Genomic DNA, 72,089 nt, shown 5'->3' with positions numbered 1-72,089 from the left:
ATAAACCTTTAATGAGTCTAGCAATTATTGTATAGAATTCCAGAAAAATACATTTTTTGGCATTCCTATTCTTTCTTATTTAGGTTAGGTTCAGTGCTGAAAGTGTTGCCCTTATGTTCTTATTTTTCTTCTTTTTTTAAGGGGCCTAAACAAGAAAGCTAGCCACTGCTGAATAAAAGAGCCACAATGTGCTGGCCACAGCCAAAGAGCTTGCATTGCAAATAAAAAAACACAAAAAAAGACATTTTTTTTTTAGAGGTCGCAAGGGAGACCTCAGAGGTCGTACCTGCGACCTTTGGCGACCCCCAAATGACGTCCCTGCCTGCCATTTGTCCTGCATGAATGCTAGCTTGAGAGAATGCCTGGTGGAATGCTATGCCTGTGGAATGTTGTGGTGTGAGTGCCCCTGTAAGTTTCATGAATGTCAGTTGGAGTGAAGCAGCCTGTGAGAGAGGAGGAAGGTGGATGTCTCCTGTGTACCTTCCTACTTACTTACCCTTGGACTTACCTGATGTACATACCTTGTCACTGGAACTTAGTAAAGAAGTTTAATTCCCTTACCTGCAGCATCGGACTTTCCTTTCAACGCGCAACAGTCGTTTTCCTCATAACTAGTTACTTGCGTCATGGAATATCATTTCTTGTCAATATTCTTTCAGCGATTTTATTATTGGACCTATTATTGTTGACAATGGGCCTCATTACGCGTTTGGAGGTAGCCATGGTGCTACTTGCACCATGGCTGCCTCCAAAATTGTGTTCTGGTCTGTGAATGAGGAATTACCGGTTCATTCCAACCTTCGATGACCCAGTAATTCCTCATTCACTATACCATTCCCCATTCCCATTGAGCCAATGGGGATGGAGCTAATAAGGGGCCCGTTAGTCACGGGCCGGTTATTACCTCCTTGGTCCCCTCGCTGGACCCGGAAAGGACGTCTGGTTTTACCAGACGTGTGTTCCGGGTCCCGCAAAGGAACCTCGTAATAGGGCGGAATGGGTTTACCAGCACCGGCACCATTACCGGTGCCAGTAAACCCAGTCTGCAAGGGTCGTAATAAGGCCCAATGTATTTAAAAGAGATATTTTCACAGAAGTGTGTAATATATTGCACTTATTGACATTATAAAGAATCCTTCAAACATACTCAATATAAATACATATGCATCCATGCTGTTGCTGCTAGGATCACCCGCCATGTTGTGTTCCTTGCCTTTGCTATTTTTGTATTCATGTAAATTATGTTTGCATCTGTAATTTTGGTATACAGCGTTGCAGGATTTGTGCAGTGGCACAGGGCCGTGCGCTCCTGGAGGTCTTTCAGTCCTTTTACTTGGCCCGTGTCTACTGCACAATAGCAAAACAAAAGAGTTGATGGCTGGAAGGTTTAGAATAAATCTTGACCTCTGGCATTGCTCTGGGCAACCCTCCAGACCATCGTTCTTCGCCTGCCAAGCCATTACAAAAGGGGAAAAACCATATGCAAATCAGGCTTGGTCCCACCCCCAAAGGGGTAGTCCAGCCCGAACTGCTAGGTCACATCCCTTTTGCACGAGACCACAAGCATCCCCAGACATGTTTCAGCCTTGTTGGGCGTCATCAGTGAGGAGTAGCTTGGGTCTCTAGGCCCAGCAGGCAAGGGACCCACGTCTGGGCATACCCTTCCCACTCGGGGTGACAATAGCAAAACAAAAGAGTTGATGGCTGGAAGGTTTAGAATAAATCTTGACCTCTGGCATTGCTCTGGGCAACCCTCCAGACCATCGTTCTTCGCCTGCCAAGCCATTACAAAAGGGGAAAAACCATATGCAAATCAGGCTTGGTCCCACCCCCAAAGGGGTAGTCCAGCCCGAACTGCTAGGTCACATCCCTTTTGCACGAGACCACAAGCATCCCCAGACATGTTTCAGCCTTGTTGGGCGTCATCAGTGAGGAGTAGCTTGGGTCTCTAGGCCCAGCAGGCAAGGGACCCATGTCTGGGCATACCCTTCCCACTCGGGGTGACAATAGCAAAACAAAAGAGTTGATGGCTGGAAGGTTTAGAATGAATCTTGACCTCTGGCATTGCTCTGGGCAACCCTCCAGACCATCGTTCTTCGCCTGCCAAGCCATTACAAAAGGGGAAAAACCATATGCAAATCAGGCTTGGTCCCACCCCCAAAGGGGTAGTCCAGCCCGAACTGCTAGGTCACATCCCTTTTGCACGAGACCACAAGCATCCCCAGACATGTTTCAGCCTTGTTGGGCGTCATCAGTGAGGAGTAGCTTGGGTCTCTAGGCCCAGCAGGCAAGGGACCCACGTCTGGGCATACCCTTCCCACTCGGGGTGACAATAGCAAAACAAAAGAGTTGATGGCTGGAAGGTTTAGAATAAATCTTGACCTCTGGCATTGCTCTGGGCAACCCTCCAGACCATCGTTCTTCACCTGCCAAGCCATTACAAAAGGGGAAAAACCATATGCAAATCAGGCTTGGTCCCACTCCCAAAGGGGTAGTCCAGCCCGAACTGCTAGGTCACATCCCTTTTGCACGAGACCACAAGCATCCCCAGACATGTTTCAGCCTTGTTGGGCGTCATCAGTGAGGAGTAGCTTGGGTCTCTAGGCCCAGCAGGCAAGGGACCCACGTCTGGGCATACCCTTCCCACTCGGGGTGACAATAGCAAAACAAAAGAGTTGATGGCTGGAAGGTTTAGAATAAATCTTGACCTCTGGCATTGCTCTGGGCAACCCTCCAGACCATCGTTCTTCGCCTGCCAAGCCATTACAAAAGGGGAAAAACCATATGCAAATCAGGCTTGGTCCCACCCCCAAAGGGGTAGTCCAGCCCGAACTGCTAGGTCACATCCCTTTTGCACGAGACCACAAGCATCCCCAGACATGTTTCAGCCTTGTTGGGCGTCATCAGTGAGGAGTAGCTTGGGTCTCTAGGCCCAGCAGGCAAGGGACCCACGTCTGGGCATACCCTTCCCACTCGGGGTGACAATAGCAAAACAAAAGAGTTGATGGCTGGAAGGTTTAGAATAAATCTTGACCTCTGGCATTGCTCTGGGCAACCCTCCAGACCATCGTTCTTCGCCTGCCAAGCCATTACAAAAGGGGAAAAACCATATGCAAATCAGGCTTGGTCCCACCCCCAAAGGGGTAGTCCTTGCAGAAAGGAATGCTGAGAGCGGAGTAGCCGAGAATCGCTTGACTGTTAGTGTGTATGCGTTTACTTATTAGTTTAAAAAAACACGTGCAACCAGTGAGGTGAAGGTGTATAATCTGATGTGTATATCTGTGCTGCCCTCTGCTGGCAGTAGCCAGGATTCGCCAGCCACTCTGCGGCAGCTGGAATGTGCATCCCCGGGGCAGGCGCTCCGCTGAGCATCTCCTGAGCTGCCGCTGCATTTCTGGACTTGTAAAAACGCTCCTGCGGCGGCGGAGGCCTCGGGGATTCATTTCTCTAAAGAATACCAAGGACTCGGGTTCACAGGGGACATGAGCTGCGAACTAGTCTCACGTGGTGCTCCTCATCTTTCATTCAATCACCGCCTGCATGCATGCATTATTTGCCAGGTCATTTGTGAAGCACGCGATTACGCCCAATGCGGCTTCTTGGCAATAGAAAAAAACGAACCTGGTTTTGGGCATATAGTCGTTCACAATTGTTTCGTGAAAAGCCGTTCGTTTCTTTCGTTTTTTTTTATAACAGACGTGCAGGGCAGGCCCTGGGATTTGTGGGGCCAAGTGCAGCAAATTAAGTGCAGGGCCGCTTAATTGGCATTTGATGACATCATGGAAAGTGACATCACAAGATAATGACCAATGCATGGGTGGGCAGCAGTGAAAAAATGGTTAAAAAAATAAATAAAAATGATATATATATATATATATATATGTATGTATCACTAACAAAAGCATTGTTACAGGGACGTTATGGTTAAGTTGCACTAGCAAAAACCTATGAAATTCGATGGAAAAACATTGTTACAGGGATGTCCTTGGACTACCCCTTTGGGGGTGGGACCAAGCCTGATTTGCATATGGTTTTTCCCCTTTTGTAATGGCTTGGCAGGCGAAGAACGATGGTCTGGAGGGTTGCCCAGAGCAATGCCAGAGGTCAAGATTTATTCTAAACCTTCCAGCCATCAACTCTTTTGTTTTGCTATTGTCACCCCGAGTGGGAAGGGTATGCCCAGACGTGGGTCCCTTGCCTGCTGGGCCTAGAGACCCAAGCTACTCCTCACTGATGACGCCCAACAAGGCTGAAACATGTCTGGGGATGCTTGTGGTCTCGTGCAAAAGGGATGTGACCTAGCAGTTCGGGCTGGACTACCCCTTTGGGGGTGGGACCAAGCCTGATTTGCATATGGTTTTTCCCCTTTTGTAATGGCTTGGCAGGCGAAGAACGATGGTCTGGAGGGTTGCCCAGAGCAATGCCGGAGGTCAAGATTTATTCTAAACCTTCCAGCCATCAACTCTTTTGTTTTGCTATTGTCACCCCGAGTGGGAAGGGTATGCCCAGACGTGGGTCCCTTGCCTGCTGGGCCTAGAGACCCAAGCTACTCCTCACTGATGACGCCCAACAAGGCTGAAACATGTCTGGGGATGCTTGTGGTCTCGTGCAAAAGGGATGTGACCTAGCAGTTCGGGCTGGACTACCCCTTTGGGGGTGGGACCAAGCCTGATTTGCATATGGTTTTTCCCCTTTTGTAATGGCTTGGCAGGCGAAGAACGATGGTCTGGAGGGTTGCCCAGAGCAATGCCAGAGGTCAAGATTTATTCTAAACCTTCCAGCCATCAACTCTTTTGTTTTGCTATTGTCACCCCGAGTGGGAAGGGTATGCCCAGACGTGGGTCCCTTGCCTGCTGGGCCTAGAGACCCAAGCTACTCCTCACTGATGACGCCCAACAAGGCTGAAACATGTCTGGGGATGCTTGTGGTCTCGTGCAAAAGGGATGTGACCTAGCAGTTCGGGCTGGACTACCCCTTTGGGGGTGGGACCAAGCCTGATTTGCATATGGTTTTTCCCCTTTTGTAATGGCTTGGCAGGCGAAGAACGATGGTCTGGAGGGTTGCCCAGAGCAATGCCAGAGGTCAAGATTTATTCTAAACCTTCCAGCCATCAACTCTTTTGTTTTGCTATTGTCACCCCGAGTGGGAAGGGTATGCCCAGACGTGGGTCCCTTGCCTGCTGGGCCTAGAGACCCAAGCTACTCCTCACTGATGACGCCCAACAAGGCTGAAACATGTCTGGGGATGCTTGTGATCTCGTGCAAAAGGGATGTGACCTAGCAGTTCGGGCTGGACTACCCCTTTGGGGGTGGGACCAAGCCTGATTTGCATATGGTTTTTCCCCTTTTGTAATGGCTTGGCAGGCGAAGAACAATGGTCTGGAGGGTTGCCCAGAGCAATGCCAGAGGTCAAGATTTATTCTAAACCTTCCAGCCATCAACTCTTTTGTTTTGCTATTGTCACCCCGAGTGGGAAGGGTATGCCCAGACGTGGGTCCCTTGCCTGCTGGGCCTAGAGACCCAAGCTACTCCTCACTGATGACGCCCAACAAGGCTGAAACATGTCTGGGGATGCTTGTGGTCTCGTGCAAAAGGGATGTGACCTAGCAGTTCGGGCTGGATTACCCCTTTGGGGGTGGGACCAAGCCTGATTTGCATATGGTTTTTCCCCTTTTGTAATGGCTTGGCAGGCGAAGAACGATGGTCTGGAGGGTTGCCCAGAGCAATGCCAGAGGTCAAGATTTATTCTAAACCTTCCAGCCATCAACTCTTTTGTTTTGCTATTGTCACCCCGAGTGGGAAGGGTATGCCCAGACGTGGGTCCCTTGCCTGCTGGGCCTAGAGACCCAAGCTACTCCTCACTGATGACGCCCAACAAGGCTGAAACATGTCTGGGGATGCTTGTGGTCTCGTGCAAAAGGGATGTGACCTAGCAGTTCGGGCTGGACTACCCCTTTGGGGGTGGGACCAAGCCTGATTTGCATATGGTTTTTCCCCTTTTGTAATGGCTTGGCAGGCGAAGAACGATGGTCTGGAGGGTTGCCCAGAGCAATGCCAGAGGTCAAGATTTATTCTAAACCTTCCAGCCATCAACTCTTTTGTTTTGCCCGTGTCTACTGCACCCCACCACCAGAGACATTTTGAGAGGGTGCTGTGGTGCAAAAGGTTCTAGGCACCGCTCACCAAGCACCTTGATCACGTCAACACTTTCCTGGCAAATAAATCATCTTTTAATGCGCCAATAATGATTTGATCTGAGGATTTATATCGCCCACCGAGCAGAGCAATTTGCCATCTTGTCGCTGGTGGCAATGTAATCCATGTCTGAGACAGAGGCAGGGACGTCATTTTACCAAAATGCCAGGGGTCGCGGAAGTTACATCACCTGGCCCTTGACCTCTGATGACATCACAGGAAGTGATGTCACTTGACCCCACCCCAAAGTGATAATGTGGGAAGCAATGGAACACAACATTCCACCCCTTGACAAAACAGGAAGTGGCATCACATAGCATTGTTCCTACTTGCACTATGAAAAATATGGTTACGATATCACTATAATGTGATATATATTTCATACAAGAATGGATCACCATATGTATTATTAAGATCAGTGTGTATAGGCTCAGATGACCAAATTACTGTGAATGCAAGCAGACTTCCATGGCCAAATGATAATGATGTGTTATTATATAGCACTTACGCTTAAGCGCTTTACGTAGAAAAATATACATACAATATCACCTAACCTGTGTTGGTACTCATTTATCGATCTCAGAAGGATGAAAGGCTGAGTTGAGGTGTTTAGGAATAGACTAAATCAGTGATTCACCCCCATATGGTGTGCCTGAAATAAACCTTTAATGAGTCTAGTAATTATTACATAGAATTCCAGAAAGACACATTATTTTGTATTCCTATTTAGGGTCAGTGCTGAAAGTGTTAGAATTGTGGAACCCCTGTTCTTTTTATTTTTAAGAGGCCTGAACAAGAAAATCAGCCAGTCCAGAAGCAAAGAGCCACATGGTGCTGGCCACATCCCAGGAGCTTGCATTAAAAATAAATAAATAAAAAGACACTTCTTTTCTTTACTTTTTTTAAGGGGTAGCAATGGAGACCACAGGGGTAGCAAGGGAGACCTCAGGGGTCGCATTTGCGACCCCTGGTGACCCCTAAATGACGTCCCTGGACAGAGGTCGACAAAACCGTAAAAGATATACTCTGACAAACCTGCAACCAATGAAAGGATCGCCGAAAGTCTGAAATGCTAGTGGATTCTGGGAGTTTGAAGATTAAGCGGACAGCTGCATCGTGCAAAGTTTATCCACTGGTAGGCCCATGGCAGTTTCTAGCCAACTTGGCGCTCAGGGTGAAACACCAGAATGCGCCCCTCGAAAGGCGCATGCCACTCCCAAACTACACCTCTGTGTCGTGCGACAAAATCTCTCCTCAATATAAATAAATAATTGCTAAATAAATGAAGCTGGTTTCATTACATTGTAAAGCAAGTACTTTAAAGAAGAATTCTGATGTGAAAACACAGCGTAGAAGCTGCGAAGTAAATGTTTTTTCTGTCATCTGCTCTTAGGGAAGGCCATGCATGAATGCAGTTTTAAACTGTCCGCACTGGCACACTGGGGTGTGACTAGCCTGCAGGGGTCTGAGGGCACACTGGCCCTGTGTTACAGGTGTTCTATTCGTACCACCTAACTTGTATTTCGCAAGGGGCAATACTAGACTAAACATATTAATTATTTTCTGATGGAAGGTTGTCATTCCAAGATGAATAGTCTGGTACACTCTTATTGTACTCTTTCAAAATACTTCTGTGAGAGTGGGAGAGTGAGGGGTCATGTATGCTTTGCATTAAATCACAATGCCTTTCAGGACTATAACAGTGATCAGAGATCTCTATATTGGATAAATAAGTCTGTGGTAAAATGATTGTATGTGTGAATCTCTAACTTCATAACAGAGGCATGGCTTGGTGCTCACATCACTGTTCACAACACTCACCCTAACATTAAAATGTTTGTAACCATGAACCATACATACTCATTTGGACAGTTTAAGTTTTTGGATGTGAGTATAAAATATCTGCAACATTAGCCACTCAAGTGAGGTACAAGGGATCTTTTGCTTCTTGTTTTGGAGAATTTTAGATGAAGGGCTGGGTCTCAGTGTGAGCATGCCTAACTCCCAATACAGAAGCATCTTTTGGGAATTATATCTATAGACCTGACAGCATACCGTAGAAGAAAGACCCAATAAACAATGCACAGAAAGGCAACACAGAAAGGATTGTACCTCTTACAAACTTTAGCCTGACCAGTCATACACTGATGAAGAGTTTTAAACAAAACCATCTTCTAATGTATGGTAAAGGGTCCACAGTTCCTTAGCCACTACCTCCTCACTATTACCCAGGCTTCAGGTGTTATTTCGGCAATAAAGAGCAGGCCCATCTTTTATCAAACAGAGCTGGCATTAGCATCTCATATTGGTGCTGGCATGCAGCTAGTGAAAATCATGGTATGGCTGTGTAGAAAGGGCGTTTGGCCTAGTGGATGTACACAATTGAGGCAACTTTGAAGCCCCCTGCACTTGCACATTCCGAACACTCACAAGGCATAGTAGGTTTGTCTGTACCTCTCTTTATTCTCATTATTTGTGTAGTATTAGTGCAATTATTTATCCTTACTGTATTGCCTTCCCCAGTCCCCACCCTGTTTGCCATGTAGGCACTTTGAAACAGTTTTGCTAATTGTATAAGCGCCTAATAAGTGAAAAATAAAATAACAATAAATAAAAATAACTTTTTTGATTGCTTTATGTGTTTAGTTTAAGTGTGGGCACAGTATGGCATGCTCGTTAGAGCCATATACACAAAACGTTCCAGTATGCTATTGTATGGACATTGGACACATCAGACAAAAACAGGAATTTGCGCTGTTACATACGGCAGTGCGACATAGATGCCAGTAACCAACAGGGTGGTGGCTTGTGCAGCACACAAAACTGCTGCACACATATCACTGCATTGATTTGTCATGGACTACTGTCTGCAGGATGACACACAATTAACTCTACTTTCCTTATCAGGGTGCCAAGTCATATTGGGGTGCCATCTGGTGTGCACTAGGCAGTGGTTGTCTTGTTTAGAAAATTAAAAGACCTTTGATGCTGAGCGGATGCATTTAGTCCATGTCCCAAAGTAGCCACTAGAATACTTAAGCAAGACAATGACACTTACCCTTCATAGGGATGCGCCGTATGTAACTAAAAAGTAATATACAAAAATATAAACGTTTTGGTGTGTCAAATAAAGAGACATGAAAATAAAGAAAATAGTTTACAACTGTTTCTCTGTGGCATTTTTATTCTCTTTGAAGAATGCATAGGTTTGGGCAGCTAACTGATACTTGTGCTGGCCTGGTGAATAAAAAGGCCCCATGTTCAGTTCTTAACACTGGAATGTTAAGCACATACTGTGTAAAAACAATGGCTTGTTGAATGAGCCATCACTTATAAATTGCCCCACTTGAAAGGTTGTCAACACAACAATGAGCTGCACAGGGTGTGTGACTCCAGAGCATCTCACACACTGTGTTTGGAATATGCATTCTTTTGTTTGCATATTCCGAACGCATCTCAGTCATCTACAAGTAAACATAGAGCAGCCAGCCAAACAGAGTCAGCTTTCTCGGTGTGCCCCTTACTGCCCCCCCCTGAACTTTTTAGCTCTGCGCCGGGCCAAGTAACGGGGCTGGGTAGGCTGACAAATAGTGCATTGGCATAATCAAGCTTTACATTAACTAAGATGCCAACTAACTCAGCATGATCATTGCTGAGAATCAAGGGCAAGACCCGCTATTGTAAATGCATCCTGTAAAACAAAGATTTTATTACTGCACTCGTTTGTGCCTTAATGTGGAGATCAGCTTGCCAGGTGCATCCAAGGAGTATGAGATAGTCAAGCCAAATAGAACCTGAGGTAGGGTAATGCCCCCTGGGCTATAGTTAGAACATAGCCATGGGGCATTACCAACTGGTAACTGGTAATGCGCCCCCTGTGAGTGTTCTATTGCTATTAGTACCCCGGCACATCATACCGGGTTACTAATAGCAATGTTTCTCAAGCCAAGACACAGCAGTGCAATAGTTTATCAATTCGAGAAATAAAAGCACAAAAAATGTCTGCCAGGGATCGGGGAGGACAGACAACATGTAGTCCCTTCTCTATTTCTGTGGCGGCTTGATGGGAGAAAGAAAAGGACGCAGCAAGCTTTCCTCATCAGGTAAGTCTTTGTCGCCCAGGTAAGGACCTGGCGACGGCCAATCAGATAATTTGTAACAATCTGATTAACCCTCGCCAGGTACTAAACTAAAATAGACCTGTGTGCCACCGGTATGCTAATGACAACTGAGCTGAAATGTGTCAAATTATGCCCAGAAGGGCTGACGAGAGACATTAAAAACAAGGGAGATAAAGGGAACCGCTGTTCGGGTATCAATTTGCTCTAGTCAAGTTAATGCATTTATTAGTGGGAGGCTGCAGGACAGATAATAATCAAAGTGGAATGGTCATTGCAGCGGCCACCAGTGTGGCAGGAGGGTAGTACTTTTGTAGTGAGAACTACTCACCTCAAAAGAGGCATCAAGGCACTGCCATATCAGAAGAACCATGGTGACATAGGGGACTGAGTGTTATCCTGAGCCACTGGAAGTTAGGACCTAGGACAGTATGGGGCAGATCTACTGGTTACCTTGCCCTGGTCCCTGGCACAGGGCGGTCATATTGCTTCATCACAAGCCATTCTGGGTGGCCTTATTAATCCAAAGAGCCAGTTATATGGTTCAAGGATGTTTATTAATAGCACTTTCAAAATGACTTTATGATACTCTCGACACTAGGTAGACTTGTCTGCTCAGATGTTCAAACTGGTCCCTCAAACTCCCATGGGCTCCCTACGCTCTAACCCAGGCTTCCCTAGCACCCAGTTGTAGTGCTGATCTTTTTTTAAATGACAGTTCTACAAGAACTTTTCACACAAAAACGTATAAAAACATCATCATTAAATTACTGTACATCAACAAACATTAATATACAAATGTAACAAAACCATGCATTCATTCCAAGATATTACATTATCAATCAAGTATAAAAGTAGCTAAAACCTAAAACATTACTAAAATACCAGTGTAATTAATTGTTTAAGTACACTTTTCAACACACAAAAGTTAATGAGTGAAGACTAGCCATACCTTTACCAAAGCCAACGCTCTCGATAGATTGCATCCAGACAAGCAGTTCAGCCAAAACATCTCTTCACGAATATTATCTATTTCATCTATACTATGACCATAATACCTCACTTAGTGGCCTACCACAGCTCTACATAAGTTCATCAGATGCCTCAATGATTCCGTTGACTCTAGATATTTACATAGACAACATCTTGGTTCTTCTTTAGTTACTTTCAACCACAAGCCCTTAACCTTCATAACCGGTAGTTTATTTAACCACAGCAACATAAAGAGCCTTCAAAATGTGGGGCTAGGAAACTGATATAAATATTTCTTCAGCAACCTATAAGTAAAATAAAGTTTGGAATAAGTAGCTAATGTGGAACATCTTCCAGTATAATCACGACTGAAAGACCTGTCCCATTCCAGAGCCTTTTCTTTTAAATGCACTAAGTATAGCAGCCCGACCATCAGACCAATCGGGAAGTCATGCAACGTACCCAAAGAAGTCCAAACATTTCTTCTTAAATTCCTCCAATATACTACAGGTACCCCTCAATAGTTCTTCATTAATCAACAGAAGGATAGATCGTTTATCCGCAAACATGATTTTAATGTACAGATTACCCCTATTTATACCTAAAAGCGTAGTCAATGAACTTATACCAAGCTCTATTCTTATTACCTGAATTGGTGTAGCCTTGGAGAGTCCCAATATATGCCGCCAAATTTATCCTTCAAGTATATTAGCCCATTTTTCCAAGTCTGAATATGAACACACCAGTGCATGAATTAAACTAGACACCAGTTTTTGGCGATAGAGAGTAATAATACCAGATACATTATAGCCTGCATCAGAGCTAATAAAACTCTTTATCGAAATCATGGTAGCCATTACCCTGGAATGACGTTTCTCAAAAACCAATGTTTCTCTGGGACAAGACTCAACCTCATATCCAAGGTATCGGTAAACATTATGCATTATGCCCTCAGATGTCATAATACCCACTTTATCTCTCAGGACCCTGCCCACTCGCATACATTTAGACTTTTCCACATTCATAACTAGGGTTATAGGTGATAGAATCTAAAACAAAAGCATTGAATTCCTTTTTTTCAACACCAAAAGGACCGAAAAAAAGGGTCGATTTTTTTTTGTTTTTTTTATGGGGGGTTCCCCCAACCCCCCGTTTTCTTTTTAAAGAAAACGTTTTTATGCATACGAAACTAAAAAATATATAAATAATTATAAAAAGCATTCAACCCTTTTTGGTTTCGAAAAAAAGGGCATTCAATCCTTTTTTCTCAATCCTTTGGCTGGACACCCATAACTAGATTGTTTTCCTTTGCATGTACTGTATTGGCAGTCACACTCCTGCAGATTCCAACATATGTTGTATAAAATATTGCAAGGCCATCTGCATACCTGAGATATAATATTTTAGAAGTGCCCAACCTCTGAGGGAATTTGTTGACATTCTGTAAACACTCACCAAGATCTGCCATGAATAAATTAAATAGAGCACGGGCCAGAACACACCCCTGTTTTACACCCTTACTTATCTTAATGGAAGCCGATAAGTCACCTACACTGTTTAATTTGATTCTTGCTACATTCTGTTCATGCAAGATCTGACAGGCATGAAGTACTTCTAATGGCATTCCCAGTTTGCGTAACTTTTCCCATCATTTTACACGATTGATGGTATGAAAAGCAGATGCAAAGTCCACAAACAATATGTATAACGGAACTGCCTGCCTTTTCTTTGCTTGATGAACCAGAGAGTTGACAACAAAAATGTTGTAGTTGCAAGATAAACCCTGTCTGGTATTGGCTCAGTATATAATTTACCGCTATCCAGTACACAATATTTAGCAATATACATTTAGAAAAAACTTTGCTTGCACCGTCCAATAATGATGCATTGTATAATTCGCAGGATCTTCTTTTAAACCACGCCTACATACAGGGATAAAGTGGGAAGTTCTCCATAAAGCAGGAATAATTTGAAAAAACAGCATGTATAATATATCCCCCCAGAGCTCCGGTTTAGCCATCATTACCGCATTACATACCCCATCAGGCCCTGGGGCTCTTGATCTCTTTAAATCCTTAATGAAGGTTATAAAATACCCCTCTCAAACCCAAGGGTATTTATTGAAAAAGGATATATATTAGGGGTTTCAAGAGCATCACATTTCCCCCCAAATCTACCTCCCAATGTTTTGAGGCTATTGGATTTACCAAGAGTTCCCCTTGTTCCTTTCCTTTAGAATTAAAAATATGGCACATTTGTTTTGTATCCCCCTTTATTATTGTTTCATATAGGGTTCTCCACGTGGCAGTCTTGGAAGACAATTTACACCATCTGCACCAATTATGATCTATTTTTGATCTTACATATACCAGTTTTCATGCTATCGCAATCAGTGGCATACAGACGTTCGTACCTAATTGCTTGTCTCATATCACTTTTCTTAGCTTTATAGTTTTGTCATAGTGCTGAGAATGAGCTTTACCCACTTTCGTCCCCAGACCAAAAGATCTTGTTAGATAATGAGACGTAATTGTACTGGTCCATTTTATAATTTCATTAGGATTGGTAAAGGTCTTACATACCTTATCCAGCTGTCCCATATAGGCAGCAATAACCTCTACATTTGTATCAGACCAGCCAATCCCATTACGCCCATTGTTGCCTTTAATTAGGCCAACTCTATCTTGGGCAACATTCTGACCTTTTTCCAAAGCTAAGCACTAATCATAGAGATTGGTCACCCCTACTGCCTAGTCTATCCCCTCTACAAAGGGATGGCCTAAAGGGCAAGGTCCTTATCTATCTCACGTCTCCTGGGGCTTCATAGGTTAAGAGTGCCCTATGATAAGAAACCCACAAGAAAGGCTTCAGTAATGTTCTTAATGCTGCTTGCCAAACACCCCCTCTCTCTCTCTCTCTTATTCTCTCTTATTCTCTCTCTCTCTTTCTCTCTCTCTCTCTCTCTCTCTCTCTCTCTCTCTCTCTCTCTTTCTCTCTCTCTCTAGCTCTCTCATTCACCCTCTCTGGTCTTGCCTCCCTGCTCCTCTCTCTTCTCCTACTCCCTCTCCTGTTTTTTCTCTCCCCATCTCCTTCTTGTCTATCCCTGCCTACTCCCTCCTGTCTTCTCACTAACTCTCCTCCTCACCCTTCCATTTCTCTCTTCTTCTCTCTCTCTTACCACCTCTCTCCCCTTCTGTCTTTGTGCTCTTTCTCACACTCTGCTATGTCTACCAGTTCCCTCCCCATTGACTACTTCCTCCTAGCTCCAACCTTCCCTTCTGCAACTCCTTCCTCTCTCTCACCTCTCTCTCTCTCTCTCTCCCTCCCTCCCTCTCTGTCTCTCTCTCTCCCTCTCTCTCTCTTCTTCTCTCTATATCTCTCTATCTCTGTCTGTCTCTACCACTTCCCATCCTAAACTGCCTCCTTCCGCCACCTATACTCACACTCACATAACCCTCACCATCACATCTACACTCTTACCAAAAGGTACAACTCTCTTTCACAAATAATACCTCACCGACATCCATCCAGCACCTCCACATACTCTTCAGCACTTGCTCCACCATCCATTCCTTGCTTGGTCTCTCGGTCTGCCTAAACCTTCACTTAACCAGACCCACATCTTCAATACGGAAAAGCAAGTCTTTTCTTTTAAGAAAAACCCTTTCTGTACAACCAATAAATTTACTGCATACAATGCTACTGTTGCCAGTTCACCCGGCACACCAAAGGACCTGCAACGAAGACTATGATTCTGAAGATACAGTGTTTCAAGACCAATACATCCTAAACGGAGGGTAACTCCAATGGAAAGAAATGTTACAACTTCATTGTTTTTGGGCATGAGCATATCTCACAGGGGAAACAATACATTAATTTTCCTATTTTCCAAATGTTACAAGTAATTTAGATATGTTAGAAAGCTTACTCAGAGTATTTCCAGTTTGTAATTCACAAACTGGACATGCCACAGCCCTCAACTCAGTGCAGGTAAGCCCAGAGAGGGTCTGAGGAGGAAATCTAAAATTCCAGATTGCGGACTGGCCAGATATAGCCTTGTAAACTAAACCGAGTGTGAGTGCACACCATACATTCAAAAAATGATGACAGAACAACAGTTAGCATGAGTTAGAGTTAATCTTGGGTGCACAGGAAGTAGCACAACTTTGACACGAGGTTGGAAAAACAGAGAAACAAAAACGAGTATCCAAGGAGATTGTATACTGCCGCCCCCTGCACACCTTCGTGCTGAAAAAATCAGCCAATATAATTAGAAATGCTATAAATTAAATAGAATTCCAATTTAGAATATCTTAATTGTAAGTTTCATGGGAAAAAAAACATAGAATGATTCAGTCCACAGAAGTCCAGTATTTGGTAAAAGTCTTTATATTCAGTGCCGTCTGCAATCAAATATACATGGCATAGTGGACATGCATCCACAAGAGTAAAAACGTTCCTAAATGATGATCGCAATAATGGTGTGGAGTTCGTATGAGCATCAACTGAAAACAAATGCAGGATAAAAGTGTGGGTCTTGCACTATATGTTGTCAAAGTGTGGGCTATTAGTGACTTTGCACAGATTGCACTTAATGAGCAAAGGATTATAAATGCTATTTTCAGGGTTTCCTCTGAAAGTGCAGAGGAATTTTTATACTATGAGTCTAATCTTTCTCCGATTTTCTTTAAACTTTCGTTTTGTACCAGCAGGTTTATGGGCTTCGATATGGAGCAATGATCACAGTGTTTTGAAAAAGTTGATTTTAAAGGACATTCTGAGTTCAGAAAATGCACTTTGACAGATATTGGTCTGGCTCATTTGTTTTGAGAGCATGATTTAATCTCTAAAAGTTCTTAGTGTGTGTTGAGTCAAGCCATATTCTCAAATAAACATCATATTTTTGTGTGCTCAGAGGATCTAACTCTAATTGTCAATGTTTATCTTTCGCACCAATATAGTACTGAAGCGACAATGGAGAATTATGTTTCTAACAGTTATGCAAAAAAAATGTTTTACTAAATTCTAGTTCGACCAGCTTCCCTTTGCCGCTAATATATAGGCTTGGAATAAGTTGAAAACTAATGTTTGTATATGTGATGATATATCTATAGAAACACATCTTCTTTATATATAAAACGCTTAGGTATGTTTCCATACTCAGCTGATACAATTCATCAGTGCTAGGTTGCCCTCTGCTGTTCAAATGGCAAAGTGCACCAGCTATCATTTTAACAAACAGAAAGCAGGGTTCTACGCGGTCACCTTCACCTTCCACTATCTCAAACATTCGGAATAATCTCAAGTTACTTCTTTCCACCCCACTCCTCTTCACAAAGGGCACAACGGTTCCAGTATCACTGAACAGTTAATTACCGGATCAATATTGCAGTCTCTAAAGAGTGAAACGCTGTAGGACGAATGCCTACTTACAAGCTAAAACTGAGAGTGGGTGCTGTAATTATGCTACTATGCAATTTTATGTCATCACAGGGACTCTGCAATGGAACACATTTGACAATTACGCATCTACATCATAGAGGCCTGTGCAATCTGTGGAACTTAGATACTGTTCTTATACTGCGGATACGTCTCATTCCATCTGATACAAATATGCCTTTCAAATTCAAAAGAAGACAGTTACCAGTGTGTTTAGCCTTTTCAATTACCATTAATAAGTCACAGGGACCTTTGCCCCCTTCCTGGAAGCGATCAGTGGTAATTTATGATATTAAAGAAGGGGGTTAGATGTGACCCTATGATTTGCCGAGCAATATTGACCTTTAAAATCTTCTAGAACAGTATATGTTACACCAGGAATGGCTAGTATGCACATATTAGTCTTCTGTAACCAATATGAATGACCACAAACACGATTTTTGATACACCTTTAAATTATTTTATTTTAGATATTGTGGGGTTGTATATTTTTACATTATGCAAGTGCAAGTTGTTTGAGTCTGTATAGCATTGGAAAGTTCTTTCATTAGTATGATGTATACTAGGAGAATGAAGTCTATTTTGGTATAGTTGTATATGTTTAAGGTTCATTTTCAAAATAGCAGTCAGTGATATCCAATTCTCGGTGAGCTCCTTGTTTATTTTCTGATTATTGTATACACAAGTTAGTTGTCATGCAAAAGACTATTTATCTCTTTTGTTGCGGCTGCTACACAACAACAAATTGAAACTAGTATAGGTTAGGGAGAAATGTTTTTTTGCGCCAACTTTAATTGTTGCAGTTCCCTGGTTTGTTAGATTTCAACTTGAAAACAGGTAATATTTCAATTTAAGGTTTATGCTATATATTTATTGATATTTTTATATATATCATGCTTTTCATTCAATTTGCCTCTCTACACGTGTTTCACAGTTCCTATTCAATTTAGAACGGATCTTCAGGAGAGGTTTAGTTTCAAACACACATTTCCAATTAAATAGAATCTGTAAACAAAGGAATGAAATCATTTTGCAATTAGCATTTGGGAAAATCATTTCTTGCATAGCAAAATCAAATTGATTCCGCTTGTCACACAAAGGAAAGACAAATAGATGTTTTAGATTAAATTAAACACTTACCCTTTGCAAAGTAAGGGTATCACTCCTTAACTCAGTGTGTTTGTGTTTAATTTGCCTATAATAGTCAGAAGATTTGAAAGAAAAGAACAAGAAAGAACAAGACAAAGCAGGGGTAAGAGGGAAGTGACGTTTCAAAATGGCTATGTTATTTAGGAGAAAACATGTGGGAATTCTAATCTTATCTGAAAGTATAAAAGTAAAGCAAAATGTAGATTCTGGCTCAAATGTTTGCCTTCTCTTAATCATAGTATTGGAGGCTCCGGGTCCGCCTGATGCTCCCTGTAAGGCGCATAATTAAAAAATGAGAAACAACGCATTTAATACGCGTCTAAACACGCGCGTGATGATGTTTCACGTCGCTGCACATTTGCGGCATAACGTGATGACGTCATTTCGCATGCACGATCGCTACCTCGCACTAGAAATTTTCTTTTTCTTCTTTTTCTGTGTGGAACAGGATCATTTGGCAAAAATATAGATAAAATGAAGAAGAGCATGGGCGAAATCTTTCTAAGAATAATCTTCATTGTTTATAAAAACTGGAAAATTCTTGGTTCCGCATAATTAGGAAAACATGTATGATTGATATATATTAGTGTAAAAAGGAGAAAAAGAAAAATAATAGATTCATGTAAGAGAAAGGAGAAAGAGAGAAAGAATAGCATTCATGCTGTTGCTAAATTAAATTTGAGGTTGATATCGAACACTTTTAAACACAAATGCTAATTGCAAAATGATTTAATTCCTTTGTTTACAGATTCTATTTTTTTTAAAAACCTTTTTTTTTGGTTTGCAAATCACAACTCAGCCATCAACATTCTCCTTTGCTAGTTGCATACAATACGAAGTTTTTTTGACTCTACCTGACATGGGTTTAGACAATATGAAATACAGTACATTCACACTTTTACAACGTTCACAGCTTACAACAAGGAAACAGGGGAGTGTGCTCTTGGGATGAAACTATTCTTCATCAGTGTTCCCTCCCTCGGATAGGGATCTCTCCAAGTATGTCCTAAATGGAGCCCATATGTCTTTAGGCCTATTCGTTACGGGTACCATTCCTCTGTAGGTTTTTTCACACTCGTTGACGTATGCTAAACCTTTAAAGAGGTGATCTGCACGGGGAGCATGTTTGCTTTTCCATGTCTGGAGGATACATTTCTTCGCAACTGCACATATTACATTAAACAGTCTACTGGTTTTCTCGGGTACCTTCCCAATATCCCCGAACAGGTTTTTTTGGTGGCTTAGCTGGGCCAGGATCTGAGTGATACCTTCTATTAATTCAGCTACCTCTCGCCAGAACCCCGCAATCTGGGGGCATGCCCAGTACATATGGAATGGGTCTGCTCTGGGGCAACCGCATTTCGGAAAGTTTGTTGATTCTGTGTTGTAGAATTTCGTGAGTTTAACTGGGGTGTAATGGAGCTTGTTTAATATCTTAAATTGTATTAATCTAAGGCCCGCATTTAGCAAGACCTTCTTAGACAGGAGACAATATCTTGACCATTTTCCCTCTTCTATGGTTATACCCATATCAGACTCCCATGTGGCCTTGATGTTATTCAATGATTTGGAATTTGATTGGATTATATTATATAGCTTCGATACCCCTGTGCCAGATTGCGAGTAAAGTGACTGGTAACATGCGTGCGTGGGAGGTTCATCTGGGTATGATGGCCATCGCTTTTGAAAAGCTGCCTTCATACGGTGATACTGAAAGGTGGCCAATTGGGAATTTCCAACCGTGGCCGCAAAGTCTTCTGGTGTGACGAATTTGCCATTTGGGAACATGCTTAGCATTTTAATTTCATATTCTGAATCCAGGTTTTGTGTATACTAATATCATATGAAGGTTGAATACCTGAGAAGTTCCACAACGGGGCATGTGAGTCGTAGGATGTATCTATTTGTAGTCTTTTACTAATCTTGGCCCAGGCCGTGATAGTAGACATTGCTGGGCCGCATCTACAGTCATCCCTATGGGTTTTTGAGAATATTGCAGAACGTAGGTCGGTAGGCCGGACCAAGCGGCGCTCTATGGGAACATGTGGTCTTCTTGCCAGTATTTGGTGAATTGTGCTTGTGCTACCAGGTAGTATAACTCGAAATCGGGTGCAGCGATGCCACCCATTTCATATGGTTCCACCAGTTTCTCCCACTTCATCCTATTGGCGCCTCCATTCCAAATGAAAGTTGACACCATAGATCTGAGGTTTTCAAAAAAGGGTTTGCCTGGCCATATGGGGACGTTACTGAAAACATACAGGACCTTAGGGAGTATTACCATTTTAAGTACCGCGACTCGGCCAATGAGTAAGATGGGGAGCCTAGTCCACATCTGCAACTTAGTATGGATCGTTTGTAATAGGGGTTCATAGTTATCGATGTATAGGGAAGTCTTTTCTCTGGAGACCAGGATCCCAAGATATCTGATATGGTCGGGGGACCACTTGAGACCATACGTCTGTGTGGGACAGGCAGTGGCAGGAGTTAGTGGGAATATCTCGGATTTAGTGGTATTTATTTTGTACCGTGAGTATATAGTGAATTCTTCCATAACAGCCAGCGTGGGAGCCAAATTGTTCTTGGGTTCTTGTAAGTACAATAAAGCCTTGTCTGTGTAAAGTGTAATCGATTGAAGGATACCGGCCATTTTAAGGCCCCCATGCTCTTGTTCTGCTCTGACTGCTGCCGCGGCTGGTTCTATCGTGAGAGCGAAGAGGATTGGAGAAAAGGGGCATCCCTGCCTAGTACCCCTATGTAGTTGGATAGGGTGTGATTCGTGAGGACCGCTGCCCTAGGAGAGGTGTAAAGCAGTCTAACACATTGTGTAAAGTATGGACCAAACCCAAATTTATGCAGGACCTCGAATAAACAGACCCACGAAACCGAGTCAAAAGCTTTCTCAGCATCTAGTGTTACAGCCACTGCCTGCAAATCTGGTTTGATTTGTGCCATGATGCCGAATAGTCTGTGTAGGTTTAAGGGCGTGGACCTTGTCGGGATAAAGCCACATTGATCGGGGTGTATGAGCATAGTCATTTTAGGGAGCAGTCTGGTTGCCAGCACTTTAGTGAAAATCTTGCCATCAGTATTAATTAGTGAAAGGGGCCTATATGAGGAGAGGTCATGTGGGGGATGCCTAGGTTTTAACAATACGGTGATGATTGCTTCAGCTGTTGTATCCGGTAGGGAGCCCGTACTCATGGGCTCCTCCCAAACATGTGTCAATATTGGAGAAATTATGGTGGAGTATAATTTTGGGCCTAATCTGTCTGGGCCCGGGGCTTTACCGGATGTTAAGGATTTAATTGCATCTGCAATTTCATCGCTAGTTATCTGCTGTTCCAGGGACCAGCTGTCTTCTGACGAGAGCTCAGGAAGTGTGATCCTAATTAGGTAGTCTTTCAGGTCGTTTCAGGTGCATGGGTCCTGGTTCGCATACAAATTATTATAGAATTTAGCGAATTCGGAATTAATGTCCTCGTCCCCGTTTACAACCTCCCCATTTTCCGCTATAATACTTGCGATGGGTGTATGGCTAAATTCTGACTTAAGTAGGCGCGCCAATAGGTGGCCCGCCTTGTTATTTTCCCCGTACCTACGTGCTCTCGCTGGAAAAACCATGTATTGTTGCTCTCGTGATGCGAGATTGTTAAATCTTTGAAGAGCTGCATTAATCTCAGAGTTTGTTTGTTATGTGTTTCACTGTAGTCGTTTTCTAGCGTTCTCAAGTGTGATTCAATTGCCGTTAGCTCAGATCTGACGGTCTTGAGCAGACCAGTTGTTTTAGACATAATATTACCTCTTAACCAAACCTTGAACGTTTCCCAGATGGTTGACCATTTCTCAACAGATCCTTTGTTTAGTTTGGAGAATTCTACAATCTCGATGTGCAAAGATTCTACTACATTCATGTCTTTAAGGATATTGAGGGGCATTCTCCAACGTCAAAATGGTGGTCTTATACTCGAAATCCCCACATCGAGTGTGACTGGGGAATGGTATGATAACGCGCAGGGGAGTATGTCGCAGTGCTGTACTGAGCCAAACAGGTGGGATGAAATAAACCAGTAATCAATCCTCGATTCTGTGTCGTGGACTGAGGAGTAGAACGTGTATTGTCTATCCTTGGGGTGTGTCCCTCTCCATGTATCCATCAGACCTAATTCCTTGAGGGCTTGACCTAAGACTGTGGCCGATCTAGTGAGTTTCCTCTGCTTTTCGGAGGATCTATCCATGGCGAGATCCAAAATGGTGTTGAAGTCGCCTCCCCAAAATATGGATGCTCCTTCTGTCGGGCGATTTTGGTGAGTACATCTATGTAGAATTGGGGGTCATCAATATTTGGCCCATAAGTGTTGATTAGGATTAACTTTTCTTCTGAGATGGTGCCCCAGACTATCACGTACCTACCATGAGGGTCAATTTTGCTATTCTCGGTCACAAAGCCTGAAGATGGATGTATCAATGTGAGGACCCCCCCCCCCTAGTGTGGGATGAGTATACGGTGTAGTGTTTGTTGTTCCTCCATTGTCGTAGCATGTTGTCATTGAGTTTTTGCAGTGCATGGGTTTCTTGAAGCATAGCAATATGAGGGTGATATCTGTCAATATACGCTCCTACTTTGCTGGCCTTTGCTCTATTGTTCAGCCCCCGGACGTTGCAAGTCAACAGTTTGAGTGTCAACCCTGCATGTGGATTTAACTTTGGTGTCATTTAAAAGCGATTGAATGGTGTGTAAATGAGGGAGTCATTCGCTGGAGATGGTTGGCCTGTGATAACGTGATTGCATTTTTAAACCTATTGGTGTTCGTGAACCTTGACTCGTAGTGCCCAACAGGTGCTCTAACAAAAAGATCTAACTTTCTCAACCAACTATGAGGACCCCTATATGCCTGTCCCACCCCCTCCCACACCATCAGCCCCAACATGATGATGCACCGCTGTTACAAACTTGTGGTACTTCCCGAAGGGGGCGAGTGCTGCAGAACAGCACCTGCGGCCAAGTGCACATCATCCGGCAGAAACAAAATATGAGAGCTGCCCCCTCAGACTGCCGCATTCAAATCATAACCAGTGTAAAGGATATCATGTGTCTGCTATCAGTCATTGGAGTTCCCGGGTTCTTCCACCAGTGGTTGTAGGTTATTTCGCTCATGTTCGTTTCCCCCTAGAGGGAGGGGAATCGAAGCTTCTACATACGCCATAGCTTCGGCAGGAGTTTCAAAGAAGTGTGCCCGACCGGTGTGCTGTATTCAGAGTTTTGCAGGGAACAGTAGGGCATATGGTACTTTCCGAAGCCTAAGTTGACGTTTGATAGTTTCGTAGAACCGTCTCTGATTCTGGACTCCCGCGGAAAAATCAGGATAAATGTGGATGTTGTCGTTGCCATGTCTTAAGGGACCCAACTCTCTTGCCAGTCTCAGCGCCGTCTCCCTGTCCCTGTAATTGAGTAGCTTTGCGATGACTGTGCGAGGCGGGGCGCCAGGCTTGGGAGCCGGGGCAAGTGTACGATGCGCCCTTTCGACCAAGAACTGTGGGGAAAAGGAGTCCTCACCAAGCAGAGATTTCAGAAGGTCTTCAATACGGGTTTCCATCGGCCCCTTACAGAAGGACTCCGATAGCCCCACAATATGTATATTGCTACGGCGTGATCTTAATTCCAAGTGTTCACATTTTCCTCACAGCCTTGTCATCTCACCTTTCAGGAGTGTTATGTCGTGGGTATTTTGATGGATGGAATCTTCACTGGCGCTGTTTCTGGTTTCTGCCTCTGTAATACGGGCACTTTCTTTATCAACTCGGGCTTTGAGGGACCCTATTGTGGAAACGATGTTGTCTAATTTGACGTTAATGGCTGGAAATCCATTTTGTACCGTTGTAAGGAGATGGTAGAACTTCGGGTCGTCCATCGATGTCGTTCTGGACGATTCTGGTGGGTCGAGCTTGCAGTGGACATTTGTGAGTTTGTGTATGAGTCCATCAAACCCGTATTTCTGCCCTTCGAGTTGTTCTTGCCCGGCATTTCCAGGGTGAGGCGACCGTAGTGGCCCGTCCAGCAGGCGAAACAGGAAGATCCGAATGTGCTGTATGCTTCGATGGCCGTGAATCCGGCATAGTGTTGACGGAAAAGTGCAGTGGCCTCCAGGGGAACTGTGTTACAACACTGGCAGGCTTATGTCCTTCCTCGGTTGGGTGGTACGGAGATGGTATGGCTACCGTCTACTGCTGGGTCTTGCGCTGGATCATAGCACCTGACTGACTGGGAGTTTGCCGGTAGTAGTTAATGTTCTGGAGTAACAGATTATGACAACTTAGCGGGCTGGTTTATGTGCCATGCGGTTGATGCAGGGGTGAGGTATGTCCCGCAGGGTTATGTTCTGCCCTTTGCTGTTAGAATGGTAGGTGTTGCAGTGTTTGTTTGTGGGTCCGTCCTCAGACCTACTTATTTCAGCTTCCGATGGGCCCAGACCTGACCAGGATCAGTATGGAGCGGGTGCGTGTGCAGGCAGCACAGGGCGATGAAAACTGTGCCTTATTTCTGTCTAGGCAGCTTTTAAGGGGGTGGGGCCTCTGTCTCCAGCTGAGTGCAGTGCTAGATCGAATTGCACCAGAGGTTGTGACTCCTTAACCGGGGTTTGCGAAGGGCGTAGATACTCTGTGAGGGCCAGTGTGAAACGGTTGGATGTATAGCCTGCGGGCCGCTATGCAGAGCACTAGAGTGGACTGTGTCTTCTCACGTAAATATTGTTCATTGAACTAGATCGCCATCAGGGTTTTTTTTTGTTGTTGAAAATCAATGGGTCCTCCTGCAACAGCACACCCTCTGGCCCCCATGGGGCCCCGTGAAGTTGTAGACAAGTATGGAGTAGGCGTGACCAGATTGAACTGTAAGCACGGGTAATATACTGTCCGAGCCGCTCCCTTGGATGAGAGGCAGTGTATGGTGGAAATTGGGATATCTCAGCCCCCGCTGTCCCCACATGCCCCTCTCGTGCAGATTTTATTGCTCCTTACTTGGGGGGTGCCAGTGTGGTGTTTTTCCTCCGATGAATCCGTCCTCACAAGGCTGGAAGGGCACGGCTCCCTCGTGGCGAACCTCGGACCATGCGCACTGTGCTTCCCGCAGTGTGGGGGGACGGTGCGAGGCGGCCACAGACAGGCTCAGCAGGCCAGACGCTGCCCGGGGCAGAGCCCAGCCGGAGAGCCCAGCCCCGCCGCAGACCCCCTAGGGACCGGTCCGGGGGGGGCGTGGGGTCGTCCCCGCTGGCGTCTGCCTCCGTATCGTGGGCTCACGGGCCCGATCACTTCGCCGACACGGTCCAACTGTCAGCACAGCCTGACGCGAGGAAACGGCCCAACAGACTGCAGCGGGGGCCAGAAACCCCGGCAGCACTCCCAATGGGCCGAGTCACTGGGTCCACCTCCGCCACTGACCGCGTCGAGGCCCGTGTGCTGGCTGACATTGTGGGCACTGCGACTGTTACTCTGGGACAGCAGGCCGGCGTACAGGTCCAATCACACTGCCCCACGCAGCAACTGGGTATTACAGCAGCAAATTCCTCTGTTTTTTCTCGCCCGGGGTGCTGGAGAAGTTATGCAGGCAGATCTTTCGGCTTGGGCAATCAGAGGGTTGCAGTTTCTGCTTGTTTTATTACAAAAGGATTATTGCCGGAGAGGAGGTGTGCGTTCAGGCGGCCATCTTCATTGCGCAACAGCGCCCCTCGTTTACAGATTCTATTTAATTGGAAATGTGTGTTTGAAACTAAACCTCTGCTGAAGATCTTTTCTAAATTGAATAGGAATGGTGAAACATGTGTAGAGAGGCAAATTGAATGAAAAGCATGATATATATAAAAATATCAATAGATACATGGCATAAAACTTAAATATTCGGACACAGAATTGTTCCATTGGCTATAAAGGACACTTACTTGCATTCTATTTATCTTCTTATACTTTTTTGTCAGAATATATACTTTTAGTACTTTTAGAATTTACTGCAACATTAATTTTGTTTAAAAGTGTTAGATATCAACCTCAAATTGAATTCAGCAACAGCATAAATGCTATTCTTTCTCTCTTTCTCCTTTCTCTTACATAAATCTATTATTTTTCTTTTTCTCAAATGAGGAAAAAATGCAAATTCTGAGGCCCCTCGGTATTCTTGCTACCTCTAAATACATTTTTAATGTCTTCATTTCCCACCATTTGTCCAATTCTTTTTTGTTTAAAGAGTCAAAATGCTCAAATAGATATCTCAAAGATTGACCGTTGCTAGATGAAGTTTGAGAAGAGGTTGATTGCTGTCTATGCCTCAGGAAGAGCTTTTCCGCAACTGCATCTCTAGTTTCAAAAACAGAGTCCATATTTATTTGTGTATGCAAGTTATTCTGCCAAGTTTATTGAAGTTGCTGTTCACGTTTAGCAATGGTGTTTTTAGGTTGTTATCGCAGTGTCAGCCTGGTAGGATATACTAAGTCACAGTTAATTTTCGAAATAGCAGTCAATGATATCCAATTCCTGGCACGCTCCTTGTTTGTTTTCTGATTATTGTATACACAAGTTAGTTGTCATGCAAAAGATTATTTATCCCTTTTGTTGCGGCTGCGAACACAGTGACAAATTGAAAATAGTATAGGTTAGGGAGAAATGTTTTTTTGCACCAACTTTAAATGTTGTAGTTCCCTTGTTTGTTAGATTTCAACTTGAAAAAAGGAAATATTTCAATTTAAGGTTTATGCCATGTATTTATTGATATTTTTATATATATATATCATCCTTTTCATTCAATTTGCCTCTCTACCCGTTTTCCACCGTTCCTATTCATTTTAGAACGGATCTTCAGGAGAGGTTTAGTTTCAAACACACATTTCCAATTAAATATAATCTGTAAACAAAGGAATGAAATCGAGGTGTGGGTGCCGCGGAGGATGACCCGTCCGACCTGCCCTGCACACCAAGTCCGGCACCATCCCCCCAGCTGACATCGCTAGACTCTGACCACGCCACCACCCCGGTGCAGTCTGGGGGGGGGGAGTATGACCAATGGGCCATGAGTCCCATAGGGGAACCAATAGTTGATGTGCATGACACCCAAGCACCCTCCACCTTCACAGGTATACCGGCGGGGGTGCAGCGGCACAAGGAGCTGACCGCCCTGGTGCGACAATTTGTAAATGACAATGCACAAGCAAGGCAGGAGTGGCGAGAAAACACTGCCTCTCTGGGCAAGATCATTGCCGAGAGCACAACGAGACTGTGCGAGGAGGTCTCAGCCCTGCGGCAGGTCCTCAGCCGCATCGTCGATGCTATGGAGGTTGAACGTCCAGCACCCCAGATGGAGCAGGCGGCCACACCATCGTCATCCATCTCAACACAGACTAGCCCACTGCGAAGATCGGCGCGCACCCTGCGCCGCCCGGGCATACCGCCACCAGGTGCAGGGAGTGGCCGGAAGTAGACTAGCCAGCCTGATGAAGGCAATGGATACTTGTTTGGACGTGTGTGGGGGAGTTTTGGGGGGAGGGGGAGGGTGGTGAGGGTGTGTTGGGGAGTTTTGGGGAAGCAGGAAGGGGTGAGGGTGTGTTTGGGAATTTTGGGGAATGGGGAGGGGGTGAGGGTGTGTTGGGGAGTTTTGGGGGACGGGGAGGGGGTGAGGGTGGCGGGGGGTTGGTGCACTTTCTTCTTCATTGTAAATTTCAATACACCCGTTGTGTGAAAAAAAAACATCTTGAGTGGACATTCATCATTGCGCATGTGTCATTTATTCATATACAGTGCATAGCACACCCATTGCCCTCTGTCAAACTGTCATGTCACTCTCTGCAGCCATATGTGTCAGAAATAGTGTGCTATCACTGACTGATGCACATCATGTCCCTCCTGTGCATCAGCACCACGATGATGTGCAGCCACATCTTCTTCATCCTCTTCATCATCACCAGGTGGTAGCAGTTCAATGTCAGGGGGCAGGGGCACGTTCTGTCAGATACACATATTGTGCAGCATTACACATGCCATGATGATCTTGCCCACCTTCTCATGCCTGTAGAGGAGTGCCCCACCCGACCGGCTAAGGCAGCGAAATCATGCCTTCAACAGGCCAAAGGTCTACTCAATGACCACACGGGTACGGGTGTGGGAACGATTGTAGTCCTCCTCGTGCCTGTTTTGTGGGTTTCGGACATGAGTGAGGAGCCACGGCTTCAAGGGATAGCCACTGTCACCTGCATGGGAGGCAACAAAAGGTACATGTCAGTCGAATCATGATGGACAGCTGTACTAGTCACACATGCCTGCAGATTATCCCTGGTCACATGCACATGTCCCTGGTTGTGCACGCCATTTTTAGGCCCTCATTGTGTCCTGTGCCATGGACTAATGGTGTGGGTTGCATCTTCAAGATGATACACGGTGTGCACTGCTGTCTTGTTGCACATGCATCGTGTACACATACAGCTGTGTTTGTGTCTAATTTGTGATGTGTTGTCTTCTGAATGAATTGCTGACTGGGAGCGTTAGCAATAGGCTCTACAATGTTAGGCATTCAGTGCTGATTTTTGCCATGGTGACATGCTGTATTCCTGTGGTTGTGGCCGCCCTGTGACAGACAGTGGATTCCCTTGGTGGTTTGGTTCAATGCACTCCCATGGGTGCTTGTCCTGTGTGGTGATTTGCTGGAGACAGCAAAATAGTGCATATTCGCTGCATGTTGCTGGATGGTTTTACGGAAGGCGAGGTCCGCTGATGAGTGGTGCACGTTTAGTGGGATGTTTACTGTTTGTCATGTTGTGATAGGGGTTGACCTTACTTCTGCCCTATGGGATCTGGATGTCATGTTCTGTTTGGGATGCTTTGGAGCACAGTGTTCGGTGATGTGCACATCATGCTGTCACATCAACATTGACACCATGGTGGTGTGTGAATCTCTCCCCCCAAATCAGTGCCATATGCCTGTCATGCAACTTACCAAGCAGCCAGGCATGTCGTCCAGCATGTCGCTCCATGTAGCGTGTTAGCGTGGAGTTTCACAGGACCATAGAGTCATGAGTTGATCCGGGTTATTGGGCACAACAATGTGTTATGATCTTGCTGGCGTCACATACCATCTGCACATTGATGCAGTGGTATTGCTTGCGGTTGCGGTACAGCACCTCCATGGAATACGGGAACACCAACTCCACGTGGGTGCAGTCGAGGGCACCTATACAATTTGGCATGCCTGCCAGTGCATGGAAGCCAACTTTGGTATCAAGAATCTCCTGGGAGTCCGTGGTAGGGATATGTAGTCCCTTTTGTGCTTGAGGAGGGCATCCAGCACTTGGTTCAGAATGCGAGAAAATAAGGGTTGTGATATGCTATGCCTGTGCCCCACTGTGTGCTGGTAGGTGCCTGTGGCAAGGAAGTGGAGCACCGACACTACCTTCAGTAGAGGGGGGATGGCGGTGCATATTTCAAAGAGGCTGACAATGTCGTCGTGTATCATGTCCACAATGGTGGTGATGGTGTCCCGGTCCAGTCGGTACAGGGTGTGGATCTGCTCCGGAGTTAGGCTGAAATGACTGGCTCTGATGCGAGGGATTGGGGGCTGCCTGCGTAGTACCACTGGCTGCACTGGTGGAGCATGCTGGGCCTGTCTCACCCTCCTTCTCCTCCTGCGTCTCCTCTGTGGTGCCTGCTGTTGCTGTTGTTGTTGTTGCAGGTGTTGTACTGCAAGCATGTCCTCCAACTCCAGTATTGCTACTACTATTGGAATCATCTTGTAGTGGGAAGGGGTGTGGTGTGTGGGTGTGCTCCTTTTGTACTGGCCCAGACTCCATTGCCTCCACTTGTGCTGATTGTGTGCATCTGTGGCAGTTGGGAACACTGCACATAGCATTTTATGGTTGGTTCGAGATGCCGGTATTACTGGCATGCCGGTATCCCCTATTAGCGCCTTCATGATGCCGGTATTTGCTTGTTCGCCTCACTTGTGATTTCCTCCCATTAGCGGTATTGCCGGTATGAGGGGTCGCGCGCCCACCCCCATGTCGTTATTAGAGGCACCGTTATTAACGGTGCAGCTAATAGCGGGGTCTTAGGTCGGAATAGCCCAGAGCAGTAAGCGATGCTGGTAATCCTTTACCGGCATCGTTTTTCCCTTACCTCCAAATTCAGAATAACCCCCACTATCTCTTCGGGCAGAATATATTGTTTTGTGCAAGCCTTTGTACAAATCTGGCAGCGTAAAAGTTGAAAAATAGCCCCAAACTGCCATTTTGTGACGTGAGAAACAGGTCATTTAAAAGGACTGCAGCAATGAAAAGCTACATATCCTTGGTTATTAACTCTTCAGTTAATTGATTGATTTCGAGAGTTTCCTTGTGTTTTTTTGTACCGCTTGTTCTCTTCTCAAATATGTCAGACAGTGATAGTTTGCTGATGCTTGTAAAGCAGTTATGTAGCAAAGACTGAATGTGCGGCTCCTGGAGCTTGTTTCTGTGTTGAAGTTGCATATGGGTTTGTGCTGCTCTGATTAGATTGTTCTACTGATCTTTCGGTTGAGCTGCTGTCTTCATGTTCATCTTCCGCTAGAGTTGTCTGGCCGCAGCTGTCCTTTGTGTTGCCTACCATTGGAGGCAGGAATGTCATTTGGGGATGGCCAGGGGTCACAATTGCGACCCCGGGGGCCACAGTTGCAACCCCTGGGACTCCCTTGCGACCCCAACTTAAAAAAAGACATTAAAAAAATGTTTGGTAGAAACCAAAAATGTTTGCATTAAAGAAATCGGGTACTCCTGATGTAGCAGGCCCTCCAGCGGTGCGGGAGGGCTCGCCACACCAGGTCTGGCGGGTGCCCGGCCCAGTCCTCACCCATTAGGGTGAAGGCTGGGCTGGGGAGGCACTCAGCAGGGGTTGGAGCTGACCGTGACATGTGGCACATGTCACATGTCACATGCCACGTTCAGCTCCAACCCCTTCTCCCTCGGCTTCCTTGCAGCTCACATACAGGAACCAGGAAGCTCTTGCAGCTTCTTGGTTCTTGATTGTGAGCAGCACGGAGGAGCCGAGCGTGGCCTGGAAGGACAGACGGAAGCTGCAAGAAAAAGGTAAAAAAGCTTTTTTTTGTAATGTGATGTGTGTTTTGCATGTGTGAAATGCGTGTCAGATGTATGTATGTATGCAAATGGTTGGTGAATGAGAAGTGATGTGATGTGTGTTTTTGAATGTTCTGGGTGAGTAGGTGTGTGCCTGTGTAGCGAATACAATGAGTGGATGTAAGAGAAGGTATGAGTGACTAGTGGGTAAATGAGAAGTGATGTGATGTGATGTGTGTTTTTGAGTGTTCTGGGTGGGTGGGTGTGTGCCTGTGTAGAGAATGCAATGCGTGGATGGGTGTGTGCCTGTGTAGAGAATGCAATGAGTGGATGTAAGAGAAGGTGTGAGTAAGTGAGTGACTGTTGGGTGAATGAGCATAAATGTGGTAGTGTGTGTTTGAATGTTCTGGGTGGGGTTTGGTGTGTGCCTGTGTGGTGAATCCAATGTGTGCGAGAGGAGATGTATGGGTGAGTGAAAGGGGATGCATGTGTGGGTAATGCCCTGGGTGACTGGGGATCACTGCAGCATTTTTGCCACATCCTTCATTGGCTTTGCATGTTTTACAGGTATTTTTGGGCAAAGGCAAGTGCATGTCTGCCATTTCCAGTCTAGCCATTGCTTACTGTGGCATGACATTTATCACTTGGCATCTTTAAAAAAGCAAGCATGATAAGTAGTGTTACTGATGTTTTGGCATAGCGGCCTGTATATTCTTCACTGTAGCCTGACATTTTTATTAACTGAGCATCTGTAATGAATCAAGCAGGATCAGTATTCTTATGGGTCTAGACTGGCTTACATGGGAACCAGTTTGGACAGGTTTTCCTATTGTGACATTTCACTTTTAATCGCCAAACCAACCGGAGTATGTACTTACATAGGAGTACCGGCCGGTTTTGTGCCCAGTGCCAGTAATGATGCTATAGAAAAACGTCTTAAAGCAATCATAAGTATGGTCTTTTATGGGAATGCTCGCATATGTTGGTGGAGCCAGCATGGAAATGTATGGGCACAGCCAGCATACAAATGTTTTTTATACTTGCATATATTGCAAGGACTGGCATGATAATGCATTGGGAAATGTCCTGTGCGCTTTTGGTGACTTACATCTATTGTACTTTTTTTCATGATTTACCCTACACCCTACAAAACCAATTGTTGGCCTTTTACTCACACTTTTGACCTTTTACTCACATTTTCCTAGAAAGTGTGCAGTGTAATGCACATGGTAACCCATTATTCAAAACATTTACTCTGGGGAGGGAGAGGAATCCCCCTGTGTCCCCCCCTCAACTCATTTTCATCAGTTCGGGCTCCCTCACTATGCTCAGTCGCAATCACATACTTGTGGCAAATATTTACATCCTCCAAAAAAACAACTCACCAGCCACTGCTGGTGGCTGGTATATTTGTGGACCAGGCACCGCCCCTTTCTCTCTAATTTACGTTAAAAATGTAAGCTTTGATTGAAAAACCTATTTACTTCTTTCACTTGCAGTAGTGCATGTCCCTGCAGCGGCATAATCATCATGGACATTCCGCACACCGGCCCAGGGTGTGGCTTGCCCTGTGCTTTGTTAAGAAGCTTGGGGGGTACCCCCACAGCATGGCTCACAGGGGAGCTGCCAAATGTTGTGCTACGCCATTGGGCACCACTGGGTCTGACAAAGGGGTAGTGTGTAGTGCGCGCCTTGAACTCTGCCAGCTAATCCCCGGGTGAGAAGCAACTCGTGGGTGTTTTCAATGATAAATAACTGTGTGGTGCCATGGATTTATGTGTGAGGCAATGATATTACATTAAATGGTGTTTCTTTTTAAAGTGTTCTTGCACCCTCTATCACGCTTAGATAATAACAACTATGGGGGAGTGGGATCTTGGCTATATTGAAAGAAACGTTCTCAGGTATACTCCAGCAAAAGGTAACAAGTCTATCAAGAATAGACTACTGCAATGCGCTTCTAATAGGGGCTGATTAAAAAAAGCATCAAGCGCCCCCAAGCCATTCAAAATGATGCAGTCCGGATCGTGAAAAAGGTCCCAAGAAGATGTCATATCTCAACCCACTGGCAGGCATTACACTGGCTACAGATTGCGGAAAGATGTCAATTTAAAGCTGCAACATTACTCCATAAGTGTCTGTATGGAAAATCTCCCAGCTACTTGAAGTCAACTATTTCCTGGTATGAATCGCTACCTTCTTTAAGATCAGCTAATATCTACCTCGTTTCTTGCACACCATTTAAGAAAGCAAAAGGGCTGGGTAGATCATTTGCCAGCTGCTCTTCCAAAATTTGGAATGGCCTCCCGACATCCCTGTGATCTGACGCGAACATCAGAACTTTCAAGAAAGCACTGAAAACCCTCCTCTTCACCTAGAAGAACCCGACCGATTTCTCCTTCCTGATCCTTGTCCTGTACCTCTCTGTCGTCCTCTGAGTTTTTATCAGGTGCACTTCCCTCTTTGCACACAGACCAGTCTAATAGGTTTCTTCTATTGTAGTGGTAGCAGAATCACATATATATTTATAACCAGGGAATGTTGTTGATACTAAATCCTGGTAAATGATCTAATTTTCAGGCCTTGCTCATGTAGCATTTTTCTCCTGCTTAAACAGCAGCACCCGCATGTCTCATACACTAGCTGTAGCATGCGTTTCAGATTTCGGTTACCCTGTTAGAAATACTGCATTATGTATGTTTTACATATAGACCCAACGTCTAATCTGTAAAGTGAAATTCCCCAAATGTGTAATCGTGGACAAATCATGCCTCCCTCTGTGCCTTGGTTCTTATATCTGGCTGAAATGAGTGCACCTGGAAACACGGGTGGTAGATGCATCTAAAAAAACTGAAGGTCGTCTGCCATCACCCTCTGTGATGCTACTGGGGGGTGGGGTCAGATTACATCACTTCCTGTGATGTCCTCAGAGGGTCAAGGGTCGTGTAAAATCACTTCTGCTACCCCTGGCATTTTGGTGAAATGACTTCCCTGATTGGAGGCCGTCTTCAAGGTGAAGGTGCCAATTAAGCGATGTTGCACTAACTCGCCCAGTGTGTTTCCCATGGCACATGTTCCGGTTACAAATCGTACATTTAGCAGAGGCTTCAGGAGTATGTATAATTGACTCTAAACAATTGATGTTGAGGTTTCAGCACTGGAACAAGTTGCTCTGATATTCTTGCCCTTTTCTGTGTCACTGTTCTCAGCATGGGGACCGTTTCTCTGTTTAGCTTGTATACTCTGTATTGTGATTTCCTATACAGGATTATTACCATGAAAAAACACAACCACCTAGTACTTCTTTTGCTTTCCCTTTGACGTCTTCCTACATCTTGGCCTTCTGACAAACTGTTCCCTGCTCCAATGTATTGAGAGTCACACCTGACTGAATGATCAGACTGCCTCTTCCCTGGAGATGCTATGAAGCTGATCTTCCCGTGGCTGGAGCATTGTAATACTTCAATAAATACGTCTTCTTCTTGGTCATTCTCATTAATGTCTTTTTTGTTCACTGCTGTTCATCTGAGGACTGCTTAGTTCCAAGATTTTGTAATTCTTTCTCCAAATCATCTTCTGCCTAGCTGACCACAGCAATGGGCTTTGCCCCCATCGCATATACCCTCCTATCCTCAGCACTGCAGTGTTTGGTTTGCTGCCATCACCACCTTCCTCACTTGTAATTGGCTATTTATAACGCTTAATACCAAGAGCTTTCTGAGCGCAGCCCCGGCTCTGCGTCCTCTTGCTTCCAAGACTAGCACGTTGCACCTGAGCTATCCCCCAGGCCCTTACAAACGGACTTGTAAAAGTAGCCATTTCCTTTTCAGACACCTGTTTTCTTGCTGGGGCATCACCTGATTTACTCATTGTAGTAGAACCTTCTCTGCATATTTTGAAAAGATCCTGTTACTCGATCAGTTTATTAGGGAGGACTTTGGGAACTCGTGCAGGATCCTGTTGTGACTGCAGCATCATTTTGCTCTTCTATTTGCCAGTGGTCTGACTGGCGTCGGCATTTTCCTCTAGAAAATACAGCAAAACAGTAAGGGCTTTACTGCACGCAGGAAGCGTGATTCCCAGTGCTGCGGACCCTAACGTTGTTCCATGTCTTAGACTAAATAGGACTACATGTAGGTTTTGTGTAAACACGGGCAGTAATTACCACGTGCAATCATGTTTTTGTGTGGCAGTAATTACTGCCACACAACAGCAGGTGGAGAGGACATGTTAAAAGTTTGAACGTCGTTGTTGTGGCCTTGAAGGACGACAGGACGCTGTAGTGAGTCTACTCTACTTTATTAAATAACAACTGGTGTGGACTGGTATATGTCCAAGTTCTCATCAAGCACGTACTTACAGTTCAGTTAAGTTCAGAACTTCCCCAGTTGGATCACTGAGGGAAATGGGTGCACTAGGATGGCACGCTGTAAGCTTCTAGGGCCCCCAGGTAGCCTCCTGTGGCTGTGGTGTTACACCCTAGAAGCTGTGATGTACGGCTGCTGGAAGTTCTCACTTTCTTGGCTCCTCATCAGGAGCAGAGCTCTGGTGCGACCGCTTCATCTGGCGGGCTGCCAGCTCTAAAGCGGGAAACGTTTTCCCGTGGAGCGTGGGCTCGCGAGATCACGTTACGTGCGATCTCGCGAGAACACGCTCCCGCGATCGTGTGATATCCCCACACACCTCCTTTGCTGGGAAAAAGGATGGGTGGTCATTCCATGATGAAGTCTGCAAACTTGCTGGGTTTTCTTCTCTCTCTCTGAGGTCTACTTAGATCTGTATATGGGGCAGGATTGCTGGAGTACCCTTGAGAAGATGTGGGTGATTCAAGTTCTCCTTCCCTTGCTCTTCGCTGTGACTCCCTGGGTGTAGTTGGAGAGTTGGGGCTTGAGAACTCGTTGCCGTGGTGTGGCTCCAAGACACCTCTTTCTGAGCGGCGAGGGTTTTCGGATGTCCCTTGGCGGTCTTGATCTTCTCCGGTGTCCCAGTGTGGTTGTTCCATGTCTTCCTTCCTGCGGTACATGGCCACTCTCTCCAGATTCCATTTCCTTCCGTCGCTGGTGCAGATGTGGTTTGACCCTCTCTCCATGACTTCTATGGGACTGCTGTACTTGGAGCCGGTCGAATTGTCTTTGTGGGGGAGGCGTATCTTCACCAGGTCACCTCTGTTAACTGCTGTGTGTCGAGCGGCTCGACGCAAGTCCCCTTGGGCCTTCATGGCTTCTTTGTTGCGCCGCATGTGAAACGCTACGTCGTCCATGTTCACGTCTTCGTCGGCTCTCACTTGATGGAGCCAGGGAGGTACCAGTGAGTATGCAGTCCTTCTCCCCCTCAGCAGATGGAATGGGGAGAAGCCAGTGACGGCGTTGGGGGTGAGGCCATGTGCCGCTACTGCTTCCTTGACCGTCTTGTACGGGTCTGAGCCCGAGGCATGAGCCAGTTGTAGTGCCCCTTTGATGAAGCGGTTTGCTCGCTCAACCAGGCCATTGGCCTGTGGGTGGTATAGGCTTGCTCTCCGTTGTCAAATGTTGTTGAGCTTGAGAAACTTCTCCATTTCTCGGGAGACTAGCTGGACTCTGTTGTCTGTGACAAGTTCTTCTGGTAGACCTTCCCGCTGGAATACGGCGGTGAGTGTTTCAATGACTGTGCTCATGGTGATGTCTGAAGTGAAGTCAGCTTCCACCCATTTGGAGAAGTAGTCAACCATGACTATCCCATATCTGTGCTCTGGGGGCATGTTGTCCAGGGGCCCAATGAAATCCAAACCTAGCTTTCGCCACACCCCTTTGGGTACTTCGGTGGGCAGCATGGGGGCTTGCCTCATGGTTAGTCGCTTGTCACTATTGGTGCACTCGTGGCACCTTTCGACCATTTGTCTTATGTCCTGGTCCATGCCTGGCCACCAGTAGGCGTCGCGTATCCTGCGTCTGGTCATGTTACATCCCAGGTGGCCCGAGTGTGCCCTGCACATCATCACTTTGCGGATGCCGCTGGGCGGGATGATTTGATCGCCTCTGAAGATGAGACCGTTCATGGTGGAGATTTCCTCGTTCACTTTCCAGTAGGGATGGAGGCCTTTGGGGATCGCTCTCTCATTGGGCCATCCTTCGCGAACCCAGGTGCTGACGTGCCATAGGGCCTCGTCCTGTTCGAACTCCTCCTGCCAGTGGCGCTCACTCAGGTCCATGTATTCGCTGTTCCTTAAGTCACTGATGGAGGCTACGACACACTCATCCTCCAAGAATGTGGTATCGGGGGCTTTTTGGCTCAGGAGTCTGGACATGCAGTCCGCTTGTGCGTTTTTTCACCCTGCAATGTGTGCTATTTCGTATGTGTATACCTGAAGCTTTGCGGCGATCCTGGCCAGCCTCGGGGTGGCCGTCTTGGTGCCGCCCGGGCTCCACATGTGGATGAGGGGTTTGTGGTCGGTGATCAGCTTGAATCTCGTCCCCCATACATACGATCTGAAGTAGTCGACGGCCCATGCACATGCCAACATTTCCTTCTCGACCGTGGAGTAATTCTTCTCCGACCCGGATAGCGCTTTAGATGCAAACGCCACAATATTCTCAGCGTCTCCCTTCTTCTGGGTCAGGGTGGCCCCCAGGCCATACGCGCTGGCGTCTGTGGTAATGCAGGTGTCCCATTCAGGGTTGTATGGTTTCAGGCATGGCGCGTGTAGGATTCTCTTTTTGATTTCACAGAACGCCTCGTTCTGTTCCCGACCCCACGAGTAGGCTGCCCCCTTCTTCAGAAGCTCTCTCATGGGAGACGTGGTCTCGGAGAATCTGGGGACGAATTTGGCATAGTACTCCGCTAAGCCCAGGAATGAGCATAGCTCCTCTTTGGACAACGGAGCTGGGGCTTCTGTTATGGCCTGCATGAGGTCATTCTTGGGACTGACGCCGTCACTTGAGATGCAGTACCCAAGGTATTCTCCCTTGTTCACTCCGAAGACGCATTTTTCATGGCGTAGGTGAATGCCCTCCTCTTGAAGCCTGCTCAAAACTGCCCTGAGTGCCTTGTCATGGGTCTCGTTGTCTTTGGCATACACACGGATATCATCTTGAAAGAAGGAAACATTTGTGAGTCCTTTGAGTAAGGAGTTCATCATTCTTTGAAATGCGGATGCCGCCGACGACAACCCGAATGGCATGCGGGTATATTGAAAGGTTCCAAAGGGCGTGATGAACGCTGTAAGGGGACGAGAGGCTTTGTGCAGGGGAATCTGGTGATAGGCATCACGCATATCCAGCTTAGAGAAGATTGCCGCCTCTTTCATCATGAGGACAATTTCATTGATACTGGGGAGTGGGAAGCTATCTGTGATTACCTCTAGATTGAGGCTTCTTAGGTCGATGCAGATCCTAAGGTCGTTGCTGAATTTCTTTTTGATCAAAACTACTGGACTCAACCACTCTGAGGATTCCACGGTCTCAATGGTTCCTTCTTCGACCATCTTCCAAAGGTGGGCATCCAATGAGGGTCTCGCTGTGGCAGGTACTGCCCTGACTTTGTGTTTCACCGGTATGGCGTTGGGTTTCAGGCGAATCTTGTGGACATAGTTTCTCACCTTCCCTGGGTTCTCGGAGAACAGGTCCGGGAACATCTCCTTGAAGTTCAGCGCTGCTCCTGAGGAGACCATGAGGACCTGCTCCGGAGTGCTGGGATCCAGTTTCATGCTGAGTTTGTGTTGATCGTCCCATCCCAGTACAGCTGGGCCTTTGGGTGAGAAATACACTTTGGTGGTGGTGGACCTCCCTTTGAATTCGATCCGGGCTTTGATGTAGCCTAAGAGGTCGACAGTTGCACCACCGAACACCGTCGGCTTTTGCCTGGTCGTTCTGATCTCTACTTGTGCTCGTCCCATCATCTCCTTATACGTGTTAATGGGGAGGATTGTGAGGTCGGATCCCGAGTCTGCCATGACGCGCGTTTCCATTCCGTCAACTTTAATGGTGCAGTGGGGCTTTTCCCTCCTGGCCTGGGGGGCATTGACCATGACAACCATGGGACTGTCCTGCTGGTCGTCATCATCGCTTGAAGCGCAGTCACCATCGACACAGGAAACCGTCTTCTCCCGCCACGTGCATGCCGGAGCCACGTGGCCAATGCGTCCGTACTTAGAGCACTCTTTATTCCTGGCGGGGCAGTCGCGATCATTCGCCAAGTGCTTGGTGCTGGCGCATCTATAGCATTTGGGTGCCTCCTTTTGCCTGGGACCTTTGTCTCTGGGGCCGTCGCGGGACTGCTTGTCTCTGCGCCCTCTCCATTGTAGCGCCGCAAGTTCGGGCGCGGGCAGGTGACTTCCCGCCTCTTTGCGTCTGCTGGAGGTTTCCTCCTCCGCCCTGGCAATTTGGATGGCCTTGTCAAGGGTGACCTCCTTTTCTTGTATGAGCTTGTCCTGCACTTTCCTAGAGTTGGTGTGAACGACGAGCATGTCGCTGATGACCTGTTCTGCGTTTTCGCCAAAGGCGCAAAGAGAGGCCAGCTCCCTCATCCTGGTGATGTAGTCGTCCACGGGTTCACTCCCTTCTTGTTTGCGGGTGTAGAACCTGAGCCTGTGCAGTACAACGTTCTCCTTATTGGTGAACCTCTTCACAATGCGACGGGTCGCTTCCTTTTAGACGTCGTCGTCGTCATCATCGACCGCAGGTATCTCCTTCAACCCAGCAAAAATGCGCTGTCCTTCAACCCCCAACGCATTTAACAGTATCGCCTTCTTCCTCACGGGGGCATACCGCGTGCCACCTATCGCTTCCAGATAGGTGGAGAACAGGGGCTCCCACTGCATCCATGGAATTGCTGGTGTCCCTGGTGACGGGAGAAAGGCAGGGGGCGGTGTGGCACCTTGCATGGTGGGGCTGTGGGGTCTTTAGTATCCTCGTCGCCAATTATGTTGTGGCCTTGAAGGACGACAGGACGCTGTAGTGAGTCTACTCTACTTTATTAAATAACAACTGGTGTGGACTGGTATATGTCCAAGTTCTCATCAAGCACGTACTTACAGTTCAATTAAGTTCAGGACTTCCCCAGTTGGATCACTGAGGGAAATGGATGCACTAGGATGGCACGCTGTAAGCTTCTAGGGCCCCCAGGTAGCCTCCTGTGGCTGTGGTGTTACACCCTAGAAGCTGTGATGTACGGCTGCTGGAAGTTCTCACTTTCTTGGCTCCTCATCAGGAGCAGCGCTCTGGTGTGACCGCTTCATCTGGCGGGCTGCCAGCTCTGAAGCGGGAAACGTTTTCTCGCGGAGCGTGGGCTCGCGAGATCACGTTACGTGCGATCTCGCGAGAACACGCTCCCGCGATCGTGTGATATCCCCACAGTCGTAGTTTGAGAGAGTGGTGAAAAAGCCAATATTAAAAAAACTGGATGTTTTTCCACTGTCGCTAAACTTTAAATCAGGTCCTACGTATTATTTGAAATTAATAACTTTTTAAACTCTAGCTGCAAAAGAGCAGATCATTTAAGAAAAATCTGTTAACATTCAAAATCAAGTCAATTTTTATATGTACAAAAATGTAAGGAAAAAGTAAATAGAATCGTAAAGTGTTTCCTACAAGGGCCTCGAATTGAGCTCCAATGTTAGATATTTTAGTGCACAAAAAAGCACCGTTGCCATGTAAAAGAAAACAGTAAAACACGCACGCTGACTGATACATGCACCGATTTTATGTTTTATAATGTCAGCTATTATACAAAGAATAAAGCAGCTGTAGACACCTACAGGCGGCCAAAGGGCGGCCTTCACTGAACCAGGCACTGATGTCTGTTTTCAATGTTCCTAAAGCGAATAAAAGCAAAATAAAACTCTGTTCTGCAATGAAAATAATCCAACTCCAAATGTAAAGTGCAGTTATTGAACTGCATGGGTGGTGATACGAAGGATGGCTGTGGATTAAGCACAAGCTCCAAGTAGAGAGGTCTCCCTGTGCCCTCTCTGCAAGGCAGGTTATACCAATGGGAAGCCTGGCTTTACTACATTACCCTGAGTTCCAGTATCCCCAAATTTAGTCATGCCATGCAGATTTTCTAGCCGACATGAGGCAACTTCGAATCAGATCGAGCCAACATGTAGCCATATCTTTTCGAGCTGCTCAAATTGAGGTTTGAATTTTAGAAATATCGTGCTTACTTCGTTACATTTTTTTTTAACCTGTTTATTTTATTTCAACGGGTGATGGTACATAAAATACAATAGCAGACGCTGGCCTATTGCAAAAGCTCTAGGCGGACACACACAAGAATGGGAACTATCCCGGATATTTGTGAGCTTCAAGAAGAACTACAACAAACCTGACTATGTAATACAATTAGAAATATGAACCACTGATTGGAAACTTTTTTTTTGTATCAAAAGACGACGCCCAGTTTTGAGAAAGGCGTGCTGGCCGAAACACGTGTTAACCACCAAGGGCATTTTGAGGACCAATAAGTGACTGGATATAAACAAATTTTGGAATAATACTAATCTATGGGCCTCATTACACGGATGGCGGAGAACCATGGTGCTATTAGTGCCATGGTTCATGCCGGTAAAATACTGGCACCGCCTTGGCGGAAAGGGGAATTACCGCCCCATTCCAAGGTTGGCGAGGCGGTAATTCCCCCTTCCACCATTGCCCTTCCCCATTCCCATTTTTGCCCCATAGCACTGGATATGGTTGGAATGGCTGTCTGAGGGGATACCTTTCTGAATATGTGCCAGCCAGTGCTGCTCTTGGGGTGTGTCCGAAAAAGGATGAGTGACTTTGAACGTTCCTGGCTCTTTGGCCTGTCATGTTCATGGGGGTGAGGAAGAGCATTCCTGGGACCCTCGCTTCAGTCCCCTCTGGTCGAACTGTCGACCACTACTCCATATCATGTTACCTTCATTCTTGGTAGCTATATTTTTATCACTCCTCCGAGATGTCCATAGTAATTTGCATGATTGTCAAAACTCCAGGTCATGTAACTGCTTTCTCTGTTGGCTTCACTGCCTCCCTGGTGTAGTTGTATCTGGTGAGAGATAAAAGAGGCACTAGCAATCAAGGAAGTAACAAAATCGTACCTTTCCTGACCGAAAACATTCACCCTACTCTGTGTATCTTTGAGTGCCCTAGTGGGAGGAGTCAGGGGAAGCTGCATGCGCCGTCCTGTCACCGCCTCATGTGGGTTTAAATGTTGTTCAGACCCGGGTTTGTTGTGCAATGCAAACAGGGCAAAATGCAGGCAATGTAGCCAGTTCTTATTGGTACTCTTTTTAGTTTTGGCACTAGACTCTTTCAGGAGGCCATTGAGGCATTCACACACTTCATTTGCCTTCGGGTGATAAGCACAGGAGAATTTGTGCTGATTGCCCAGCAACATTGTGATGTGCTAAAACATCTCATTGGTGAATTGCATCCCACTGTCAGACTGCAGGACCTCAAACACACCCCATCATGGGAACACTTCCCAGGCCAGAAATGTTGCTGCTCTGAGGGTGTCAGGATGGGAACAGGGGCCTGCCTCAATCCACTGAGAGAATGGGCATACAACCACTATCATGTAGCAGTATCCTTGGCAGACTTGGATCATGTTGACACAGTCGACATGCAAGTGCTTAAATGGACCAACTGGGCGAGGTAGGGCTCCTCTCACAACTCTCAATGTATGTCGTGCAGTAAATTGCTTGCAAATCAAGCAGTTGCTCATGAATTCAGAAACATGTTCTGCCAAGTTAGGACAGAACCATGTTTCTCCAATATGGGTTGTAAGCACCCACTTCTCTGTATGTTTTGGATAATGTAGCTATGTCAGTGCTGTGTGCAACAATGATAGTGGCATAACCACCTTCCATGTGTTGTCTTGTCACCATAGGGCATCTGTTGGAGATATTGTACATCCCCCCCTGGTCCTCCCTGGGTGCAGCTCCCTGCAGCTCCATTATTTGTGTTGCTGGCAATACATTTTACCCCTCCTTTAGTATCATTGCCCTTGCATAGTCACAGGCATGGGATGATGCCTCCATTTCCAGGAGTTCTCCAAAATATGCGGCACACTTTGCTTCTGCATCCGCTGCTTCATTTCCTCTATTGAAACAGCGTCTTCCCCTTGTACGTGTGCTTGGCATTTCACTATTTCTAGTTGCTCATGATAATGTATGATGTTTACTATCCTGCTCAATAGAAGTGCATGCTGTACTGGTGACCTATCAGCCCTCCTGAAACCCCCCCCTCATCCATCGTGACAGTTCGGAGTGTACTGTGGATGTCACGTAGGCTGAATCTGAGTAAATTGTCACTTCCTTTTTTTCAGCCGTGCTCCAATGCCAATATTAAGGCCACTAGTTCTGCTGCTTGTGCTGAACAATGTGACGGTAATCCTGCGCTGGCCACTACCTCACTGGTTCCATTCTCCCTTAACCTCACCACTGCTGTTCTCATTTGTCTGACACCATCTGCTTGGTCAACTGTTGTATGCCCCATCAATGTACAGCACGTCTTCCCCCTCAAGTGAGTCCTCCTGTGCCATACAAGTGTCACTGAATTCTTATAAGTTTGCTGTGCAGTCATGTGCATAGTCACCTTCCTGTAGCACATCGGAGAGAAAAGCCACTGGGTTAACAAGTCTGCACCTCACCACCTTGAGAGCTGGATTTGATAGTAATACCTGGTATCCAGATGCTCTTTGTGTTGTCAGAGTGCTCTTTGGTCTCTCCAGTATTGCGGAGAGGGCAGGCTCCACGTAAAGAGTGGTGCTACACCCCATGATAATACTTGCTGATTTGTTCACTGCGAATGCGGCTGCAGGCAAAACTTGTTCGCACAGATAATGTCCTCTCATTACTGGGTCTAACTTCCCATTGTAGTATGCTAGTGGATTGTGCCCCAAGCTTGTCTTCTGGGGGCACAAAGTATTACTGCTGTAATCACTACCCCATCAGAGTGTGAGAACAAAAATAATTCCTTTTTATAGTCTGGGATCCCTATCACTGGAGCTGTGCATACCACTTCCTTCAGCTTATTGAATGCCTCAGTCATTTCTGTCGTCCATCGTACCATTTTGTCCCCTTTTTGTGCTTCCTTTAGTGCACTCAACAAGGTTCTGGTGTAAGTGCTGTAGACAAAGACCCATACACTGCAGTAATTGCATAACCTCAGAAACTGCTGCACCTCTCTGACTGTCATGGGTTTTGCTGTAGTGCTTATTGCCGCCGCCCTTTCTGGCGTCACCTGTCAGCCATTTTGAGAGATCATCTGTCCAATGTGTAGCACTTCCTTCTGACAGTACTGTAGTTTGGCTTTGTCCATCTTGTATCCTTTGTCAGCTAACACCATCAGCATGTGCACTGAGTCTGTCGTGATGCAGGTCAAAATGTCATCTACGTACTGTATGACCATGCATGCCATCTGTACATTGCCTAGGTCCATCTGGAGCACCCTATTGAATATGGAGGGTGACTCACAGTACCTTTGAGGAAGTCTTGTATGTTTCTATATAGAAATGAAGTCAAGTCTTGTGAGTCTGGGTGTTTAGTTATAGAGAAGAAAGCATTCTTCAAGTCTATGACCATGAAACAGGCATCTTTCATCGAAATGCTGCACAAGAATGTCACTGGGTTCGGAACTAAAGAATATTCTGCTTCTACAATATGGTTCAGAGGTCACAAGTACTGTATAAAACGCCATGATACTCCTGTTGTTTTCTTAACAGGGTACATAGCTGTGTGGCATGGTGATTCTGATGGTACTAGGATGCCTTGCTTTACTAGTGCTACAATTGTTTCATAGATGCCCTCATCTGCCGCCCTTGAAAGTGGGTATTGTTTCACTAGTGGTAGAATCGCTCCTGGCTTCAATTTGATCTTCACCCATCCCACCCCCTTCAGAAGCCCCACATCATAGGGACTAGTGGTCCATAGGATGCTGGGTAACTTGGCCATATCTACCTCAAGAAAGATTGGTGGTGCCTTCAGCGCCATCACCATTCTCTGTGGTACATCCCTGTAATATAACCTCACCCAGTTTGTGATGCTCATTTGGAATACCATCTCATGGTCTGATCTGTTGTCCCGGAATAATTCTTCGTCTGTCACTGTGATCAGTTTGTATCCTTCAGCTACAGCGATCACTGCTCTCCATGGTCACCCTGTGTCACCTGTTCCATGCACTGCTATCCACTCATCTCCCATAATCATTCCCTTGAGCTCTAGTGGCACTATTGGCCCTTCTGCTTCCTCCAATGCTATCTCTGGTCTGGATAGGTACTCATTTGGAGTGTACCACATCTTCCCTTGAATCCCTGGGAGCCATGCTATTACAATCTCAGTACCATATCAAAACAGTTCCACATCCACTGGCACCCCCATCTGTACCCTTCATCCACAATATGCTTAATTAATTTACCATACATTGAGAATGTGTATCCCTGGTGTGGAGCACACTATCCCCCTGTCCGTGAATGAAATCATCATGTTAAGTCTGCTCATAATGTCTCCTTACAGTATGTTTACAGGTGTCTGTCATGAGTAGAGTAAGGGTAAGGATAGATTGTGTTGCCCTATAGAAAGTGAAATATTGGGCCTAATTGCACGGTAGGAGGTAAACATGGCGCTATTAGCTACCCCTACCTCCTTCTTGGTCCGGGTAGGCGGTATGGGGACTTACCGGGTCATTCCGACCCTGGAGGACCCGGTAAATCCCCATGCCAATTACCATTCCCCATTCCCATTTGCGCCCCCATAGGGCTCAATGGGAATGGGGAAGGAGCTAATAACGGTACCGCTATTAGCGGTATCGTTATTAGCTCTGAAGTCCCTCAGCGGGTCCAGTCCTTAACGTGTGGTCTGACCACACGTTGAGGACGGGACCCGCTGAGGGACCTCGTAGTAGGGTGGTAAGGGATTACCGGCACCGGTGCCCTTACCGGTGCCGGTAATCCCTTACCGCCTACCGTGTAATGAGGCCCATTGTCTGTGAAAGAAACCACTTCCGTAACCCAAGAGAATCCTTGAATATTCATGCCATTGCTTATCAGTCTGTATTTCCTCTCACAGATGCAGGATTTAGTCACCCCTGTGTCTACAAGAAAGGAAACAGTCTTGTAACCTGTCGTCACCCCTATGTGTAGTTCCTCCACAGGGTTGGGTGTAACTGACATGATGGAACACATCAAGTCCCTCTATGGGCGGTCCTATTGAGGGTATAAGGACATCCCATTCCCCGAAAATGGATTGTTCCCTACCATGGTGAACCCCACCAAGTTCCTAATGGAGGCTGTGGCTATGGAGTCTGTGCGTGCTACAGTCCCGTAGTTTGCTTGTTTACCGTTCTGTATGTGCAGCACCTGCTGAACTGTATATGTGTGCTGTGCGTTACCTTGAGTCTGGGGCATCTGCAGTGACTGCAAATACTGCGGTATAGGTGCTTGTATCTGTGGTGTCTGAGTCATGGGTTGGTGTGGCTGTGAGTATGCGTTCAGTGCCTGTCCGTGCTGTTGTGTTTGGTCCTGTGTATAGCACTCATTCTGTTCCCCCTGATGTGCAGGTTGGTATTGCATCCCCCCATTTTGTTGCACCCCCCTGCTTCTGCACACTCTCGAAGTTTGTCCTATCTGGCCACACACCCAGCACTGTGGTGACTCCCTCGCCTGGCATGGAAACCCCCAAAAGGCTCCCATGGGTCCTGCTGCACCTGCTGCTCATATCCTCTAGCACCCCCTGAAAATTCCCCTTGATTGTGGTGTATCTGTGGCCCATACCCGCATCCTCTAGGTTGCCCCCCTCTTCCCTGAAACCTGTGCTGCAAGTTCCCCCATACCATGAATCCTACCCCTGTGGGTGGCTGTGCATACTGTGGCTGTAATGTCCCTCATCCTCCCGTGCTTGTTAGCACTGCCCCTTGCATGGGGTATTTAGATAACTTATGCTGCACTAACTTCGCTTCATCTTGCTTACTTTCCTCACACTTTTTCCTTGCGTTTTATTGCAATAGCTTGCAGTGATGTACTATCGTGAGCTGTATTTCTGGCCAAGGCTTGTCCTCTATGCCCACAAATTTCTTAAGCTGCTTCTGTACCGGTTCTAGTAGCCCTTGGAACAATATGTGTTAAAATAATGCTACTGTTTTGTCCCACGGTTCTCGCATTTCAAGGCACCAAAGCTCTTGAATCGTCTGAAAATAATGTAAGGGGTCTTCGTCTTCCTCCATCTTGCGTGCCATAATTGCACTAATATCTGACGTGTCTGGGTATTGTGTCCTCAGGGCTTGCCGTACTGCTGCTTGGCATTTTTGAAAATGGTGAACCATCATGTGTTGTGTCCTGATTAGTCACTCCTGGGTACACCGCCCTTTTCTATACGCCATCAGCGGCCTCCCCGAGGATTGCCAGTAGTAGTGCCTGTATGTTCCCCACTGCTAACATCTATCCCACTGTCATTCTTTCCATTTTGTATATATCCATTTTCCTGCACCCACAGTTAACGAGGGTAGCTTACATCTCGAGTTTTCCTTGTTGATGTGTTTCCATGGTATATATTGAGGTCGCCCCCTCCTTTTTCCAATAAGAACAGCTGTGTGAACCCTACCTCCCCATTCAGTCCTTGTGTCAGTCACGCACATTTATACAATCCCCCCGTGTTGCTAGTGTCAGTACATGCTATGGCCATCTCCCCCTTTATTCGCCCTGGGAGATGCCTAAGTCTTGCAATGTATGGGAGCAAGCTGTCAGAGTTGTGTGATGCGTCTCTGGTCCATGGTGTCCAATCGTCTCTATCATCCTTAGTCATCCCTGTATTCCTCCCCCCTTCCCATGTCACGCTCCTCTCCATGCTCTCCCCCAAAAACCTGTGCTTTGGTTGCCCTCTTTCCTCGTCCCCACTTTCACCTGCATCTTCTTTTGAATCTGTTTCCATATCACTGCAAAAAAGTCCACAAAGCTCAGTCTCCTAGAAGTTGTGTATTCTCCAGGCTTACCTTTGGAGTCAATCAAGTCTATGCCAATCCTATCACCATAGGACCCCGTGCCCATTCTGTCTGATACTGTAGTGTCCTGCTTGGCAGGGTTGTGCTGTCTGGCTCAGCTCATCTACCCCCTTTGTTGTCTCCCATGCCCATTGCCCATCGTTTCCTTATGTCTCTGATCATGCGCTCCTCCTCCTCCCTTAGATTGAGCTCTCTCATAATCTGCTCTATCTGACACTTCCTCCATACCTAGTCCACTAACACTTGCTTTTCCTTCTCATCTGCTTCTCTCCATTTCTCAATCTCTTCTTCCTCCTTCCTCCTCTTGCCTCGCTACTACTGCACTTTCTCTTCCTCCCTCCTCCTCTTTCGGGGCTACCTCTCGCGTCTCTTTTCTGCTTCCCTCTCTTTTAAGTGTACTTCCTCCATTATTTCTGCCCAGTCACTAAGCAAAGTAGTGCTAAGTATCACTTACAGCATGCACAATGCTAGAATCTTGTTACTCCAAAATACACACAACCCCGACATAAACCCATAGCTGTCTTCATGCCTCCTAACAGAGTACACCACTATTTTCTTGTGTTCGATCTGTACCTATACCATCGCCTTGTAGATAACTGCCCCCTCAAGACTTAACCAGAAATATCACTTTCTGCAGTGTAGGCCAGCTCCCTTTGCTAAACCTCATGGGGATACATTCATCTATGAACCGAGCAAAAACGCCCAACCCACAGGAAATCCGATATTTAGATAACTTCTATTATCCATGCCCTTTGCTTAGCTGCTTCCCTTAAGGACATCCATTTCTTTGGTTGCTCCCGCTTCCTCTCCCGTCGTTTTCCCATCCAGGATAGGTGCTCTAGGGGCATGGAAACCCCTCACTTCCACTGATAAATTGATTTTACACTTACTTGTCCTCAAGTCGAAGTTTTTGGCAATACACTGTTGGGGGGAAAAACACAGTGCAATGGTAATTCTTTCAACTTTCTTCGTGCCTCTCACTCCACAACAACCTGTCTGGCGAGTTTTGCGCACCACCCTTCCACAAATCTCTGCCTTCTCAGGCACACCCACAACTCTTGCGCATGCGCCTTACGTGCACAGTCACTGGATAACCTCCTTTGTCAATTTCAAGTTTCTCAACACTGATTCCACACCACCTTGTGCTCTCCAAGTCCTATGCGAAAACCTACGGGTGACGTCACCAATTTACTAGGCAAGGTAGTGCTAAGGATCACTAACAGTGTGCACAATGCTAGAATCTCATTACTCAAAAATACACACACCCCCGACATAAACCCACAGCTGTTTGCCTGCCTCCTAGCAGAGTATACCACTATTTTCTTGTGTTCAATCTGTACCTACAGGGTCGTCTTTTAGATAACTGCCTCCACAAGACTTAACCAGACAAATCACCTTCTACAATCTAGGCCAGCTCCCTTTGCTAAACCTTACAGGGATACCATCATCTATGTCCTGAGCTAAAATGCCCTATCCACAGGAAATCCAATATTTACATGACTTCTATCATCTGTGTCCTCAAGTCAATAGTCTAGGTTGTTCATCAGAACCTTTTACCTCAAACCCGAATGCGCCCTAACAACAAAAATCACATCTACCTCTGCTCCTGTCCCTACTAAACTTGACAATGCTACACACTACTAGACAATACTCAACAATACTCCAGAGGTACTCAACAATACCCATTACCCTCCTCGTATACCCCATTACTTTCTAGTTCCCTTCAGTTGCCATGTGGCTGAGTCAATACATACACTCTCTGATCTGCTCATGCCGTTCGGCTGCTGCATCCCCCAAAGCTGCCACACCACCCTTCTGGTCTGCTGGACTCCTCACGGACCGCAGGCAGGATATTTTCCAGGCTGGCTTCTGACGGCCTTCACACAGGGCATGCTTTTTCCGTTTTCCCGAAACCTGCGAGGTGTCCCGCAGTCCTCCAGGCTCTGCGGCGGGAGAGTCGGCTTTGTGCAGGACTAACGTAGCTCAAAGATCCCATCTGCTGCCAACTTGTTGGTGCAGACAGAGGCCTGAGGTTTGCTCCCTCGAGGGCACAACAGCCCTCCCCCCAGAATAAGAGAGGACTCAGCCAAGGGCAAGTTCAACTGTCGGTTGGTGCCTCGAGGGAGCAAACCCCCAGGCCTCTGGTCCGCACCAACAGTCTATCATTTAACCAAAGCAGGGTCTACTCAGCTATGTAAGGTAATTTTATAAAAATAAAAGATAACAACCTTTCCGGTTATGTGAACCAAGAATATGCCACAAATCATGGTTTTTAAGTCGGAGGACCACGGATGATAGGCTAGAACATTCTTGATTTGTAAAGACTTAATGAAGATCTTCACAAAAATATCAAATTTGGTAAATAGTTCATGAAATGCCTTAAGGCATACATTCTCATACAATGGATCCACATAAATCAGGCCCTTAGAATGCCAACCTGGGGTTTCTGGGTGTAAATGGCTGGGAAACAAATGGACATCCACAATTTAACTCGATCGTGAATCTCGGGAACATGCAAATTATTGTAAATTACTTTCCCAGATCTTTTGAATATTTGAACTAAGGCATATCCCCCTACAAAGAGTGATTTTTAAGTTCTGCTGCAGGATTCCCATGGCAGACATGGTTCACAGACACCCCTGTTCAGTTTAGCAATTGTGGCAATCTGAAGAAGCAATCGCCTTCCCGTTTCAAAACACTGTCTGTGGTCCTCCCTCAATTGCTGCTGCGTGGTCATGAGGAGAACCATCTCCGGTTCCGGAAGCACCTCAAAACCTTCCTCTTTGCTTCTGCTTTCTCTGTCCCTCTCCCCTGCTAAATTCTACACTGAAATTGCACTGAATCTGCAACTGGGCCACTCTCACCGACCTCGGTCCTGGGCCCAGCCACTCTCCACTTGCACTGCCTCCCTGGCATCGCATCCCCTGCACTGCGGGACTGTCTCTGTATCCCTACAGCCCCCCCCCCTTCCCAGCACTTGCCGGCATTTACCTTGCACTTGCCACCAGCTGGCCCTATTTATTTATTTATTTTTATTCTATTATCTATTAGAATAAAATTCTATTATCTATTTTTATTTTATTACTTGTACTGCACTTCCCCCTCCCCTTCCCCTTGCACGTTTCCCTTCCCCTACCCCTGCACTTGCGCGGTCTGAATGATACCTGGCCTAGTAGGATCGTTGTCTGTCTTCCCCTTGTTCCCCCCCCTGCCTCGTCGCGCCTTGAAACACTTGTGTATAGGCGTGTTACAAATGCCATATTATATCATTGCTGCAATCTGATGGCAGAGGGACTCCTCAATTGAGGCCTGGATTCTGGATTCTGTCCCTCAAGATGTTGAGGAATACCCTACTGCAGATGCACCTGACATTCAGCTGCGATGGCATGATGTGATGCCGCACATATAACCTTAACAGGCCCATAGGGTCCGGGATGCTACTGTCATCCAGTGGGCTTGGCGTGTGCTGTGGTCGGGGTGCGCATTGTTGGTGGGTGGTAGGCCAAGGGTCACCGGGATCATGGGATTATAACTGTTCCCCATGTTGGGGTGCCTGCTCTTCCTCCTGCTCCTGGCCTATCCGTTGATCATCTTTTGTTGTCTGCTGTAGCACCTCCTCCTCTGCCTGCACATGTGTGGTGTCTTGGCCTGTCACTTAGCTTGCAGAACCTAGTTTCCAGCACGTGCCTGCTTCTATGATCCCTGGTACTGGCGATAAGTCTCCTCTGGCCGGGCCTACATTTTCTTTTTCCCAGGGCTACTTGTATTTTCCTGGCTAGGGTGTATGGCCATGACAGTGGTGGTAGTGCATTTGGCAGCCATTTCCTTGGCAACCTTCTGGCTCACACTTGCTTTTCTTCAGCCACTGTGCTCAATGATTCCTGTGATGTGCTTCCTTCCAGGACAGAGATGAAGAAAGAGTTGCCATGAACGGATGTACATTTGTGTGGGACATGCATCACAGTGTCCCAGAACACCTGTTACTATCCACAAACAGTATGAGTGGTGCTGCCTGATATGCATTGCCATGTGTGGGAAGCTCTTGTGACATGTGCATAGATGTCCACGTGTGTACAGGTGCTTCTCCTTGCCCTAGTCGTGTGTGTGTGTGTGTATGTGTACATGTGATGCACAGCTGTAGGAGTGCATGTCCGTTGTATGTGTGCCTTATTTGGAATGTGTGCATGGTTATTGTTGGGTGAGTAGTTGGTGTGCGTCCACCTATGATCCGCCTGGAGTGGAGGTCTGTGTGCCATGTGTGCCATCTATGGTTCTAAGGGGCTTGTCATCTGCACATTGCACACTCACCTGTAACATGTCCCTCCTCCAAGCCTGTAACACCCTACAGTTCCATGGTGGGCAGCACTTTCTGGTCCCAGGCTACCCAGATGATGGGTCTCCCTTTCCCAGTGCTGTCATTTGTCTCTCGGGCCTTTAAAATTTGCTTGTGATTTAGATCATTACAGCGCTTGCTGTAATGATCTCATGGAATGATTGACAGCGCAATGACATCCGCTAAAATGGTGGCCCACATGTCCCTTTTCTTGTGGCCAGTGGATATATGTGCCTCTGATCTTAGGAGCCGTGCCTCCACAGTCATCATCTTCTCCACTGTGTCCATGAAGTGAGGCTCACAGGCACCTGCCATGATTTCTGGCTCTAGATGTGTGCTTGGTATTTTCCTGGTAACGTTTCCACTTGTTGCCGATGTCGAGGCTATCCTATCCTGGTATTTTCATGATTTAAGTAGATTTTGTAGCTAAGGACCTGTTGTCTGATAGGGTACGTTTTCTCCCAGGTTACACTCCGACGACAGAAGATGCCTGTTACACATCTGACACAGCAAGAGGTCTGACATCACCTCACCGGTGTACAGTCTGACATTTCTGCCAGTGGAGGGTGGGTTGGTGTTGTCAAGTTCGCTAGCGTACATGTGTCTGACATGTCATGTTTTGCCGCTGCTGCAAATACCACACAAATAACGCTCTAATGCCAAAGAGGTTTCTAAGCGTGGACCCAGTATCGAACCTGTGTTGCTCCGAGTCGTTTTGCTTTCAAGACAAAGACGTTTCCACTGAGCTATACTACCCGTAAATAAGTATCAAGGAGCATGGGACCAATGGGGAGCAACAAAAAGCCAACAAACAAAAAGGTCCCATGCAGTCACATTCTACTTAGTAGTACCTGGACTATATGCAATCTGTAGAAAGAAAATTCCTTTAATGCAAAAACTGAATTTTTTACAAAACAGTTTATAAAAACATGATGAAAAGGCACCAATAGTTCAGATGCAAACCCTATCCCTACACACTTAACCGATGCTTTAAACAATCCTACGTACATGTGGACAAGAACACAAAAAGAAAGAATTGAACAACAGTAAACAAGAAACATGACAGTGACTAGCCCTGTCTGGTCCTGGCACAAGGCGAAGTACATGAACCAAACGATGTTCTCAGTCCATGGCGAATGAATCTACCCCTCGGGCATATCAGTTAATGAATGACAAGGTGATCAGTTAATGAATGACAAGGTGTGTTTTGATAGATGAATCCATGGGAGGTCAATGCATTTTCAAGGAATGACTGCCTTCATCACGGCCAAGCAACACAACTTCTTGTAGGGGGACGGGTTCAGGACACTATAAACTGTCCAGCTCTCCCTTGCCTCACAGTGGGTTAACACAACCGAGTCGGAGCCATGAATGACAAAAGTCTACCAGGACATTACCACCTGTCTAACTCGCTCTTACCTCGCTGTAGATAAGCACAGTCCGGTTAGAACAATGAATGACAATGTTCTACCTTGAAGAAGGGAACTGTGAGGAATTTGACCATTCACATGGTGGGCCTGCTCTTTCTTAGGCTTTTTTAAATTTTTTAATTAAATGGAATGATGGTAGACCAACCTCAGGAAAATGTGTGGGACTAATCCACACACATTTTTCTATGCTTACGCCACAACAAATGCATAGGCCTGTATAGTCTGGATGGACACAGCCTTCGGGCACAGTATGCCCTGTCATATTTAGTTGGAAGGTAACAGGCAGGAGCACACTATGTCATCTCCAGGAAGGGTGAGGACCAAGCTTCCCCCTGTCATGGCCTGCCTGATTACCTAACAAAGGCTCTATCGATACGCCCTGCTCTATTTTGGACCCTGCAGCTGGTGGCAGCGATTAACATACCAATTAGAGGGTACTTCAAACAGGCCCACATGGGGCCTGGTGGCACAGGTTAAGAAAGGAGACAGGATACCCAACAACCTTCCATATGTAACTCTGTCAACCTGAAGCCAGCTCCTGCCCTCACTATCAGTGACAGTGAGCTGTCATGTGTCACAGCCCGTCATGCAAAGACCAGCCTGCATACTGGGTAGCCTCCACCACTGTGGCGAAGGTGGAGGTTGCCATAGTGCGTGCGCCAACATGCTGGGCATCAGCAAACTGCATTTGCTCACTCGCTTTGGGTAAAACATGTTGCCATGGTTATCCGACGCAAGGAGCCGCCACAAACCCAAGGAACTTACGGGTTCAGTAAAGGAGAAACACTTCCTGGTATCGGCGCTTCTGATTGACGTTATGCCGTTGCTCGAATGTTGTTATCCTTCCTGAACAGCTTTCCTTGTTCCTCGCTTAGTTCTTGGTTCCTGTTTTCGGATTCCTTGCTGCACTTCCCTCCTGATTGCCACGCAGCCTCCTTCTTTGTCGTTCTGCGGCAAAACAGATTTTTATTTCTTTGCTGTTCCGTGTCAAAACCAACTTCCCTTCATTGCCATTCTGCAGCAAAACAGACTTTCATTTCTTTGCCGTTCTGTGGCAAAATGGACTTTCATTTAATTGCCGTTCTGTGGCAAAACCAACTTTCCCTACATTGCCGTTCCGTGGCAAAACGACATTGTTCCTCCCTCAAATCCGCTTGCAACTGTGAACTCCTTCCATGTTGGTTAACCCACAACAAACGCCATCTGTCTTCAGCCCAAACTTGGAAATGACCCAGGACCGTTAACTGGATTGTTTGGATTATTCTTGACTTTAGTTGTGATTGGATCTACATTTGTTTCCTGTCATTTGGATCCCAGGGGAATAAAATGGAGGATATCATCCCAGCAAAAGATGCTCTGCAGTGTTCTGGTGCCTACTGAAAACGCGTTAGAGCGCCCTCGTGCTGCTCTGGGTTTGTCCTTAGTAACCTTCCTTTCTTTTGTTTTATCCTCCTCGTTTCACTGGATTGTTCTATCTACTGGGGTGACCCCTTCCTATTAAGTGTGGATCTCCTTTTCCAATCCATAAGAGTGAAGAGAGAGCAGTATCACCAAAGAATAGGACACGGGAATTGGCGTTATTGTGATCAGGTTAGTTACAATGAAATTACCAGACAAGTAATTCTTCACCATCTTCTAGTACTAAATCTGCCCTTTCTTCTTTTCAGCTTGACGCCTACCATGTGGTAGAGCTGCTTTTTTCTCTAATTACCGTCCTGTCTGTCAAAATTATCAGACAGTGTGGTGTTTAGATAAGAAGGTCACCCTGTATTCAGGAGACCCTGGACTAAGGGGTTCAAAGCATTTTACTAAGTAGAACACTGTCTCCTTTTTCATTTTATGAGTGCTCTTCTACAGTAGTGGTATCAGACAACCTTGTGAGTACTACTCAGTTAGTGGTGGACATCATGTCTGGGACTGTGTGTTTACAGTAGGCCACCCTAGTAGGGAGACCCCATTCATAAGGTATGAGAATGTGGTTTGCAGGAGCCAGAGAGTCAGGTCTTGCCACAGCTTCAAGCCTCAAGCCGTTCAAGAACCGGTACCCAGTCAGAACACAGCGTGCCCTGCCAGGCTCTGCAGCAAGCTTTCCTGGATAGGAAGTGCCAGAAGGTCTTTGAACCTACAACCAAGGATAAGGCAGCTGCCTGCAACACATTTCTCAGCTTTGGGCCGTCCGCCTTAAAGGACGACACAAGCCCATTGAAGAAGCTGGGAGAAGTGCCTTGACAAGCATCTACCGACGTCCGCCTTGAAGGACATTTTCGAGCCAGTCGAGTTCCTCGACCTGCAGCCAACAGCAACGCTGACCGTTGTCAAGCTGCCGTTGCTTAAAGACATCCAAGACACTGCGACCAGTGCTTCAAAACCATCAAACAGCACTGAGACAATGATTAATTTCCCAGAGCCACCATGCAGGCCAGCCTTCAGGCGTTCATCCAGCTTTGCTCGCCGAACATCTTGCTGCCTGATACCCGCAGTTTACTCCCGTCTTGAACTCTGTTACAGAAGCCTGTAAAGCATCCGGAAACTGACTCAACCATGTTGAGCACCAAGAACACCAAAAGCACAAGGTAAATCATGGTTCTGTTCTCTGGGTCCTTCCCAGAAGGCTCCTCAAGACATATTAAGACCCATTGCTCCCTTTGTGCTGAAGTGAAGAAACCTTAAATTGTTGTGGTTATTAACCATACCGACTACCCTGCTGTCAGTATCCAGAGTGCATCCCTTGTCCTTCTTTGAAACGGTCTGTCCTCTTAATTTCTTTACATGATGGGTTGTATTTCACGTAGTCTTGCTAGAACTGTCTGTTGTCATATAAGGAAAGTAGATATTTTTTATATAAATTTGACTGGATAGTCCCTTTTATCATTGGGTAATAATTGTATTGTCACTGTGTTGCAACTAACCAACTATCCATAACCTTTCTGAGATAAGCCTGCCATTCCGTCCATGTTACCAAAATTGGACAAGGAGGTATATCATTTACTTGTTATTCCAAACTGTTCGGATCCCTTCTGGTGTATTAGAGGTGTGGGGCTGATTGATGGCTTTGAAACAGTATTCCACCCCTGAACCCTGGAAGTTGATTGGTCACAGGAATTTTTCAGATGTCCTTACTCCTTCAGTTCTACGGGTCTGTGTCAGGAACTGAATTGCTGTGTTAATGTCCCTCTAAGAGCAAATAGCCGAGTGCGGGTTCAAGATCACTTTCTTGTCTAGCTCGTGATTCGATGCACAGCCGGTCGTGGCAGCTTCGCGGCACTCTGTTTCCCTTTAGTGTTCCGCCGCTGCAGAGTACATGTCATTATGCAGTAGTTTCCTAGCATGCAGAGACAGTAGATGCTTTTATCAGCGTTGGACTAGTGGTTCAATCTCACACTCTAATTTAAGCCTATAATACTATGGGTGAAGTTTCACTAACAAGTAACAGACTATTTCTGCTACGGTAAGGAAAGGTGCGGAGTGTGGAGGCAGAGTGTGGAGTCTGCTGGAGCTGCATAGTATTTCCTCTGTGGCCATTGAGGAGGAGCCCTTGACTTTACTTAGACTACACTGGGACGTGGAGCAGGCTGCGGAGTGTGGAGGTAGAGTGTGGAGTCTGCTGGAGCTGCATAGCATTTTCTCTGTGGCCATTGAGGAGGAGCCTATTGACTTTACATAGACCACACTGGGCCGCGGAGCGGGCCACGGAGTGTGGAGGCAGAGTGTGGAGTCTGCTGGAGTCAGCGGAATTTGCAGGTAAGAAAATCAACTGACCTACCCATGTACTTTGCCCGTGCCAGCAACAACAGCGAACGTCAAACGACTTGTCAGTTTGAATTGATCTGTATTTAAATGAATAACAAAACGAGACGAGTTCCGATTGTTAGAACGCCTGTCCCCTTTTTAACATTCAAACTACCCCACCTCGTGAGTGTTCGGCATGTGGGGACTGCGGGACTCAGTGCTTTGACCCATAGGCTGAAGATCTCCCTGCACCCCTCCCCCATGCTCCCTACCTTGTTTGCGGAAATCTCCTGCTCTTTGTAGAACTCCTTGTTCCCCATAGATGACCATGAACTCAGGTGAAGTTCCAGTAACTTCTTTATTAGTTCCAGTACATTATGATAGTCATGTAATGTCAGGTACATCTGGGTTCAGGGCAACATACACCTGCATCCTCCCAGGTAGGCGCACATCTCGCAACTGACCACATAGAACCCCAGTCACACATAAACATTCTACCCCTTAACACTCCATTGTCAATCAATACACTGACCAAAGGTTCCATTAGGATGCAGGATAATACCAAATCCCTACACTCTTCCATAACGTTTCCTAGCTAGAGACACAGGTTCTTGCAGCGCCCCGGCGTCAGCAAAGGACCGAAGTCTGTTGCTCTTTCCGAAAGATCCTCCTGTTTCAGTGCGAGACTGCGAATAACAACTTGAGTGAGTGCAGGTGTGCGTGGTACTGAACGCCCTGAGCACACACACACACAGCGAGAAAATACAGCCATTGGGAAAAACGACTTGCGGGATATTCAGAACACCAAAGCGGCGTTATGTAAAATACATCTGAAAGTCAAGAAGCACTTGTACCAAACAAGCATCCGCACACAAGATTGAGAACTAAAATTATGGGTGAGATGAGTATTTTGGCACGAAATACCATTCGTAACACCCCATCAGGAAATGATATGAACAACTTGACGAACACACAAACCAACACCCCTCTTAAAAAGCCAGATAAAGACACAACTGCATGCACCACCGAGAAAGAATTTGTATTGCATGAGATCCACCAAATGCCGATTTCAGAAAGAATCTGTTGCTTACAAAACAACTTGGAAGATAATGCCTCCAGCAACGTAAATGTCCGATCTGAATCTATAACTCATACACTAAAAAAACGTGATAGAGGACAGTACAACGAGTTGCTCAGCCATGAATAAAGTACAGATCAGCAAAGATGATCAATACCTACCTGAACCAGCGAAAATATATGAAGAAATCAAGACAAGAGATACAATAGACAAACCATCTTCTAAACCAACCTTGTCGCCCCCCCTTGCGCTGATCACCACCTATTGGAATCCACAGAGAACTTCTCCATCTCTCTTTTGCCAAACTATGGAGGAAACAATCGATGACATCTGTATTGAATGGGAGACGCCATGGATTATTATTTGTGGTGATCTCAACGCAAAATGCGACCAGCCGAAGGCGATCTCTTTGAAGGATACGGAACCCACGCAAGCCGAACGAAGAGGTGAACTATGGATGACACTCATGTCCTCTAGGAACTTATACAACGTCGCCAAGATCAGAGAGGGCCAGCCCCCCCCCCAACATGGAAAAGAGGCCATTGGTCGGCCACTTTGGACTACATCTTTGCCTCTGTAGCCCTGTGCACAGAAGTCCAAGACTTTCAAGTGGTGGAAACAACGTTAAGCGACCACAACCTTTTGTCCCTTTCTTGGGCCTCTAAAGCACTCTCGAACGGCAACTATCTCCCCGAGGTGGAGCTCAACCCACAACAAACGCGTCTGCGTCTGTCTGCCACAAACATAAGGGCAATCACCTCTCAGTACGCGACTAATCAAGCCGCTGAGTTACCCTGGGAGCCTCTTGGTAGACCAAACTACCTTCCGTTTCTTCTACCTTATAAGCACCCCTCGACGGTGGGTCCAAAAACCCAACAGATCCATACTCACCACTTCGACAAACAAATCGCACTCAAAAAAACGGCATTGAGAAAGCAAAAAAGACAAGCCAAAGCAGCCAAAACTGTCGAAGCATGGAACAAGTGGGCCAATGAATTTCGAACGTATAAAGCATGGCTAAGAGCCAGATGGGCAGGCATCTACCAGCGGGACGCTGAACTTATGCTCCGAGTCCTTACAACTAAAAAGACAGCAGATTTTTGGTCCCTAATAAATCACACGCAAGCAACAACCTCTTCAAATATGATTAACGCTGTTCCGGAGCAAGCGTGGGTCACTTTCTTTACTGACCTTTTTTCGAGTCCATCAGCAGCAAAAACCCAGTGTATCACCATGTCAGACTCCCCATGGGTGGATCTCTCAGCCGTATTAGACATATCTTTTGCAATCAAAAAGCTAAAACCGTCCAGAGCGCCAGGTCCGGACGGGCTGTCCAACATAGACCTAAAAAAACATCACCATGAATGGTCCATCTTCATTTCTAACCTGTTTAACCATTGCAGATTAACGAGAAACATCCCCTTATCGTGGTGTACATCCATCATTATTCCCATCTACAAACAGGGAACTAGAGACGCCCCGGGAAATTATCGCCCGATAGCTTTGCTGGACATTATGGGCAAGATCTTTGCGTCTCTCCTTCTAGGCCACTTTCAACAATGGGTCAAAACAGCCCCTTGCAGCGACCCTCTCCAAACGGGCTTTAAAAAGAACGGGAGCACGACACTGAACATATTCATACTATCCCTGTTGAAAGCGAAAACGAAAGAAACGTCACAACCCGTTTACGCTGCTTTTATTGACCTTTCACAGGCTTTTGACAAAGTCGACAGAAGGAAACTATGGGACAAGTTAAAAAACTGGAACTGCCCAGAATCGGTCCTAAACCCACTAATGGCCTTGCATACCAATACCACTCTCAAGGTCAGGCTGAACAGACAAGGCACTCTCTCTAGGGAAATCAGTGCGAACAGAGGGGTTAAGCAAGGCTGCCCACTGGCCCCAGCCCTCTTTGTCGCATTTCTTGGGGACTATAAAGACTCTGAACGACTTGTGCGTTCCTTTCCGCCAAAGCTTGGAAACACGGCCCTGTCTCGACTCCTCTATGCGGATGACATGATTCTGTTTGACCAAACGCCAATTGGCTTGCAAAGACAGCTCGATAACCTTGCAGCCTACATGTCAGCTAACAACCTATTAATAAACCAGGCCAAAACCAAAATTATGATCCTCTCAAAAGCCACTCGCCCTCACAAAAAACTCACATCGTGGTCAATAAACAACATCAGAATTGAGGTGGTTTCCCACTTCAAATATCTGGGGGTGATCATTGACGGTTCAAGCAAGGAACAGAAAATGCAAGCTCACCTCTGGACAAAAACCAAGCTTTTGACCTCTCAACTCAAAGCGATCGACAGAAAATTTGGCAAATATTCATTATCCCCGGCCATTACCTTCTACAAAGGGAAAATAGTGCCAGCATTAACTTATGGCATGGACGCAATGTTCACAATCCCACACCAACTATGGCGTAGGCTAGAGGGACACATCTGGAAATCACTTTTGGGCCTACCAAATGCAATTCCCATCGAAGCAGTTAGAAGAGAGCTGGGCCTGCTCTCGTTAAGTGCGTCGGTCAGGGTGGCTTCCCTTGCCCTGTTTAGAAAGACCTTAATAAAAGATGGCCTTCCAATCTGTAACTTTATTGGCCAAGAGCTCTCCTCCTCGTCCTCCAAAGCCGCTCTGCTCTGGGTGAGTAGACAAGAACACATACTGGAAGAAGTGTCATGTTCCAAACTTGATCTAATTTCGAACCCCCAAAGGGTAAATGAAAAAGTAAAGAACCAAGACTGGATCTCCACTATTGATAAAGCGGTAGCTATGAAGTGCTTAAGACACCTTCCGCCAACATTTAACAAGTTGAAGTTGCCCCTAGGATACTGTACAAAATTCCCAGATAAAAATCTGCGAGGAATATTTTTGCGAGCACGTCTTAACCTGCTCCACACAAGAGAAATCTTGGGGATAAGATCTTTAACTGCTACAACCACCTGCAGGCTATGTAACGACCCTGACTCCACGGAGTCAATTCGCCATCTCTTGCTAAACTGCCCCTCGCTGCACTGAGAACGGATGGCCTACCTTCTTCCATTATGGCACGATTCAATCCTGATTGAAGAAAACAGATGGTGGTGCCGTTTGATTTCCGGTGAAAAACCCCGTTGGGCAACGGCCACGGCAAAAATAATGCAGGCGGCTTTTCTTAAAATTGCGAACCAAAGCAAGAATTCCACACCGGAAGCGCTTGCTGCTGGACATCAACCTGATAACACAGGTGCATGACATGAGGCTACAACAGGCAAACCAGGCTCCGGTGGATGCTCTCCTCTTAATCTGTAAAAATCCCGCCCTGACTCGTTTTTTTTTTTCACATCAACGCTTCAAAACCTTGCCTGATTCCCGGCTTTGCACCTGTGTGGGTTCTCGAAACTTATGGAATTAAGAACTGATACCTCTTGTAAAAATCATGTTTTTTTCTTTGATTATGTACAAGTAATAATAAAAAAAAAAAAAAAAAATAGACGAATCACCCCATGGGAAAGATGATAGAGTATCTACTCCGGGAACCTTTTCACAAAAAGAGAGAGCCATGAATGCCAAGGAGCAATGGAAAAATCACTATGAAAGATTGAGAAAATCAGACCACCAAGCAACGGCAGTCCAACCTCTTAACATTGAACGTTTGGAGCGCCTATCGCTAGATCTGACTGAAATTGAAGCCTTGATGGAGCTTCAAGAAACAAACAGGAAACACAGGTGACAGGCTAATCAATTTAGCATTAAAATGGAGACAAGTACTATAATGGACACAATAACTACCAATAAAAACCAAACAATGAATGCAGACACGAATAAAGGAAACAAAGCAATCAGGAATGAAGCACATAAATGCACATGTGCAGCAAACACAGTAGAACATCAAGAGTCCATTGTGACCAACATGGTCGATCTCCAAAATATGTTGAATGCAGTAACTACACAAACGATGATCCCGTACATAAAGTTACGGGAACTGAACACTGAAACTGCCAGGGAACATACCACATTATTAGGCTCCATCTATGCCAAACAAAAGAGCCTTGAAGTGCTCATATCCAGGATACAACAATGCCTCAACATAGAAGCAGAAAACACCTACACTTGGCTGCAACACTTGGCTGACATTGCAAGACAAAATAGAATGGATAAAGCATTACTAACAGAAACCCTAATCGCTATTACAAAGTCTTCCCAAATGAGTACTCAAGCAGGAGATAAAGACCTGAAGATGATTGAACACAGACAAACGGAAGAGGGAACCTAAACAACGAAACAGATAAACAAACACATCCATCTTAATCGAGATAAACTGCAAACAGATATCAAGAACCCTGATCCGGAAATATTGTTAATTGATCTGTCATCTGATATGTCCCCTAGTGATGTGGAAAAAGAGAAGCCCATCCATATGGCTGGTCAGAATTCGGAAAGTCTTGAGACCAAAGGAAAACAAAAAAAGTGGAAACAAAACTATAGCATCTTTATGCAACAACAACAAAGCGGTTCACTCAAAACTAAAATGGAAAATTCGAAAAAAATCCAAATCAAAAAACAACAGAGAGGCTCCAGAGCATTTCGCAGAAACCTACTGCATAGCACAAATGAAAATAAAAAACACTAAACATGTGCAACCCTCAGTGCAAAGATTTGACAAAACCAAACTGAACGACATCGACGACCGAAGCCACCAAAAAGATAAAAACGCCCCTCGCCAAGCGATGCCCCGATCTAATACTTCAATAAAGCCCATGTGACCTTTAGATACAGACCAAGGAAATCTTGAATCATGAATGAATCTTTCAACCTATTCAATACAAGAGTCAGAGCATGATGTGAACAAAAATACCTTGAGGTCTAACCAACAAGATGCATAAACAACTGCATCTTCGATGATCATACTAGATTGCTACGAGGAATCCATGATAGGACCGCACATAACTATTGAATTGTCATGTAAAGAGATTTCAGAGGCAGAACTAAGTTCCGGAAACCACTCCTTAACTTAACTGTTGTTAGAGACTTCTACACAGGAACAAATGATAGAGATCGGTGGCCAAGCGTGATTCAATCAAGAATCCACAGGCTCGAGCGAGCGAAATCCATCACTAGTCTGTCTGCAATTTGTAGATCCATTTCAAAGGGCCAAGGGCAACCAATTGAGACTAGAAAGAAGAATCAACCAAGACATGAAATTAATCATGAACAGAACTAACACGCTTTGCCTCTTCCAGGCCATACTGAATCTAAGATCCTTGACCACCAAAGATATTAAATTAATCGAGTTCATAGATGACAAAAGCCTTGATAAAATTTGGATCCATTGTCACTCTTTAGAAACGCTGATAATAATTGAATCTTGAGGGAATGAGATAAAGCTTCTAGGATTCGAATTGACCATAGACGAATATAACGATATGAAGAACGTGGACATTACCCACCTGAACGAACAAGGAAGCATCAGAATGTACTCAGAAATCAGCAGCTGCGATAGTCTTAAAATCAGTGTGAACCTAGAAAGACGCAAAAACACTGTCAATGAAAGCTACAAAAACCACCACAACACACCATTCTGCCCACCATCATCGGACCAGCAGAGCACATATTAGGTGGGAACCACAACAAACCCCTTTTTGGCGAGATTTCAGTCCATCGACTGATCAATATGAATCACAAGATAAAACGACAAAATAACAACGAATAGTAAACAACAAATATGACACTCTGTTCATGTAATACTCGGGGACAATTGCATTTATTTCACAAAGAGCAAGTGGATTTGAACCAAGCCAATATTATGTGTCTGCAAGAGACATTGCTTATCGAGCCCCAAACCTGTGAAGGATATTTTACACAGACGAATCCAGCAATCGCAAGAACGACAGGTAGACCTTCGGCTGGATTACTCACCTTGATCAAACAGGATGTACCGTTTGAAGTTATAGAATTTATAAACATAGGTTGCTGGGCTCAAAATATGATTCTCAAAAAGCGAAAACCAACAATGCAAGAAAATACTAAAACCAGTCCCTGCTCATCAGAAATGTATCTTAGTATTATTAACATTTACTGGAACCCGAGAACACTTGATGAGGAGAAAGTAATAGATACAGTCCTATCCGCAATCGACAACGTCTCACAGAAATACAAAGGGGTGATATTCATTATATGCAGCAATTTCAATTTTCACCTCTATGACGAGGAAGGGAAAATGACAGAAGAAATCTGTTAGAGCATTGCGCCCCTAGATGGTCAACAGAGGCAAGCAACAGGAACTTTGATCGTCTGGATGCCGTAAACAGAGACACGGATATCTCTTCTCCCACATGGTCATACGGAAACAACAAGTCAATAATAGATTATATTTACTCAACAAAAGGATTCACTCAATCCATCAAGGAAGTGGCGAACATTGTTAGTGATCAGAGCGACCACTATATTCTGAAGCGATTATGGGAACTAAATGGCACTAGTCCACGGAGAATAAACATTCCACCTATAACATTGAATTCCAGAATTATTTACCTCAAGATATCTCAAGCCAACCTAACAAATCTGATGAAAACACTCAAGAATTCTGAGTTGGAAGATAAAAACAAAGTCAATTATGGCTGGTTACTTAACCAATTCAAATTGACGATCGTCCCCAAAGATCATCAGCAGGAAATGCACAAATATGCCTATAACAGATTGATCGCTGCAAGAAAAAAAGAAATGTAAATTGCTGTGAAGAGAGCCAAATATGAATCCCACCTAGCCAAAAGGACAAAGATACACACAGCTAAACAAAAATACAAAAATTGGTTGAAAAATGAGAAAGTTATCCAAGACCAAGAAAATGCTGAAAACATGATGGACACTCTTAAAAACAATAACACCCGACGCTTGTGGGACCTTCTAAAATCAAACTCGAGCACAAAGGATACAATGATAGTAGACGTCCCGGAATCTACCTGGGTCACCTACTTCACTGAGTTATACAAAGAACGAACATCAACTACGAAAAAAGGAATAACCTCCAGCGAAACGAGATGGAATGTGTCCTACGATATCGAGGAACTTGCAAACACAATCCGGAAACTCAATGCATCGAGGGTCCCTGGGCCTGACGGGCTGTGAAATGCTACCCTTAAAAAGAATCCAGAAATGTGGGCAGCTTTCTGTGGGGCAATCATCAATCTAATTAACCACACTAAAAGAGTCCCGGTTTCATGGCAATTTACCTCAATAATCCCTATATACAAATAGGGCTCAACCAAAGACCGATGAATTATCACCCTTTGGCTTTACTGGACCCCTTGGGGAAAGTATTTGCCAATCAACTACTATGAAAGCTAAACACCTGGTCGAAGCAGACAAACCACCAGGCGGTCCATCAAACCAGATTTGTCTGAAACGTAGGCACGCGCGTCAATCTGTTAATCATGAATCTACTGAAACATGAAGCCAACAAGACAAGAACACAAACATATGTTGCATATGTGGATTTAAGTATTGCATTTGACAAAATCAACCGAGATCTATTATGGGCAAAATTGGAACAATGGGGCTGCACCAGAGACATACTTGAGCCGATAAAGCTACTTTATTTGAATAGCAAAATACAAGTGAGAATGTCTACTGATGGGATCGTAACTAACCTAATCAATGCATGGCATGATTTAAAGCAAGGGCGCCCACTTGCTGCTGCACTTTTTAATTTGTTTACATCTGATTATGAGGAAAATATCCACATACCCAGTATAAATTCTCCTAAACTGAATGTCATAGCTGTACCCTGCTTAATATATGCAGATGATATCATTATTCTAGCAAAAACACCCTGAGGCTTGCAAATTGCACTAAACAAAACGCTAGAATACATGGATCAAAATGAGCTGCCAATAAACATTGAAAAGACGAAAATCATGACGCTAACTCCGAAGATGCAAAAGAAACAGAACCCCCCCGTATTCTATTTACAAAAACAAAAACTGGAGCAGGTCGTAACTCACAAATATCTAGGAATCTGGATTTATCAATCTATGAACAAACTTCCTTGGTAAGGCAAGGTAAGGTGGATGTAGAAGTAAAAAGTGGCAATCCTCGCCCAGTCAATACACGCTAATTGAAATTGAATAAAAAAAATCTCAACTGCATATAAAAAAGCCATTTTTCAAGCTAAATCTGAATCCTTCAATCAAAGAATCGCCAAAGCCAATTCTAAATCCAGAGAAATCTTCAAGATCTTCAAAGATCTTACCTCCCTTTGCTACCATCCAGACAACATCATAAAAGACAAAACCTGGTGCACCAACATTCAGGACGCCCTCATCAATAAGGTTAAAATTCTCAAACAAAAAATATCCACTCAACGCCTAGGCCTTCCCAAACATCATGACCCACCTCATCCCACCTCTCCTAAACCTCTTTCTCAAACACCCCTTTTCGTTTTCAAAGACGTCACAGAGACTGAGGTTACCAACCTTCTCAAACATATTAAACCCTCCACTTGCAAAGGGGACATCTGTCCCCCTACCATCATCAAAGAATGCACAGCCTTACTCACCCCCATCATCACAGCATTCATTAACGTATCCTTCACATCAGGAGTTGTACCACAAAATCTAAAAGAAGCACGGGTTCGCCCTCTCATAAAAAAAAACATCTCTAGACCCCACTTGCCCCAACAACTACTGCCTCATCACCACTGTTCCCTTCCTTCTTAAAATCTTGGATAAATCCGCTCACATACAAATCCAACAATACCTGGAAGACAATGGCATCCTAGGTAGAAGACAATCTGGCTTCGGCAAAGGACATGGTACAGAAACCGCCCTCTTAGATCTTAAGAACCAAATAACCAAAAAAGTGGACACGGGCAAACCAGCACTGCTGCTCCTCCTTGATATCTCTGCTGCATTTGATCTTGGTGACCATGATATTCTCACCTCCCACCTCACCAACGCCGCCCAGTTCTCTGATAAAGCCACCTGCTGGATAACCTCCTTCTTAGAAGGAAGGGCAATGAAAGTCTCCTCTGACCAAGCCAATTCAGACCCCATCATCATCAGCTGTGGAGTCCCCCAAGGATCCTGTACAGCCCCCACCCTCTATAACTTGTTCACCAAACCCCTGTTTGACCTACTGGACATGCTAGGCATAGCTTATACAAACTATGCCGACGACACTCAAGTGCTCCTCCCACTTACTGGAGACTATGATCAAGATGCCACAGCCCGCCTCCAAATTTATACCACCATTCAAACTTGGATGGCAATCAATGGCCTCTGCCTAAACGGGGACAAAACTGAGATTATCAGCCTGCGTCCCAAGGAAAACCTCACCAAACTAAACAAAAAATACACACATTTCTCCATTGACAACACAATAATACCAGTCTCTACTTCGGTAAAGACCCTTGGTGTCTACTTAGACTCAATGCTCTCAATGACAAGCAGCACCATCTCTTTTGCCTCTGCCCACACCACAAAACATATAACTGCAATTAAACCTTTTCTAACCTCTCAAAACTGCCTGTTCATAGCCAGAGCCACAGTTGGAGCCAGACTCGACTACTGCAACGCCCTTCTGGCAGGCACTTCCACTAAGAACATCAACAGGCTCCAAATAACACAAAATAATGTGCTCTGTGCAGCTCTAAAAATCCCCAAAAGTGACCACATATCCCACGCCCACTGGCTCCCGGTTAAGGAAAGGATTAACTTCAAAATCCTCACCCTTACGCATAAATGTATCAATCTTTCCGCCCCATCATACCTCTCTGAAACTTTATCCAAAAACACTTCCACCCGACCCACAAGAAGTCACCATGCTAACCAACTCCATGTTCCATCCATAAAAAGAGCTAACGCCGGAGGCATCAGCTTCCCCCACATAGCTCCGAAGCTCTGGAAAGCCCTCCCAAATGCATTTAGAGCAGAGCCTTCCCTACTGGCATTCCGCAAATCCCTTAAAACCACACCATTCACATAACCTTCTTCTCACACTGATGCCCTGTCTCTCACACTGAAGAACCCAACCAATTGTGACATATCTGCCTTCGTACTATCGACGGTTACTCATATAACCCCTAGGATAATGGTCTTGAATGCAAATTCTGCCTGCTCATACTATGTAACCTCAAAATGTATCACAAACTGTAATGCCAATGTAACCACTATGATTTCCTTTGTATCAAGAAATGCTTATATGTAACAGCGCCACGATGCCCCTGGGCTGCTGCGCGCTTTAAAATTCGAATACATAAATAAATAAATGAATTTATAACGCGCAAACCTTTCACCACCAAAGGGGCATCATGGCCAGAGTAAGGTAAGTTCAGTAACACAATGCTCTAGGTAAGAGCTCATCAATGAACAGGCACAGTACTGAGTACCTGCCAGCGATCTCCAGGGAATGTGTGCAGGGATTCCCCGCCACGCTCCTGCTGTGCACGTTCACTGTGCAGGTCCCCCTGCAGCCCCGATGCACAGTTTAGTTGACACGAGGGAACATCTGGAGGCCAAACACTCATCAGCCTTCAAACTGGAAGACTAATGTTCAACCCGAGGCTCTTTGATATTCATCATCTTCCTTCCAGAGAGCTTGCAAACTTTGAATAGGCCTCTGGAATTAAAAAAGAATTCTGAGAAGGAGCTGAGGGAAGTCTGTACGACCCGCCACGATGGAGGCCCGCAGGAGGGCTGCCAGTTACTGCCACCCGCAAGGTTTTGATGCATATAGTACCTTGGGAAGTAATGTAAATGGAGCCCCTCCTAAAACAGGCAGATCCATTGACTTTATCAATAAGACTCCTGCTCGGAGTCTCACGTGTACTGATCTCGCTACGCGTTAACGTCATCTTGTTTTTCCCCTTGTAATCCTTTGCATCAAAATCAAGCATAGCAGGTTACAAATGTGCCAGGGTGTGTAGCTGTTCTCCCAGTGGCTTCTCTTGACCTCCACCGAAGAGCGGCAGAGATGGTACTTCCTTGTCTGCTGATGACATCAAGGGAACAAAAGGAGAACGGAAACCTGTTATCTTATCCTGGGCAAATGAGCACTGGAAGAGCTCCAGGAAGGATGTTTACCAGGCCATGAAAGGACAGGTAACTCTGTGCGCCTGTCTGCCTGTGAGTGCAAACCGACTGTCCCAGACATGGAGGGCACACACAATGGGAGATCAGAGGGGTATTGCATTGGTATGTCTCTGCCTGCCATCAAGGGCTTCTACTCTAGTATCATCGGCCTGGCCGCTTGATAGTGTGGCAACCTCAGGCTCCTTATTGAGCTCTATATAGGGATTGGTCGGTGATCGGCGTAGCCACGGGCACGGTGCTAGGAACCTAGTCGGTCCCTCCATGGGAGGATAGCTCAGGGGCAGCGCGCGCGCCTTGGAAGCAAGACGACACGGCGCACTACAGGTCCGATCCCCGGGTCCGCGCTTAGAAACCTCTGGGTATTAAGCTTGTTATAAATGACCTATCATGTCATATCATGAAGAGAATGACTTCAGCAGTTTTCACCTTTGTTGTGCTGCCAAAAGGCCAATTTTGATAGAGGTCCTTGCACCAACCACTGCAACTACACCTCCCTTTGTAAGCCCTGCCTTGCCCGTCGGCTAATGACTGCCCATACGGCTCCAATTGATGTCCGCAGAGTCTCACTGCTCATGTCAAGCTTGGCAGGTGCAGGGATATTGGGCAAGCCATGCGAAAGGGGGAGTTGGGTGCAACCTAGCACCCCCTCTTATAGGACCTGTGGCCCTTCCCTGAGACGTCCAATATGGGACTTCCAGCCCCGAGTGGCAGCGCCCCATGATGGCATCACCACTCCTCTCAGCACTTGAACGTCCCCATGCCCTCCCCCATGGACCAGCCACTGCGCTTCCCAACCATGCCAGCCCCGCATGTTGGGCACTGGGGCTCAAGGAAGGTTTCCATATTTTCCAGCTGCCAAATGCATTGAGCCAATCTAGAGGCATGGGATGGCAACAACACTCAATATAAAGGATCACAGCAAAACCAGCGGCTGGTCCCCTGAAGAGGACCAAAGCCGGCTGGCATACAGATATTGCCTGGGGCCAGGGACAGCGTCAGGGCCTTTCAACATTTTCAATTGAAATTTGCCCTGGGGCCCCCGAGGAGCTGCCCCATGTGGGCAGTCTCATAGTCTTTTAATTCCAGAAATTAAACGTGCAGGGCACTCATGTAACAGGCTGCCTTTATTGACGTCCTCAGGCAGTCACCTACCTCACAGAGAATATATCAACGTTGTCATCATCTCCATGCCTTTTTACTCGTGACTCCCCATCAAAAGCACCATGCTGTCAAACAGCGATTAGTAGCTTTTCAGCAGACATTTGGTGTTTCAGCTCCCTGCTGGAAGCCTATACTGTGCTCATCATACTGCAATTAGCTACTTTGCTGCTTTCTTTTGATGGATTGTTTTTCGCACCTTCAAGGCAAGGGGGACCCAAACATCTTGTTGAAATGGGCCCCTAATAGCCCTGACAGATCTCCCGCCGACCCTGCATGTGTACCATGCAGTTGTACAGAAACCCTGCAATGCTCAACCAGAAAAAATACAACCCACTAGGGGAAAAGGCCCAGCACACCTCTTGCAAGGAGAACAAAGTTTTATTTCCACAAAAATAGAATGCACCAGTACTCTGCTGCCACAGAACGTTCTGGCAAAACCAGTATGAGCAACACTTTATGAAATCACACAGCGTCATCGGTGACGTAAATTATATAACGTACAAATCCAAATTGCTGGTTGCTATGACCCCATACATAGACTACCTGCTCCATAGGGGTTTCAGCTCATTCATTAGTTCCAGACCCTTGTGTCCATCTTCTTCCATGTGGGCTCCTTCTTGTGCGTCATCAGACATGAAGCTACACTTAATTGGTTATTAGGCAAAGACAAACAATGCAGATTCTATCTCCTGATGTGCACTTGGTACTGCAGACAAGGGCTAAGAGGATACTTCGAGGCCATCGTGAACCCATAGACTTGGGTCCTTTAAGATGAGGTAGCAATAATTAGAGACGGATGGGGATGCAGAACTTACTCATACATCAATAATCAAACTGACTCAAGAAGTTGGCAAAACATAGTACTGTTTTATTTGCAATTATCTAAAACAGGGAGTTCCACAGGACATCAACGGACGTCGCAAAACACAGTTTGGGTGAATTTCATAAAAAACACAACTCTTATAGTCAAAATGAGTCATCAGTGACGTCACACTATGTGACAAAGTACAAAAACCTACTTTGGGATGTGATAGTCTTACAGGGATCATCCAAGTATATGTTCCATACTAACAGGGGTAGTGATTGGGTCTCTAACAGGTGGACAACTAAGCCCTCCTATAGTGCAAGTCATCTTCATCGTCATAAAATACACGACGATCCATTGGTTACATAAACTATAGGGCTTTCTGTTACGTGGCCCTCTACAATTGTTTGGCACGCTTGTACCCTTCTGGAATATTCCACATGCTTGCAGCAAGCAGGCTGGTACCCCAGGTGCCTGTGGGCTGGTCTTGACCATAGCTTCCCACCCAACTAGTCTGACATCTATCATCACTCTTGCGGTCTGCCATTCAATTAAGGCTTTGAACCTGGCCTTGC

Source organism: Ambystoma mexicanum, chromosome 11 (genome assembly GCF_040938575.1).
Source record: "Ambystoma mexicanum isolate Mex_15411 chromosome 11, UKY_AmexF1_1, whole genome shotgun sequence".
NCBI classification, from domain to species: Eukaryota; Metazoa; Chordata; class Amphibia; order Caudata; family Ambystomatidae; genus Ambystoma; species Ambystoma mexicanum.
Note: the sequence above shows the minus strand (reverse complement) of the source record.